The sequence below is a fragment of the Rutidosis leptorrhynchoides genome, chromosome 3 (assembly GCF_046630445.1).
Source record: "Rutidosis leptorrhynchoides isolate AG116_Rl617_1_P2 chromosome 3, CSIRO_AGI_Rlap_v1, whole genome shotgun sequence".
In the NCBI taxonomy this organism is placed as follows: domain Eukaryota; kingdom Viridiplantae; phylum Streptophyta; class Magnoliopsida; order Asterales; family Asteraceae; genus Rutidosis; species Rutidosis leptorrhynchoides.
In genome coordinates this window covers 581,580,189-581,652,277 of record NC_092335.1, presented here as the reverse complement: position 1 = coordinate 581,652,277, position 72,089 = coordinate 581,580,189, and positions in this window count along the sequence as shown.

The window sequence follows — 72,089 nt, the reverse complement described above, 5'->3', positions numbered from 1 at the left end:
TATAACTATTGATGTAGAAACGTTGCGAGATTCAAAATACTGATTGCTAATTCTCGGTAATTGGTATGGTAATTTTCGTTATAAGATATGGATTAGTATATGGTAAGGTTTTAATGAACAACCATAATGGTTCTTCGGAGAGACTTAAGTCAATGAGTAATGAAGTTGCTGCTAAGTTTTCTGATAATGTGATGGGGTGTAAACGGTTCCCCGGTAACGATGACGAAAGGCAACTTATAAATCAAGGTTATAATAAGGCTAATCCGTCTGAAAAATTGAAGTTGACTTGCTGGAGCTGTGACAAAATTGGCTACTTGAACAGGAGTTGCATAGTTATTTTCGGTAATAATAACATCAAAGGAGCTAGCACAAATATGTGTTAAACGTTTTCTCCAGTTTCGAGTGTTTTCAGGTGCATAACTATACGCATCAATCTTTTCTTCCGTAGATGAAGTGTGGTTGGTTTATCCTCTCAATTGAGGTGTGATAATGCTAAAAACGAACATATATTTCATAGCATTATTTCTCAAGAAAGACAAGCTTTTAGTTGCAATTGTTCTATTTACAAGTGATATTCGTTTAAATAATAAAAGGTGAAGACAAAAGACAGATTCGACGAATTGAAGACGCAAACGACCAAAAAGCTCAAAAGTACAAAAGACAATAAAAAAGGTTCCAATTATTGATAAGAAACGTCTCGAAATTACAAGAGTACAAGATTCAAAACGCAAAGTACAAGATATTAAATTGTACGCAAGGACGTTCGAAAATCCGGAACCGGGACCAGAGTCAACTCTCAACGCTCGACGCAACGGACTAAAAATTACAAGTTAACTAGGTATATAAATATAATATAATATATAATTAATTATATTAATTATATATATATTATATTTATAAATAAAAACCGTCGGTAGAGAAAGACTCCAAGGGTGTGAGCTGTAAATTCATTCTCCGCGACTCGCGAAGTTTGAAGAGGATTTCACCGCGAGTCGCGGAGCCCCAAAATGAAAAACTCCCTATAAAGCAAACCGAAATCTGATCATTTTCATCATCTTTTTTTCTCCTCATTCATACGATATATATATATATATATATATAATTTATATTTTAATTTTAATTTTAATTATAATTCTAATAATAAGGGTATGTTAGCGAATATTGTAAGGGTGTAAGTCGAAATTCTGTCCGTGTAACGCTACGCTATTTTTAATCATTGTAAGTTATGTTCAACCTTTTTATATTAATGTCTCGTAGCTAAGTTATTATTATGCTTATTTAAAACGAAGTAATCATGATGTTGGGCTAATTACTAAAATTGGGTAATTGGGCTTTGTACCATAATTGGGGTTTGGACAAAAGAACGACACTTGTGGAAATTAGACTATGGGCTATTAATGGGCTTTATATTTGTTTAACTAAATGATAGTTTGTTAATGTTAATATAAAGATTTACAATTGGGCGTCCTTATAAATTACCATATACACTCGATCGGACACGATGGGCGGGGTATTTATATGTACGAATAATTGTTCATTTAACCGGACACGGGAATGGATTAATAGCCACTAGAATAATCAAAACAGGGGTGAAATTACATTCAAGGGTAATTGGTGTAATTGTTAACAAAGTAGTAAAACCTTGGTTTACACGCAGTCGATAACCTGGTGTATTCATTAAACAAAGTATTAAAACCTTGTTACAATTCGAATCCCCAATTAGTTGGAATATTTAACTTCGGGTATAAGGATAATTTGATGAGGACACTCGCATTTTATATTTATGACTGATGGACTGTTATGGACAAAAACCAGACGGACATATTAAATAATCCAGGACAAAGGACAATTAACCCATGGGCATAAAACTAAAATCAACATGTCAAACATCATGATTACGGAAGTTTAAATAAGCATAATTCTTTTATTTCATATTTAATTTCCTTTATTTTATATTTAATTGCACTTCTAATTATCGCACTTTTATTTATTGTTATTTAATCGCACTTTTAATTATCGTACTTTTTAATTATCGCAAGTTTATTTTATCGCACTTTTATTATTCGCAATTTCATTATCGTTATTTACTTTACGCTTAAAATTAAGTCTTGTATTTATTTATTATTTTACATTTGGTTTTAACTGCGACTAAAGTTTTAAAATCGACAAACCGGTCATTAAACGGTAAAAACCCCCCTTTATAATAATAATATTACTTATATATATATTTGTATTTTTATAAAAGTAAACTAATATAGCGTTAAGCTTTGTTTAAAGATTTCCCTGTGGAACGAACCGGACTTACTAAAAACTACACTACTGTACGATTAGGTACACTGCCTATAAGTGTTGTAGCAAGGTTTAAGTATATCCATTCTCTAAATAAATAAATATCTTGTGTAAAATTGTATCGTATTTAATAGTTTTTCCTAGTAAAATATAAACTATTTCGTATACCTTAGCTTTGACATCAAGTATTTTTGGCGCCGCTGCCGGGGAACTTTCTAAACGCCGGAAACGCAACGCTAATATATATAAAAAAAAAAGATTTTTAGTTAACTTTTATTAAAATTCGTTTTTGTAAAAATACGTTTTAATTATTCAAAAATATAAAAAGAAAAACAAAAATATAAGTATTTTTAAGATTTTGTTAAATATTTAAGTTTTATAAGTTTCTTTATTTTTATTTTAGTTTATAAAAATATAAGTTTTATTTAAATATCTTTTATTTATATAAAAACAGAAAACAGAAATTAAAAAAAAATAAATAAAGAAAAACGCGTTGAAGATATAACCTGTCAGCTGAATTTTGGAACCCCGCGACTCGCAGGGTTTGAAGTTTTAAATACCGCAACTCGCGGAGTGACTCTGACATGCGACAGAACCCTAATTCAGCATTTATTACGGATTATTAATAATTATTATTATTATTAACCCTAATTATTATTATTATTATAATTAAGTTTATTTTTAATTTAAGTTTTATTTAATTTATATTTTAGTTAAATTAGTTTAATTAAATTATAAAATTAGTAGTTTTAATAAAATAAATAATATAAAAATAATATTTTTATAAAAATTGTAATTTTTACAACTTTTTGTATATTTTTATATTTTGTCCCTTTTTAATTGTTTTAGCGTAACTTTTATATTTTTAGCTCATATTTAGTTTTAAACTTAGTTTTTGCTATAGTCATTTTTACTCCTAAATTTTTAGGCTTTGCCGTAGAATTCCTCAAGTGCTTTTTCTTTAGACTAAGATTTAGGTACTCTAGAATTTTGCGACGCCTTTTTAAGTTTTAGTTTCTTTTTAAGTTATTTTCATTTGGGATTTAGTTTTTCCTGTAAGCTTTAATATTTTTAGACACCTTTTACTATGTATCAATTATCATTCCAATTAGTAATTTCAATTTGCGATTATAATTTTAAGTTAGTTGTAGTAATAAGATTAGGTTAGTCAAGTATTTTTAAGTTTTATAAGTTTCTTTTATTTTTTTTCGTCACCTTTTATTTTTCAACCATTTTTTTTCCGACCTTTTGCGACGAACTCTTTTTCTCTCTTATTTCTCGCCATTCTAGTTTTTAGGACTTAGAATTTTTTCTACTTCTTATCTAAATTTATTTTAAGTGGTTAAATTGATAGACATCAAAATTTTCTGGTTCGTAGTAATAGTTGGATTTGTACGTGGACCGGGTTATTGGTGAAATGTCCCGTTCTTATTGATTAAAAACGTTCCATATTAATTGATTTCGTTGCGAGGTTTTGACCTCTATATGAGACGTTTTTCAAAGACTGCATTCATTTTTAAACAAACCATAACCTTTATTTCATCAATAAAGGTTTAAAAAGCTTTACGTAGATTATCAAATAATGATAATCTAAAATATCCTGTTTACACACGACCATTACATAATGGTTTACAATACAAATATGTTACAACAAAATAAGTTTCTTGAATGCAGTTTTTACACAATATCATACAAGCATGGACTCCAAATCTTGTCCTTATTTAAGTATGCGACAGCGGAAGCTCTTAATAATCACCTGAGAATAAACATGCTTAAAACGTCAACAAAAATGTTGGTGAGTTATAGGTTTAACCTATATATATCAAATCGTAACAATAGACCACAAGATTTCATATTTCAATACACATCCCATACATAGAGATAAAAATCATTCAAATGGTGAACACCTGGTAACCGACAATAACAAGATGCATATATAAGAATATCCCCATCATTCCGGGACACCCTTCGGATATGATATAAATTTCGAAGTACTAAAGCATCCGGTACTTTGGATGGGGTTTGTTAGGCCCAATAGATCTATCTTTAGGATTCGCGTCAATTAGGGTGTCTGTTCCCTAATTCTTAGATTACCAGACTTAATAAAAAGGGGCATATTCGATTTCGATAATTCAACCATAGAATGTAGTTTCACGTACTTGTGTCTATTTTGTAAATCATTTATAAAACCTGCATGTATTCTCATCCCAAAAATATTAGATTTTAAAAGTGGGACTATAACTCACTTTCACAGATTTTTACTTCGTCGGGAAGTAAGACTTGGCCACTGGTTGATTCACGAACCTATAACAATATATACATATATATCAAAGTATGTTCAAAATATATTTACAATACTTTTAATATATTTTGATGTTTTAAGTTTATTAAGTCAGCTGTCCTCGTTAGTAACCTACAACTAGTTGTCCACAGTTAGATGTACAGAAATAAATCGATAAATATTATCTTGAATCAATCCACGACCCAGTGTATACGTATCTCAGTATTGATCACAACTCAAACTATATATATTTTGGAATCAACCTCAACCCTGTATAGCTAACTCCAACATTCACATATAGAGTGTCTATGGTTGTTCCGAAATATATATAGATGTGTCGACATGATAGGTCGAAACATTGTATACGTGTCTATGGTATCTCAAGATTACATAATATATAATACAAGTTGATTAAGTTATGGTTGGAATAGATTTGTTACCAATTTTCACGTAGCTAAAATGAGAAAAATTATCCAATCTTGTTTTACCCATAACTTCTTCATTTTAAATCCGTTTTGAGTGAATCAAATTGCTATGGTTTCATATTGAACTCTATTTTATGAATCTAAACAAAAAAAGTATAGGTTTCTAGTCGGAAAAATAAGTTACAAGTCGTTTTTGTAAAGGTAGTCATTTCAGTCGAAAGAACGACGTCTAGATGACCATTTTAGAAAACATACTTCCACTTTGAGTTTAACCATAATTTTTGGATATAGTTTCATGTTCATAATAAAAATCATTTTCTCAGAATAACAACTTTTAAATCAAAGTTTATCATAGTTTTTAATTAACTAACCCAAAACAGCCCGCGGTGTTACTACGACGGCGTAAATCCGGTTTTACGGTGTTTTTCGTGTTTCCAGGTTTTAAATCATTAAGTTAGCATATCATATAGATATAGAACATGTGTTTAGTTGATTTTAAAAGTCAAGTTAGAAGGATTAACTTTTGTTTGCGAACAAGTTTAGAATTAACTAAACTATGTTCTAGTGATTACAAGTTTAAACCTTCGAATAAGATAGCTTTATATGTATGAATCGAATGATGTTATGAACATCATTACTACCTTAAGTTCCTTGGATGAACCTACTGGAAAAGAGAAAAATGGATCTAGCTTCAATGGATCCTTGGATGGCTCAAAGTTCTTGAAGCAAAATCATGACACGAAAACAAGTTCAAGTAAGATCATCACTTGAAATAAGAGTGTTATAGTTATAGAAATTGAACCAAAGTTTGAATATGATTATTACCTTGTATTAGAATGATAACCTACTGTAAGAAACAAAGATTTCTTGAGGTTGGATGATCACCTTACAAGATTGGAAGTGAGCTAGCAAACTTGAAAGTATTCTTGATTTTATGAAACTAGAACTTTTGGAATTTATGAAGAACACTTAGAACTTGAAGATAGAACTTGAGAGAGTTCAATTAGATGAAGAAAATTGAAGAATGAAAGTGTTTGTAGGTGTTTTTGGTCGTTGGTGTATGGATTAGATATAAAGGATATGTAATTTTGTTTTCATGTAAATAAGTCATGAATGATTACTCATATTTTTGTAATCTTATGAGATATTTCATGCTAGTTGCCAAATGATGGTTCCCACATGTGTTAGGTGACTCACATGGGCTGCTAAGAGCTGATCATTGGAGTGTATATACCAATAGTACATACATCTAAAAGCTGTGTATTGTACGAGTACGAATACGGGTGCATACGAGTAGAATTGTTGATGAAACTGAACGAGAATGTAATTGTAAGCATTTTTGTTAAGTAGAAGTATTTTGATAAGTGTATTGAAGTCTTTCAAAAGTGTATAAATACATATTAAAACACTACATGTATATACATTTTAACTGAGTCGTTAAGTCATCGTTAGTCGTTACATGTAAGTGTTGTTTTGAAACCTTTAGGTTAACGATCTTGTTAAATGTTGTTAACCCAATGTTTATAATAACAAAATAGATTTTAAATTATTATATTATCATGATATTATGATGTACGAATATCTCTTAATATGATATATATACATTAAATGTCGTTACAACGATAAACGTTACATATATGTCTCGTTTCAAAATCATTAAGTTAGTAGTCTTGTTTTTACATATGTAGTTCATTGTTAATATAATTAATGATATGTTTACTTATCATAATATCATGTTAACTATATATATAACCATATATATGTCATCATATAGTTTTTTACAAGTTTTAACGTTCGTGAATCACCGGTCAACTTGGGTGGTCAATTGTCTATATGAAACCTATTTCAATTAATCAAGTCTTAACAAGTTTGATTGCTTAACATGTTGGAAACATTTAATCATGTAAATATCAATCTCAATTAATATATATAAACATGGAAAAGTTCGGGTCACTACAGTACCTACCCGTTAAATAAATTTCGTCCCGAAATTTTAAGCTGTTGAAGGTGTTGACGAATCTTTTGGAAATAGATGCGGGTATTTCTTCTTCATCTGATCTTCACGCTCCCAGGTGAACTCGGGTCCTCTACGAGCATTCCATCGAACCTTAACAATTGGTATCTTGTTTTGCTTAAGTCTTTTAACCTCACGATCCATTATTTCGACGGGTTCTTCGATGAATTGGAGTTTTTCGTTGATTTGGATTTCATCTAACGGAATAGTGAGATCTTCTTTAGCAAAACATTTCTTCAAATTCGAGACGTGGAAAGTGTTATGTACAGCCGCGAGTTGTTGAGGTAACTCAAGTCGGTAAGCTACTAGTCCGACACGATCAATAATCTTGAATGGTCCAATATACCTTGGATTTAATTTCCCTCGTTTACCAAATCGAACAACGCCTTTCCAAGGTGAAACTTTAAGCATGACCATCTCTCCAATTTCAAATTCTATATCTTTTCTTTTAATGTCAGCGTAGCTCTTTTGTCGACTTTGGGCGGTTTTCAACCGTTGTTGAATTTGGATGATCTTCTCGGTAGTTTCTTGTATAATCTCCGGACCCGTAATCTGTCTATCCCCCACCTCACTCCAACAAATCGGAGACCTGCACTTTCTACCATAAAGTGCTTCAAACGGCGCCATCTCAATGCTTGAATGGTAGCTGTTGTTGTAGGAAAATTCTGCTAACGGTAGATGTCGATCCCAACTGTTTCCGAAATCAATAACACATGCTCGTAGCATGTCTTCAAGCGTTTGTATCGTCCTTTCGCTCTGCCCATCAGTTTGTGGATGATAGGCAGTACTCATGTCTAGACGAGTTCCTAATGCTTGCTGTAATGTCTGCCAGAATCTTGAAATAAATCTGCCATCCCTATCAGAGATAATAGAGATTGGTATTCCATGTCTGGAGACGACTTTCTTCAAATACAGTCGTGCTAACTTCTCCATCTTGTCATCTTCTCTTATTGGTAGGAAGTGTGCTGATTTGGTGAGACGATCAACTATTACCCAAATAGTATCAAAACCACTTGCAGTCCTTGGCAATTTAGTGATGAAATCCATGGTAATGTTTTCCCATTTCCATTCCGGGATTTCGGGTTGTTGAAGTAGACCTGATGGTTTCTGATGCTCAGCTTTGACCTTAGAACACGTCAAACATTCTCCTACGTATTTAGCAACATCGGCTTTCATACCCGGCCACCAAAAATGTTTCTTGAGATCCTTGTACATCTTCCCCGTTCCAGGATGTATTGAGTATCTGGTTTTATGAGCTTCTCTAAGTACCATTTCTCTCATATCTCCAAATTTTGGTACCCAAATCCTTTCAGCCCTATACCGGGTTCCGTCTTCCCGAATATTAAGATGCTTCTCCGATCCTTTGGGTATTTCATCCTTTAAATTTCCCTCTTTTAAAACTCCTTGTTGCGCCTCCTTTATTTGAGTAGTAATGTTATTATGAATCATTATATTCATAGATTTTACTCGAATGGGTTCTCTATCCTTCCTGCTCAAGGCATCGGCTACCACATTTGCCTTCCCCGGGTGGTAACGAATCTCAAAATCGTAATCATTCAATAATTCAATCCACCTACGCTGCCTCATATTCAGTTGTTTCTGATTAAATATGTGTTGAAGACTTTTGTGGTCGGTATATATAATACTTTTGACCCCATATAAGTAGTGCCTCCAAGTCTTTAATGCAAAAACAACCGCGCCTAATTCCAAATCATGCGTCGTATAATTTTGTTCGTGAATCTTCAATTGTCTAGACGCATAAGCAATCACCTTCGTTCGTTGCATTAATACACAACCGAGACCTTGCTTTGATGCGTCACAATAAATCACAAAATCATCATTCCCTTCAGGCAATGACAATATAGGTGCCGTAGTTAGCTTTTTCTTCAATAACTGAAACGCTTTATCTTGTTCATCATTCCATTCAAATTTCTTCCCTTTATGCGTTAATGCAGTCAAGGGTTTTGCTATTCTGGAAAAGTCTTGGATGAACCTTCTGTAGTAACCAGCTAGTCCTAAAAACTGGCGTATGTGTTTCGGAGTTTTCGGGGTTTCCCACTTTTCAACAGTTTCTATCTTTGCCGGATCCACCTTAATACCTTCTTTGTTCACTATGTGACCGAGGAATTGAACTTCTTCCAACCAAAATGCACACTTTGAAAACTTAGCGTACAATTCTTCCTTCCTCAATACTTCTAACACCTTTCTCAAATGTTCACCGTGTTCTTGGTCATTCTTTGAGTAAATAAGTATGTCATCAATGAAAACAATGACAAACTTGTCAAGGTATGGTCCACACACTCGGTTCATAAGGTCCATGAACACAGCTGGTGCATTAGTTAAACCAAACGGCATGACCATAAACTCGTAATGACCGTAACGTGTTCTGAAAGCAGTCTTTGGAATATCATCTTCTTTCACCCGCATTTGATGATACCCGGAACGTAAGTCAATCTTTGAATAAACAGACGAGCCTTGTAGTTGATCAAATAAGTCGTCGATTCTCGGTAGTGGGTAGCGGTTCTTGATGGTAAGTTTGTTCAACTCTCGGTAGTCGATACACAACCTGAATGTACCATCTTTCTTCTTGACAAACAAAACAGGAGCTCCCCACGGTGATGTGCTTGGTCGAATGAAACCACGCTCTAAAAGTTCTTGTAATTGGCTTTGCAGTTCTTTCATCTCGCTGGGTGCGAGTCTGTAAGGAGCACGAGCTATTGGTGCAGCTCCTGGTACAAGATCTATTTGAAATTCAACGGATCGATGTGGGGGTAATCCCGGTAATTCTTTCGGAAATACATCGGGAAATTCTTTTGCAATGGGAACATCATTGATGCTCTTTTCTTCAGTTTGTACTTTCTCGACGTGTGCTAGAACAGCATAGCAACCTTTTCTTATTAGTTTTTGTGCCTTCAAATTACTAATAAGATGTAGCTTCGTGTTGCCCTTTTCTCCGTACACCATTAAGGGTTTTCCTTTTTCTCGTATAATGCGAATTGCATTTTTGTAACAAACAATCTCCGCTTTCACTTCTTTCAACCAGTCCATACCGATTATCACATCAAAACTCCCTAACTCTACTGGTATCAAATCAATCTTAAATGTTTCGCTAACCAGTTTAATTTCTCGATTCCGACATATATTATCTGCTGAAATTAATTTACCATTTGCTAATTCGAGTAAAAATTTACTATCCAAAGGCGTCAATGGACAACTTAATTTAGCACAAAAATCTCTACTCATATAGCTTCTATCCGCACCCGAATCAAATAAAACGTAAGCAGATTTATTGTCAATAAGAAATGTACCCGTAACAAGCTCCGGGTCTTCCTGTGCCTCTACCGCATTAATATTGAAAACTCTTCCACGGCCTTGTCCATTCGTGTTCTCCTGGTTCGGGCAATTTCTAATAATGTGGCCTGGTTTTCCACATTTATAACAAACTACATTGGCATAACTTGCTCCGACACTACTTGCTCCGCCATTACTCGTTCCGACACCATTTGTTCCTTTCGTTCTATTAACCCCTGGTCCGTAGACCTCACACTTCGCCGCGCTATGACCATTTCTTTTACACTTGTTGCAAAATTTGGTGCAGAACCCCGAGTGATTCTTTTCACACCTTTGGCATAGTTGCTTCTGATTGTTGTTGTTGTTGCGGTTATTATTGTTGTTGGGATGATTGTTGTAGTTGCTGTTGTTGTTGTTGTTGTTGGGCCGTTTGTTGTAGTTGCGATTGATGTTGCGATTGTTGGGATAATTGTTGCGATTATTGTTGTAATTGCTGTTGTTGTTGTATTGGTGATTCTTATCACCGTTTTCCTCCCACTTTCTTTTGACTTGCTTCACATTGGCCTCTTCAGCAGTCTGTTCTTTAATTCTTTCTTCAATCTGGTTCACTAGTTTGTGAGCCATTCTACATGCCTGTTGTATGGAGGCGGGCTCGTGTGAACTTATATCTTCTTGGATTCTTTCCGGTAATCCTTTCACAAACGCGTCGATCTTCTCTTCCTCATCTTCGAATGCTCCCGGACACAATAGGCACAATTCTGTGAATCGTCTTTCGTACGTGGTAATATCAAATCCTTGGGTTCGTAACCCTCTAAGTTCTGTCTTGAGCTTATTGACCTCGGTTCTGGGACGGTACTTCTCGTTCATCAAGTGCTTGAATGCTGACCACGGTAGTGCGTACGCATCGTCTTGTCCCACTTGCTCTAGATAGGTATTCCACCATGTTAACGCAGAACCTGTGAAGGTATGCGTAGCGTACTTTACTTTGTCCTCTTCAGTACACTTACTTATGGCAAACACCGATTCGACCTTCTCGGTCCACCGTTTCAATCCGATCGGTCCTTCGGTTCCATCAAATTCCAAAGGTTTGCAGGCAGTGAATTCTTTGTAGGTGCATCCTACACGATTCCCTGTACTGCTAGATCCAAGGTTATTGTTGGTATGTAGCGCAGCCTGTACTGCGGCTATGTTTGAAGCTAGAAAAGTACGGAATTCCTCTTCATTCATATTCACGGTGTGTCGAGTAGTCGGTGCCATTTCCTTCAAAATAGTTAAATGGAACAAGTTAATCATACAGAATATTAAGAGTAGTTAATAGTATTTCGTAGCATAATATGAACTCATTTATAAAAGCTTTTTCTTCATATTAGCGTTTTATAAGTTTAAATTCGGGTAGTACCTACCCGTTAAGTTCATACTTAGTAGCTAATATACAATTCAACTACTATAATTCTATATGAAAAACTGATTATAATAATATTTCGCGTTCAAACTTTTATACAATATTTTACAAACTTACAATACCGCTTATTTTACATAAAGCATGAAATATAGCACACAATAACTTTGATACAAGATAGTTGTGAAGACAATTCTAGCTAGTACACAAGTCGTTCAGCAAAGGCAATAAAGACACGTAATTCATACGTCCAGAAACAAGTCATGCATTCTGGTTTTACTAGGACTACTTCCCATCCTTGGTCTTGTGCAACATAACCGTTATGGCCGTTGATAAGACAGCGTGTTGTAACGTCATCAAAGGGACGAGGGTTACGTAATGTCCAACAGTCCCGTAATAATCTATAAACCTCATTTCTTACCCCAATTACCGACTCCGTCACTTGTGGAAACGTTTTGTTTAATAGTTGTAGCCCGATGTTCTTGTTCTCACTTTGGTGAGAAGCGAACATTACTAATCCGTAAGCATAACATGCTTCTTTATGTTGCATGTTAGCCGCTTTTTCTAAATCACGAAGTCCAATATTCGGATATATTGAGTCAAAATAATTTCTTAACCCGTTGCGTAAAATAGCATTTGGGTTCCCCGCAATATATGCGTCAAAGTAAACACATCGTAACTTATGGGTTTCCCAATGTGATATCCCCCATCTTTCAAACGAAAGTCTCTTATAAACCAAGACATTCTTGGAACGTTCTTCGAATGTCTTACAAACTGATCTCGCCTTAAATAGTTGTGCCGAAGAATTCTGGCCGACTCTAGACAAGATTTCATCAATCATGTCTCCGGGTAGGTCTCTTAAAATATTGGGTTGTCTATCCATTTTGTGTTTTTAAACTGTAAAATAGACAAGAGTTAGATTCATAAAAAAAATACTTATTAATACAAGCAATTTTTACATATATCATAAAGCATAAGAACACTATATTACATATATTACACCACACGAATACAACTATCTTATTCCGACTCGCTCATTTCTTCTTCTTCGGTTTTGGTTCGTTTTGCCAAGTTTCTAGGGATATATGTTGTTCCCCTAATACGAGCCGTCGTTGTCCACATTGGTTTAGAAAAACCTGGTGGTTTAGAGGTTCCCGGGTCATTGTTACAACTTAAGGACTTCGGGGGTTGACGATACATATAAAGTTCATCGGGGTTGGAATTAGATTTCTCTATTTTTATGCCCTTTCCCTTATTATTTTCTTTTGCCTTTTTAAATTCAGTTGGGGTAATTTCTATAACATCATCGGAATTCTTGTCGGAATCCGATTCATCGGAGAATTGGTAATCCTCCCAATATTTTGCTTCCTTGGCGGAAACACCATTGACCATAATTAACCTTGGTCGGTTGGTTGAGGATTCTCTTTTACTTAACCGTTTTATTATTTCCCCCACCGGTTCTATTTCTTCATCCGGTTCCGATTCTTCTTCCGGTTCCGATTCTTCTTCCGGTTCCGACTCTTCTTCCGGTTCCTCTTCTGGAACTTGTGAATCAGTCCACAAATCATTCCAATTTACATTTGACTCTTCATTATTATTAGGTGAGTCAATGGGACTTGTTCTAGAGGTAGACATCTATCACATAATATCAAACACGTTAAGAGATTAATATATCACATAATATTCATATGTTAAAAATATATAGTTTCCAACAAAAATGTTAAGCAATCATTTTTAAAAAAAAACACGGTCGAAGTCCAGACTCACTAATGCATCCTAACAAACTCGATAAGACACACTAATGCAAATTTTCTGGTTCTCTAAGACCAACGCTCTGATACCAACTGAAATGTCCCGTTCTTATTGATTAAAAACGTTCCATATTAATTGATTTCGTTGCGAGGTTTTGACCTCTATATGAGACGTTTTTCAAAGACTGCATTCATTTTTAAACAAACCATAACCTTTATTTCATCAATAAAGGTTTAAAAAGCTTTACGTAGATTATCAAATAATGATAATCTAAAATATCCTGTTTACACACGACCATTACATAATGGTTTACAATACAAATATGTTACAACAAAATAAGTTTCTTGAATGCAGTTTTTACACAATATCATACAAGCATGGACTCCAAATCTTGTCCTTATTTAAGTATGCGACAGCGGAAGCTCTTAATAATCACCTGAGAATAAACATGCTTAAAACGTCAACAAAAATGTTGGTGAGTTATAGGTTTAACCTATATATATCAAATCGTAACAATAGACCACAAGATTTCATATTTCAATACACATCCCATACATAGAGATAAAAATCATTCAAATGGTGAACACCTGGTAACCGACAATAACAAGATGCATATATAAGAATATCCCCATCATTCCGGGACACCCTTCGGATATGATATAAATTTCGAAGTACTAAAGCATCCGGTACTTTGGATGGGGTTTGTTAGGCCCAATAGATCTATCTTTAGGATTCGCGTCAATTAGAGTGTCTGTTCCCTAATTCTTAGATTACCAGACTTAATAAAAAGGGGCATATTCGATTTCGATAATTCAACCATAGAATGTAGTTTCACGTACTTGTGTCTATTTTGTAAATCATTTATAAAACCTGCATGTATTCTCATCCCAAAAATATTAGATTTTAAAAGTGGGACTATAACTCACTTTCACAGATTTTTACTTCGTCGGGAAGTAAGACTTGGCCACTGGTTGATTCACGAACCTATAACAATATATACATATATATCAAAGTATGTTCAAAATATATTTACAATACTTTTAATATATTTTGATGTTTTAAGTTTATTAAGTCAGCTGTCCTCGTTAGTAACCTACAACTAGTTGTCCACAGTTAGATGTACAGAAATAAATCGATAAATATTATCTTGAATCAATCCACGACCCAGTGTATACGTATCTCAGTATTGATCACAACTCAAACTATATATATTTTGGAATCAACCTCAACCCTGTATAGCTAACTCCAACATTCACATATAGAGTGTCTATGGTTGTTCCGAAATATATATAGATGTGTCGACATGATAGGTCGAAACATTGTATACGTGTCTATGGTATCTCAAGATTACATAATATATAATACAAGTTGATTAAGTTATGGTTGGAATAGATTTGTTACCAATTTTCACGTAGCTAAAATGAGAAAAATTATCCAATCTTGTTTTACCCATAACTTCTTCATTTTAAATCCGTTTTGAGTGAATCAAATTGCTATGGTTTCATATTGAACTCTATTTTATGAATCTAAACAAAAAAAGTATAGGTTTCTAGTCGGAAAAATAAGTTACAAGTCGTTTTTGTAAAGGTAGTCATTTCAGTCGAAAGAACGACGTCTAGATGACCATTTTAGAAAACATACTTCCACTTTGAGTTTAACCATAATTTTTGGATATAGTTTCATGTTCATAATAAAAATCATTTTCTCAGAATAACAACTTTTAAATCAAAGTTTATCATAGTTTTTAATTAACTAACCCAAAACAGCCCGCGGTGTTACTACGACGGCGTAAATCCGGTTTTACGGTGTTTTTCGTGTTTCCAGGTTTTAAATCATTAAGTTAGCATATCATATAGATATAGAACATGTGTTTAGTTGATTTTAAAAGTCAAGTTAGAAGGATTAACTTTTGTTTGCGAACAAGTTTAGAATTAACTAAACTATGTTCTAGTGATTACAAGTTTAAACCTTCGAATAAGATAGCTTTATATGTATGAATCGAATGATGTTATGAACATCATTACTACCTTAAGTTCCTTGGATGAACCTACTGGAAAAGAGAAAAATGGATCTAGCTTCAATGGATCCTTGGATGGCTCAAAGTTCTTGAAGCAAAATCATGACACGAAAACAAGTTCAAGTAAGATCATCACTTGAAATAAGAGTGTTATAGTTATAGAAATTGAACCAAAGTTTGAATATGATTATTACCTTGTATTAGAATGATAACCTACTGTAAGAAACAAAGATTTCTTGAGGTTGGATGATCACCTTACAAGATTGGAAGTGAGCTAGCAAACTTGAAAGTATTCTTGATTTTATGAAACTAGAACTTTTGGAATTTATGAAGAACACTTAGAACTTGAAGATAGAACTTGAGAGAGTTCAATTAGATGAAGAAAATTGAAGAATGAAAGTGTTTGTAGGTGTTTTTGGTCGTTGGTGTATGGATTAGATATAAAGGATATGTAATTTTGTTTTCATGTAAATAAGTCATGAATGATTACTCATATTTTTGTAATCTTATGAGATATTTCATGCTAGTTGCCAAATGATGGTTCCCACATGTGTTAGGTGACTCACATGGGCTGCTAAGAGCTGATCATTGGAGTGTATATACCAATAGTACATACATCTAAAAGCTGTGTATTGTACGAGTACGAATACGGGTGCATACGAGTAGAATTGTTGATGAAACTGAACGAGAATGTAATTGTAAGCATTTTTGTTAAGTAGAAGTATTTTGATAAGTGTATTGAAGTCTTTCAAAAGTGTATAAATACATATTAAAACACTACATGTATATACATTTTAACTGAGTCGTTAAGTCATCGTTAGTCGTTACATGTAAGTGTTGTTTTGAAACCTTTAGGTTAACGATCTTGTTAAATGTTGTTAACCCAATGTTTATAATAACAAAATAGATTTTAAATTATTATATTATCATGATATTATGATGTACGAATATCTCTTAATATGATATATATACATTAAATGTCGTTACAACGATAAACGTTACATATATGTCTCGTTTCAAAATCATTAAGTTAGTAGTCTTGTTTTTACATATGTAGTTCATTGTTAATATAATTAATGATATGTTTACTTATCATAATATCATGTTAACTATATATATAACCATATATATGTCATCATATAGTTTTTTACAAGTTTTAACGTTCGTGAATCACCGGTCAACTTGGGTGGTCAATTGTCTATATGAAACCTATTTCAATTAATCAAGTCTTAACAAGTTTGATTGCTTAACATGTTGGAAACATTTAATCATGTAAATATCAATCTCAATTAATATATATAAACATGGAAAAGTTCGGGTCACTACAATTGGAGCCAAACAGTCCTCAATTATATTGAGACCAAACGAATCCTGCCCCTCTTGCATCTTTTGGCTATTCGAAACGTGGGCAAAATCAGAAAAGTCTATTGATTGGATAATTTATTATAATTTTTCTTTCTTTTTTAAAACTAATAGGATATTCAGTGAATGCACCGAGCAAGACGTTCATCACCTTTTGTACGTTCACCACCTGTAACTAGATCAAGACATTTAGCAAATATTACCGCCGTTGATTTTTCTTTAGAATCATCATCCAGTCGACCAAGTACTTCAGTTCAAATTTCCGATAATCCATTTTTTGAACCCGACCTCACAATTGAGAATCCGGAAAATATTCAGGAACGGTTCGTAAATCCTGAACCATTAAACTTTCCTCCGGAGCCACCAATCATTCAAACAGAGATTGTTGAGGAACGAACCATTAAATCAGAATCATCTAGTGATACCGATTCAACAAATTCAATTATGGAGAATCTGGAACCTTTAAGTATGGAAGACCGAATGAGAGCTAAACGCACTGGCGAAGGTCACGCAATTACTCATCCAGACATTAATGCGCCAGATTATGAAATCAAAGGACAAATTCTACACATGGTGACTAATCAATGCCAATTTAGTGGTACGCCGAAGGAAGATCCAAATGAACATCTACGTACCTTTAATAGGATCTGCACACTATTTAAAATCCGAGAAGTGGAGGATGAACAGATATATCTCATGTTATTTCCCTGGACTTTAAAGGGAGAAGCCAAAGATTGGTTGGAATCGTTACCTGAAGGGGCGATTGATACATGGGACGTTTTAGTTGACAAATTTCTTAAACAATTCTTTCCTGCATCTAAAGCCGTAAGACTTCAAGCAGAAATTGTTACGTTCACACAGAAACCAAATGAAACTCTATATGAGGCGTGGACTAGATATGGAAAGTTGTTAAGAGGATGTCCGCAACATGGTTTAGACACCTGTCAAATAGTACAAATATTCTACCAAGGATGCGACATCACTACAAGGAAAGACATAGATATAGCAGCTGGTGGTTCTATTATGAAGAAAACCGAAACTGATGCTTACAAAATTATTGATAACACTGCTTCCCACTCACATGAGTGGCACCAAGAAAAAGACATCATTAGATCATCTAAAGCAGCTAGAGCCGATTCTAGCCATGACTTAGATTCCATTTCCGCAAAGATAGATGCTGTGGAGAGACGAATGGAAAAGATGACTAAGGATATTCACTCAATACGAATTAGTTGTGAGCAGTGTGGAGGACCACATTTGACAAAAGATTGTCTCAGTATTGAATTAACAATGGAACAAAGAGAGAATATTTCATACATAAACCAAAGGCCTGGAAATAATTATCAGAATAATTATCAACCGCCAAGACCAATTTAAAATCAAAACCAGAATTATAACCGAAATATTCCATACAACAACCAACAAGGTCCTAGCAATCAACAAGTATCCAATAATACTTACAATCAGCAAAGACCGAATTTTCAAAACAAACCACCACAACAAACCAATGATAAAAAGCCAAATTTAGAAGATATGATGACGAAGCTAGTTGAAACTCAAACGCAGTTTTTCACATCTCAGAAACAAACCAATGAACAAAATGCTCAAGCATTTAGAAATCAACAAGCTTCTATTCAAAATCTGGAACAAGAAGTGAGTAACCTAGCAAGGTTAATAGGTGAAAGAAAACCGGGAAGTCTACCTAGTGATACAAATGCTAACCCCCGGAATGAAACAGCTAAAGCTATTACCACAAGAAGTGGTACAACACTTAAACCACCTGAAATACCTGTAACTTCTGATGAAGCTATTCCTACTCCACAAGAACCACAACCTGATCAATATAAGGAAAAAGAACCGGTAGTTGAAAAGGTTAATGAAGATAACACAGTTAAGGATAAACCTTATGTTAAACCATACCAACCACCACTTCCTTACCCAAGTAAAATGAAGAAAGAGAAACTTGAAGCCGAGCAATCCAAATTCTTGGATATGTTTAAACAGATAAGTGTAAATCTTCCTTTCATTGATGTGATTTCAGGAATGCCAAGATATGCTAAATTCTTGAAAGGTCTAATCTCAAATAGAAAGAAAATGGAAGAACTCTCGGCTGTTACTATGAATGCTAATTGTTCAGCAGTGCTGTTGAATAAGATACCAGAAAAATTATCTGATCCAGGAAGTTTCACAATTCCATGTTTTCTGGGTAGTCTTAGTTCAATAGAAGCATTGGCAGACTTAGGTGCTAGTATAAATCTAATGCCGTATTCACTATACGCTAAACTAGACCTTGGAGAATTAAAACCAACCAGAATAAGCATACAACTAGCCGATAGATCAATAAAATATCCTAGAGGGATAATGGAGAACATGCTAGTTAAAGTTGGTACTTTAGTATTTCCAGTAGATTTTGTTGTTTTGGACATGGAAGAAGATTCTCAAGTTCCTCTCATATTAGAAAGACCATTCTTAAACACGGCTAAAGCAATGATAGACGTGTTCGGTAAGAAACTGACCCTAAGTATAGAGGATGAGAGTGTTACCTTTTCAGTTGATAGAGCAATGCAACAACCACAATCTGCAGATGATACATGTTATTATATTCAAACTATAGATGCACATGCAGAATTATTAGAAGAATTTCCAGAATTACAAGGAACAGGAGAATGTTCTTTAGGAGAAGGTAATGAACCAATTGATGAAGCTGAAATGTTAGCTACACTTATAGCTAATGGATATGAACCAACAACAGAAGAAATTCAAATGCTAAAAGAAGAAGACAGATATCGATACAAATCATCGATAGAAGAACCTCCGAAATTAGAGTTAAAGCCACTTCCAAACCATTTGGAATACGCTTATTTACATGGTGAATCTGAATTACCTGTAATAATATCGTCTTCTCTTACTAAAAATGAGAAATCACAACTCATTTCTGTGTTGAAAGCTCATAAACCAGCCATTGCATGGAAGATTCATGATATTAAAGGAATAAGTCCTTCGTATTGCACACATAAAATCCTTATGGAAGAAGGTCATAAAACGTATGTGCAACGCCAACGAAGACTAAATCCTAATATGCAAGATGTAGTTAAGAAAGAGATTATTAAACTGCTAGATGCAGGTTTGATATATCCAATTTCTGATAGTCCATGGGTAAGCCCAGTTCAATGCGTACCTAAGAAGGGTGGCATGACTGTCATTACAAATGAGAAAAATGAGCTTATTCCTACTAGGACTGTAACAGGATGGCGTGTATGTATTGATTATAGAAAATTAAATGACGCCAGCAGAAAAGATCACTTTCCCTTACCTTTCATAGATCAAATGTTGGAAAGATTAGCCGGAAATAGTTACTATTGTTTTCTAGATGGATTTTCCGGATATTTTCAAATTCCAATAGCACCCGAAGATCAAGAGAAAACCACATTCACGTGCCCTTATGGTACTTTTGCTTACAAACGCATGCCATTTGGACTTTGCAACGCCCCTGCAACCTTTCAAAGGTGTATGATGGCGATTTTTCACGACATGATAGAAGAATGCATGGAAGTATTCATGGATGACTTTTCAGTCTTCGGTGATACATTTAAATCATGTCTAGTTAATCTGGAACGAATGCTAATTAGATGCGAACAATCAAATCTAGTACTTAATTGGGAGAAATGCCATTTCATGGTTAAAGAAGGCATCGTTCTTGGACATAAAATTTCAAAAGAAGGAATTGAAGTGGATAGAGCTAAAGTAGATGTAATTGCTAAACTTCCACATCCCACCAATGTTAGAGGAGTTAGAAGTTTTCTAGGGCATGCCGGTTTTTACCGACGTTTCATAAAAGATTTTTCTAAAATTGTCACTCCTATGAATAAACTCCTAGAAAAGGATGCGCCATTCATCTTTTCAGATGAGTGTATCAAATCTTTTAATATTCTTAAAGAGAAACTCATTAATGCGCCGATCATGATAACACCAAATTGGAATCTACCATTTGAACTAATGTGCGATGCAAGTGATTTTGCAATGGGAGCCGTTTTAGGACAAAGGATTGAAAAACGATTTCAACCTATATATTATGCTAGTAAGACGTTACAAGGAGCACAAACGAACTATACAACTACTGAAAAAGAACTCCTTGCTATTGTCTTTGCTTTTGACAAATTTCGATCATATCTCGTTCTAGCAAAAACGGTGGTCTATACCGACCATTCTGCTCTTAGATACCTATTTTCAAAACAAGATGCTAAACCAAGATTAATCCGTTGGATCTTACTCTTACAAGAGTTTGATATTGAAATCCGAGATAAAAGAGGAGCAGAAAATCTCGCCGCTGATCATCTTTCTCGTCTTGAAAATCCCGAATTAGAAGTTCTAAATGAATTGGCCATACAAGACAACTTTCCTGATGAATATCTATTGAAGATAGATTATAAAGAAATCCCATGGTTTGCAGACTATGCAAACTACTTAGTTTGTGGATTCCTTGAAAAAGGATTATCGTATCAAAGACGAAAGAAATTCTTCAGTGATATAAAACACTATTTCTGGGAAGATCCACATCTGTTTAAAAGTTGTCCCGATGGAATAATACGCCGATGTGTATTTGGAGATTAAGCTAGTAAAATATTAAACCATTGTCACACAGGACCAACAGGAGGGCATTATGGGCCTCAACTAACAGCAAGAAAAGTTTATGATGCTGGATTCTATTGGCCAACAATTTACAAAGACGCACACCTTCTTTGCAAATCCTGTGATGCATGTCAAAGGGCCGGAAAAATAAGTCAACGTGATGAAATGCCACAAAATGTCATCCAAGTATGTGAAGTATTTGACATTTGGGGTATTGACTTTATGGGTCCATTTCCAAAATCTCATAATAATCTATATATACTCGTAGCCATTGATTATGTATCTAAATGGGCGGAAGCACAAGCTCTCCCAACTAACGATGCACGAGTTGTAATCAACTTTTTAAAACGTCTTTTTGCAAGGTTTGGAACACCGAAAGCTTTAATAAGTGATCGGGGTACTCATTTCTGTAATAATCAACTTGAGAAAGTTCTTAAAAGATATGGAGTAACTCATAAAATCTCCACCGCATATCATCCACAAACAAGTGGACAAGTTGAAAATACCAACCGAGCTTTAAAACGTATTCTAGAAAAAACCGTAGGATCAAATCCGAAGGAATGGTCCATTAAATTGGAGGATGCACTCTGGGCTTTTAGAACAGCCTACAAAACTCCAATTGGAACCACACCTTTTAGACTTGTTTATGGAAAAGCATGTCATCTTCCAGTAGAAATTGAACACAAAGCATTTTGGGCTTTGAAGACATGTAATCTTGATTTACATGAAGCCGGACGTCTACGATTAAGTCAACTAAACGAATTAGAAGAATTAAGACATGAAGCATACGAAAATTCGTTAATCTATAAAGAAAGAACGAAGAAATGGCATGATAAAAGAATCAGAAGTTCAAAAGAATTTAAAGAAGGAGACAGAGTTCTTCTTTTCAATTCACGATTCAAGCTATTTCCTGGAAAATTGAAATCAAGATGGTCTGGACCATTCATAGTCAAAAGAGTTTTCCCATACGGAACGATAGAATTGATAAATTCAAATGGGATTGAATTTAAAGTTAATGGTCACAGAGTTAAACATTACATACATGGTCTGATGGAAGTCGACAACGAAGTTAATCACAATTTCGACACCACAGCTAACTAAGTGTGGGGAGAATCAAGTCTTTAAATGATAATATGTATTTCTGTTAGAGTTAGATTGTCTGTTTTCGTGTAGTTCTCGAAAATGGAACCCGAATGGTCTTTCCCTAGCAGACCCTAAAGAACTAGTCTTCTCCCTCCATTCTGAATTTTTATTTTTTTTTAGGTTTTTACAAAATGAAGACTGCCTGTGAACTAAACCATGGTCTAATGCTACACGCCTTGATCACTAAACGTAATAATGACATACTACCGAGTGAACTAGTATCAGTAATCAGAGAAAGAATGGACGGAGTTAGAAAAGAATCCAGATGCGAAGATAATAAGCTACAATTTGGTAAAGAAAAATCAAAATCCGCAGCGAAAAGAAGAGCACGACACCTAGAAAGATGTCACAAATGCGGAAAATGGTCACATGGAGGTAAATGTTCAAATAATCAAACCTATTCAAATACCGAATTTGTTACTTTATGCAGAGACGGACCGTTCATATGTTTAGAAGAAAAGACACTGAATGCTCGAGGTTACGCCTATGTAGCCATGGAAAACCAATTAAACCGACTATCTTATGAATGGGATAGATCATATAACTAAGAAATCTATTTCACAGGTATGTCTGTACAGTTTTTATTTTTATTTTTATTTTTAACCTTTTGATAATAAACGCTAATTTGTTCGCTAAAAAGTATTAAATTGGTATTGAATAAAATTAGGTTTGGCGACCGAAATTATTGATATCATTCAAAAATTTATTACATCACTGCGAAATTTAACGTTTATTCTTAAGGTATAAATATCTTTAATCAATCAACCCAAAATATTTCAAAAATTCGTCATGAGTTAAATTAGGTCTTGGAACCGAAATTACTTTACCGAAAAGAGGGGCGCATATTTTTGATAATATTTGATTAATTAAAGTGGGATAAAAAGATAAAAAGATTTTTAATTTTATTTTTACCATGTTTTTAAATTAATATTTAAATCTTAAATTAATATTGTAAACTTTATAAAAACAATATATTTAAAATTGTAAATATTTGAACCATAATATAAGTTTGGTATGAATTTATAATATGAATTTTTAAATTAAGTTTGGTGTGAATTTTTAAAATATAAATTTTTAATTTTATGCATTTCAAATTTTAAGTTTGGTGTGAATTTTTAATAATAATTTTGAATTTTATATTTAAGTTGTGTGAATTTAAAAACAAAAATTTACTTTATCTCATTAAGTTAAGAATATGATTTTTAAAATTCGTCGTAAGTTGAAGACTAGGTCTTTGAACCGAAATTGCTTTACCCGAGAGAGGGACGAGAACTTTTATTATCATTATTTTTAATCTCATTGGATTAAAGTATGCCAAAAACACGAAAAAACTCAAAAATCTTAGCTTTTAAAACAATCGCTACAAAAAGACAAATTTTAAAATTTTGTCGAGGGACGGACTAGGACATCGATCCGAAACGACCTCGTCCTAAATAACAAGGGAAACAAAATTTTAAAATTAATTACTTAATTGTTTTATAAGTTAAAGATTATATAAAAAAAAAAAAAAAAGCAAACTCCGCGACTCGCGGAGTTTGAAAGGGAAATCTCCGCGACTCGCGGAGGGACCAAAACCCAGAAAAAAAAATAAAACGTAAAAACAGATCAGTTTACTCCCCACAAAAACACACTGCGAAGAACACAGCGAAAAAACCCCGAAAATACACGAAAAATACACCCCAAAATCACAATTTTTAACCGTTAATCACCAAATCTTTTGCTAAAATCATGTTGAGAAGGATGCTATCTAAGAATTACTCAAGAAAAACGGTAAATTTCTACACCTAAACACCATTTAATCCGAAATTTGGTGTTCTTGAGTCATTTTTTTCCCAATTTGATTTTGATGCTTTTTAGTGTAATTAGGCTTAAATTGTTTATGTATTATGCTTGTACAACCTAGATTGATGCTGTTTAACATGATTAGAAGCCTTAAACTTCAAATTTTGAATAATCTAGGGTTTGTGTTCTTGAGCAAATTTGGGGCTTTTTGATATAAACAGGTTATGGCCGATTTTTGTCATGAATTGTTGCTAAATTAAGTAGTGTAACATGTTTAGGTAGTTAAATGATCCAAACTTTGAGCCTAAACATGATTTTGAGAATTAAAGTGGACTTTTTCAAGTCTAAAATTCATGAACTTGATTTTTGAAAGATAATGCCATTTGAGACTTGTTTAATTGCTAGTAATGATTATTTTGACATGTTATTTGAGTTAAATGCTTATGAACTTGACGAACAATTTCGGATATGCTTATTTGAAAAAGTGTAGATTTGATAAAAATGTGAAAATGAGCTTAAGTTTGATATAAATTGATAATGTCATTGTAATTATTTTAATTGATGATTTTGCTGACACTAATGCATATTTGTATGCACAAAATTTGTGTTTGATGTGTTTTGCAGACTGAAAGGGGTGAATCTTCATCCCAAGCCCGCAATGCTCCTGCTGAGAATTTGGAACAACAGGAGGTGGATAACTACTACAAGCAGGATATACCTCATCCAGTCATGACCTTTTCCGATATGCACTTGGAAGAGTTGCACCCGAACCTGAGATTTGACAGACTTTGGATAGATTATCCAAAATATCAAAGGGGTTTGCATACTCTTCATTCTAAGGTTGTTGAGGTACCGAGGGTCATAGAATGGGGACCCTTAGAAGCTGTAGAATTGGCCGGGCCAATTAGGGAATTACTTGTACAGAGGTATGGTAATTCTTCTTTTAATGACTGGGTACATTTATTCACCATGCGTAGACCTGTATATAAAGTATGGTGTGAAGAATTATTATGTAGTATAGAGTTGAATGATCGGGTAGCTAGTTTAACCGATCGTTCTTTTATTAAATTTTTGTTAGGCGGTTCGATGCGCCACATGTCTTTAATGGACATGGCTCAGGCTTTACGTATATATACGCCTGAGGAGTTAGCATCTGCCGATTGTAGAGGATTGATACTAAACGGTAGAAAGATAGATGAAAATTTTGATACACACGGTGTGTGGAGTCAAATGACAAGCCATCACCGTTTCAAAGGGGGAAATTACTCTTATTTGGATATAGATAGAGCAGAATTAAGAGTAATACATAGGTTTTTAGCTAATTCGATTACACAAAGGGGTAAGAACAAGTAAAAAGTAAATGAACAGGATTTGTTTTACCATATGTGTATTCGAGACCCACAAAGCGCTGTAAGTATACCATATTGTGTGGGTTATTATTTATCAGCTATGGTTCGGGGGATGCGACCGCATAGCATAATAGGAGGTGGTATTTTTATTACTTTGATTGGTGAATATCTCGGTGTGGATATAAGTCGGGAGGGATTATTAGTAGAAGAACCAGAACCCCGCGATACTATAGGTTTAAATGTATACCATGGTGCGAAAGTTTTGAAGAGGCGAAATAACACCGTAGTACGATACCATGGTAGACATCCACAGGTGGAGAGAAACCAACAGCAAGGTAATGTAGGAGGGGGGAATGAGATGCAAGAAATGCAAAGGTTTATAGCTTCTCAGGAATACGAAAATGCTAGACAGAGAGCATTTGAAGATTGGCAAGTTCATCAGAACCAAATCATAGCTCATTGCCAACATATAGGTAGAAACTATATTCCTACACCGAAACCCATCTTCCTTCCCTGGTCTATAGAGATGCAGCCACCGTATCCTACGTATGACCTTGCCGAAGCATTCTATAGCACCTATGGTTATGCCTGGAACCCCTATTGGTACCAATATCATCCTTAGTTTACTTATTATTTTTTTATTTTTTTTATTTTGTAATTTGTAATTATTGATACGTTTAATACTTTTGTTAATATTGTAATCATTTTTATAATTATCTAACTTTTATTCTTAGATTTTAATAATTTTTGAATGTGGGGTAATATACCAAACTTTAAAAATATGTATATATGTTTGCAGTTTATCTTATGTACACAACAGGGTAAAACAACGCATTTTCAAAGACTGGCATTAAGTTCAGCAAAAGCAACTAATTTTGACGACAAGATGCAAAATATATGTGAAATAACAACAAGACGGAATGAACAAATGATGTGCACCATTTATCATTCAGCAAACAAACGCCAATATATTTGGAAACTTTGGTAAAAATTTAATCATTTTCACACAAATCACCCTCAATAATTTAAATTGTTACTGATTTCTTGCAAATGAGGGCATTGCAAGATCTTAAGTGTGGGAAGGGGTTAAATTCTTTCGGATTTTAAAATTTTTATCTTAAACACTTGGTTACCATTAAAAATACTAGTAAAGCAGTAGTTGTATTAGAATCTAGTGCTCTCTGATAAAAAAGAACAGCCCTAGTCTTATATACTGACTACCCAATTCTAGTAAAATTTTTCAAAATTTTCAATTAAATGAATTCAAAATCATGTTTATACATATTTTTGAACAATAAAACTAGGTTTTAACACCGAAATTATTGTTACCTCGGAAAGGACATAAATTGAGAAACAAACTAAAATGTTAAAATTCATTTAAAATGGAATAGAGGACGATAAAAAGGAAAATAAAAGCCAAGTGTGGGAAAATTCTCCAAGTTATTCAAAACATATATCACATATATCTGTAACAAATAACTGAAAATACTTTTGCTTTGGACTAAACTAAACTGTTTTACCCGATGAAAGAAAAGAAGAGATGGATCTACACGATGAATCAATTCCATCATTAAAAGGAAGTAAAGTCTTCCGAAAAAGACACGCGCTTCTTGATTTAGGTCATGAAGTTGTCGTCCAGACCAGCTGTAGGTTGACGAAAAATCTAGAAAAGTCATCACTAAAATCAGCAGGAAATCCACGGACCTCAGCATTAAACAGGGTCGCCAAGTGGTCAGATTTATCCTAACCATGAGAAGGATTTATCTCGTACAATGGGGGGGCACCATGCAAATTAGCTGGATAAGACTAATGAATCAGATCCCCAGAAAGGATAATCTCCTTAAAGATTAAAAATCAGCTTTTAAGACTGATATTACTCAATCCTAGAAATTGACCTTAAGGATTGAGAATTCAAACTCATGGAATTCAATGATATCTAAACTCGAGCTTGAACAAGAAAATATTTTGATCAAAATTATAAACCGATTTGTTTTCTGAAAACCCATTTTCAATGCGTTCATTACCATTGAACATAAAATCCTAGGAATTCACCTGGAATTCATTAGGTCACCTGAACTAAATCGGGTGTCAACCGTAAGAACGGTGGTTGCATAGTGGTCAAAGACAGGACCTTGTGCCATACCGAAAAATTATAAGGGTGAGCTTTACTATTGCTCCTACCAAGGATAGTAATTGCGTCCGACACGTTATAGACCATAATTAAAAGCATGTCAGGGGACATTGCCTTAACAGTTGCTTGTTCAACGCTTTCCTTTACAACCGGACGGTAGTTTATCGAAAGGTAATATACGGGACAAGTAAACTGGACGTGTTGCTTTCCAAATACAAGGTTAGCAAGTGGGTGACACAAAACAGCAAGTTTTGAGCTAAAATTTTCAATTCTGAAACCCACCAAACCCACAATAATATTTTGCAAACACCGGTAAAGGGTTATTCCGGAAAACTTATCTAGGGTAAAAACTAGATTTAATTTTCAAAAGATCAAATGTTTTCATAAAGATCCAATTTCCTTAATGGATCTAAATTTTTATAGTCATGTGGGACTGTAAACCATATCGTTACTACCATTGTTTATACCGCCGTATAGAAATCACTGATGTACAAAGTGAGAAGAATAAAGAAGTGATTCTAGTATTTCAAGACGATATTGCTTGAGGACAAGCAACGCTCAAGTGTGGGAATATTTGATAATGCTAAAAACGAACATATATTTCATAGCATTATTTCTCAAGAAAGACAAGCTTTTAGTTGCAATTGTTCTATTTACAAGTGATATTCGTTTAAATAATAAAAGGTGAAGACAAAAGACAGATTCGACGAATTGAAGACGCAAACGACCAAAAAGCTCAAAAGTACAAAAGACAATCAAAAAGGTTCCAATTATTGATAAGAAACGTCTCGAAATTACAAGAGTACAAGATTCAAAACGCAAAGTACAAGATATTAAATTGTACGCAAGGACGTTCGAAAATCCGGAACCGGGACCAGAGTCAACTCTCAACGCTCGACGCAACGGACTAAAAACTACAAGTTAACTAGGTATATAAATATAATATAATATATAATTAATTATATTAATTATATATATATTATATTTATAAATAAAAACCGTCGGCAGAGAAAGACTCCAAGGGTGTGAGCTGTAAATTCATTCTCCGCGACTCGCGGAGTTTGAAGAGGATTTCACCGCGAGTCGCGGAGCCCCAAAATGAAAAACTCCCTATAAAGCAAACCGAAATCTGATCATTTTCATCATCTTTTTTTCTCCTCATTCATACGATATATATATATATAATTTATATTTTAATTTTAATTTTAATTATAATTCTAATAATAAGGGTATGTTAGCGAATATTGTAAGGGTGTAAGTCGAAATTCTGTCCGTGTAACGCTACGCTATTTTTAATCATTATAAGTTATGTTCAACCTTTTTATATTAATGTCTCGTAGCTAAGTTATTATTATGCTTATTTAAAACGAAGTAATCATGATGTTGGGCTAATTACTAAAATTGGGTAATTGGGCTTTGTACCATAATTGGGGTTTGGACAAAAGAACGACACTTGTGGAAATTAGACTATGGGCTATTAATGGGCTTTATATTTGTTTAACTAAATGATAGTTTGTTAATGTTAATATAAAGATTTACAATTGGGCGTCCTTATAAATTACCATATACACTCGATCGGACACGATGGGCGGGGTATTTATATGTACGAATAATTGTTCATTTAACCGGACACGGGAATGGATTAATAGCCACTAGAATAATCAAAACAGGGGTGAAATTACATTCAAGGGTAATTGGTGTAATTGTTAACAAAGTAGTAAAACCTTGGTTTACACGCAGTCGATAACCTGGTGTATTCATTAAACAAAGTATTAAAACCTTGTTACAATTCGAATCCCCAATTAGTTGGAATATTTAACTTCGGGTATAAGGATAATTTGATGAGGACACTCGCATTTTATATTTATGACTGATGGACTGTTATGGACAAAAACCAGACGGACATATTAAATAATCCAGGACAAAGGACAATTAACCCATGGGCATAAAACTAAAATCAACACGTCAAACATCATGATTACGGAAGTTTAAATAAGCATAATTCTTTTATTTCATATTTAATTTCCTTTATTTTATATTTAATTGCACTTCTAATTATCGCACTTTTATTTATTGTTATTTAATCGCACTTTTAATTATCGTACTTTTTAATTATCGCAAGTTTATTTTATCTCACTTTTATTATTCGCAATTTCATTATCGTTATTTACTTTACGCTTAAAATTAAGTCTTGTATTTATTTATTATTTTACATTTGGTTTTAACTGCGACTAAAGTTTTAAAATTTAACAAACCGGTCATTAAACGGTAAAAACCCCCCTTTATAATAATAATATTACTTATATATATATTTGTATTTTTATAAAAGTAAACTAATATAGCGTTAAGCTTTGTTTAAAGATTTCCCTGTGGAACGAACCGGACTTACTAAAAACTACACTACTGTACGATTAGGTACACTGCCTATAAGTGTTGTAGCAAGGTTTAAGTATATCCATTCTCTAAATAAATAAATATCTTGTGTAAAATTGTATCGTATTTAATAGTTTTTCCTAGTAAAATATAAACTATTTCGTATACCTTAGCTTTGACATCAAGGTGTTTCCAAGAATTATGAAAGGTTTGAACGCAAATTGGAATCGTCAAGATACAAATGAAGTTTAAGATGAAGTCAAGTGGCAAACTTGAAGAATTGTTTAGTTTCATATGTTATAATCAATATTTTAGTTCATTTTAATTGTCCACTGTTGGTAGTTCTCAGTTGATTAGTCCACAGTTAGCTAGGATTTTGTTAGCGTGGATTCTTAACAAAATTTCTCATAGTTAATTTGTTTGTTTCTAACAAATTTTTATTCCGTTAAATGTTTTCTTCATTATGCCACTCGTTGGATTCTGATAGGTCAAAATCCAAATATGAAATTGAACTTTGATGAAAATAGTTATTCTTTGGTGAACGGATACGTATGTGTGTGAATTTGAGCAGTGTTGTTAAGGACTGCTGAATCTGAATTGAAGAATGTGCAGTGTAACTTATTAATGTGAAATATAAATATTACTCGGGTATTACCTACCCGTTAAAATATTTTCACCATTAACAGTTTGTACAAAAAAGATTTTTAATTACAATCTTTATGAAAACATATATACATATATATTTTCTTCGGATGTAATCATAGATTTAATGAGTTAATATGATATTAATCTCATTTGCTTTTCGGTTTGAGCTAGAATAAGTAATCTCTAAAACTATTAGGAACCACATATTCTTTGCAGAATATTAATGAAGTTATGGATCAATACTTCATCGTTAATTGCCGTTGGTACTCCTTGGTATCCATGGTGCGTATGATGTTGATGTTCGTGGAACAGATTGTGATGTTGAGGTGTGGGATGCGGATGTTGCTGTTGGTGGTACTGTTGATGCCGATAATGTTGCTGAAGCTGGTACATTTTGCACCATATTTTTTTTTTCAAAAATCATTTCTCAGGTGCGAAGCTCGTTGACTTCTTCGATTACTCCGGGATGATTGTCGGTAGGAATGAGCGGATGTATAAGGTTTAGAATTTGATATAGTATATAATCATAGCAAGATATTCAGAGAATGATGGTGAAAATGGTGTTTTGAACAGGTTCGCCGGTAAGTGATTCAGGTTCTTCGCCAAAAGGTGAATTCGGTTGGTGGAAGGAATCGCCTTCTTCGCGTCTCTGTTGATTAAGTCAACTACGAACTCATCAGATGAATTGGGGATAACTGATTGATTGATTCATTCTGGTGACGCTCCTTTCAGAGCTGAAGTGGGACTCCATATCGGAATCCAAGGGACTTGAACTAGTTGTGAGTTCCATTGCGTACGATTGGATAAAGGATTTTTCGATATGAAATGATTTTCGGATATCGGATGATATTCTAATTACATAGAATACATGTACATAGTACAGAAGATTCCGTAGATTACGAAGAGAATTAAGGAAATGTGTCAGATAAAGTCTACAGTAACAGATACGCTAAGATATGATTTAGCAGATACGCTAAGATATGAATTTTGTCTATACACTATTCATGCAATCAATGCAGTAAGATGTGTCTAGACTAAGAATGATAAGAAGATAATTTTCGACAAGAAATGATAAGCAAAACTTTTGACATGCAGACCAGGTTCAAGTCCAGACTCATTAATATAACCTAACAACTACTAGGTCGAAGTCCAGACTTCACTAATGCATCCTAACAACTACCGGTTAGACACACTAATGTTGACTTGGTTCGCTAAGACCACCGCTCTGATACCACCTGTTGTGCCCCGACCAAATCCATATGGACGAGAACATTACATATGATTACATCGCGAGGTATTTGACCTCTATATGATACATTTTACAAACATTACATTTGTTTTTAAAAGACAAACTTCCTTTACATTGAAAGTTGACAGGCATGCATGCTATCTCATAATATATCCAAACTATAAATGACTTAATAATATTCTTGATGAACTCAACGACTCGAATGCAACGTCTTTTGAAATATGTCATGAATGACTCCAAGTAATATCTCTAAAATGAGCAAATGCACAGCGGAAGATTTCTTTAATACCTGAGAATAAACATGCTTTAAAGTGTCAACCAAAAGGTTGGTGAGTTCATTAGTTTAACATAAATAATCATTTCCATCATTTTAATAGACCACAAGATTTTCATTTTCAGTTCTCATAAAATAACGTCCCATGCATAGAGACAAAAATATCATTCATATGGATTGAACACCTGGTAACCGACATTCACAATATGCATATAAAAATATCCCCTATCATTCCGGGATCCTCCTTCGGACATGATTTAAATTTCGAAGTACTAAAGCATCCGGTACTTTGGATGGGACTTGTTGGGCCCGATAGATCTATCTTTAGAGTTCGCGTCAATTAGGGTGTCTGTTCCCTAATTCTTAGATTACCAGACTTAATAAAAAGGGGCATATTCGATTTCGATAATTCAACCATATAATGTAGTTTTGATTTACTCGTGTCTATTTCGTAAAACAGTTATAAAAGCAGCGCATGTATTCTCAGTCCCAAAAATGTAAAGAGTAAAAGGGAATCAAATGAACTCACACATATAAATATTGTAAAACAGTTAATAAAGCATTTGCATGTATTCTCAGCCCAAAAATGTAATGAGTAAAAAGGAGCAAATGAACTCACGCATATAAATATTGTAAAACAGTCTTTAAAACAGTGCATGTATTCTCAGCCCAAAAATATAAAGAGTAAAAGGGAGCAAATGAACTCACCATAATGTATTTTGTAGTAAAAATACATATAACGACGTTGAACAAAAGTAGGGTTGGCCTCGGATTCACGAACCTATATCATTCGTATATATATTAAAATATATAATCATAACTGAACAAATTTATTTATTATATCTTAATTTATATATTATGTATATATACTTTGTATATATATTTAAAAATGATTAAGATTTATGTAGTTATATATCCATGTTCATATACATAATCGTTTAGTGTTATATTAAAAATCAATAGTTTGTTGTTTGTAAGTATTTATACAAATAATATTAATAGATTTGATATATATATATATATATATATATATATATATATATATATATATATATATATATATATATATATATATATATATATATATAGTTATGTAAAATATTGATATAATTATAGTATATATAATAAGTATATTTTATGTACAAAGTATTTATCTACTTAAAAGATAGTTTTTGATAATACTAATGAATTACTAATGATAATATTAATAATAACGTTATTAATAATAATATTAATAATGATGTTGTTAACATTGATACTTATAATAATAATAATAGAAATCTTATTAATAATGATAATATTAGTAATCATGATAATAATAATACATATTGATAATAATGGTATTAATGATAATCCTAGTACTCATAATAATATTATTTATTTTAGTATTGTAATAATAATAATAGTAATAATAATAATAATAATAATAATAGTAATAATAATAATAATAATAATAATAATAATAATAATAATAATAATAATAATAATAATAATAATAATACTCATAATGATAAATAATAATAATAATAATAATTATAATACATAACAATAATAACAATAATAATAATGATAATAATAATAAAAATAATAATATAATAATAGTATTAGTAATAATAGAAATAATAAAATAGCTACCTCAATGTAACAAGCCCTTAAAAAAATAAATGCCTTTGCCAAGAATTGAACTCGAGACCTCTCGCTTACCAATAACACCCCTCAACCATGGCTCCAGTTCCATTTTTACTCATTAATACAAGTCTTTGTTTTATTTAGCCCCTTTTACTTTCATTTCGGCCCAACAGGAGGAAATGGATTCGGCCCAACAGGAGAAAATGGATTCGGCCCAACAGGAGAAAATAACATTTCGGCCCACCTGCGAAAGAAATCTATTGGCCCAACAGTAGGTTGGAAAGAAAAAAAAATGATTTTTGCAGCAGCCTAGGATCGAACACCCAACCTCTTGTTTAAATACAACACGCCTAGCCACTGCTCCAATGTTTCATTTATGATCTATTTAAGATTTTAATTTCTTTTAACAAGATTTCAGTTTTTTTTCCCTCTCCACTAACATCATCCATCATTTTCATTCTCACTGTATCATTACTCTTCATCATTATCGATATCATTCGCTGTACAAACATGATCATCATCATCATACCGTCATCTCTAATCATCAACAACATAACCTCATCACTATCCTCTACATATATATGATCAGTCATCATTTTATTCCTCATAATTATACCTCGAACGGCACCATCTTTACCGTGATTCACCTTCTTCGTTCGCTATTTCATCATCATACTTCAACATCATCACGTAGCATTTTCATCCTTCTCCTTTATCATTGTCTTCATTATTCCTTCTATTAACAACATCATTAAAACAGAACAAAAAAGAAAAGGAGCTGCTGCAAGTTTAAGTTGAAGATGGGTTTGGAATTCAACGGTGGTGATGCTTGATGAGAGTGATATTTGTCGATGGTTATGGTGGAAGTAGGTTTCACGAGAAAAAAAAATGATGGTGGCGGTTTCATCAAGCGAGAAATAAGAAAGATGTATATATATAGAGAGAGTGGTGGTGATTTGCAGCTTGGTTGTTTGTTTGTCGGATGGTTCTAAGATTTGGGTTGAACATGAAGCAACAAAGTCATAGTAAACAGGGTATATGAGTAGTAGTTATCGATTCCGTTTAATGATTTTTGAGGGTGATGGTTTGCGAATAGATTAAAAATATAATGATGGTGGTTGTTTGATAGGTGGTGGTTCAAAGGTGACGATTTGGTGGTTGTATGTGGAGGATTTTGGTGGAGTGACCGGAGGTTGGTCATGGTGATGCAGGGTGTGGAAGATGATGTTGTCCGAGAATTGTGAGATAGATAGGTTGATTAACATATTATGGTATATGTATATAAAACTTATATATTTATTTTACTTAATAATAATTAATAATATTATATAATAATAAAAATATCTCCACTCAAGTTGTAAGCATAGTACTCTAAATCAAATAGCAGCCAGACTCTTTGTATTTTATCTACCGACACCTTAGTGGGGATAGTAAAGGGGGTCCGTTGATTTTCAGTGGCGGATAAACGTCTTCGAAAAAATCTCATATTTTTAAATTAAATAGCTTTATTTATTTTGGTCATTATGGTATAAGATTTGTCTTCATTAATTATTAAATAAAAATTAATTTAGTTGTCTGCGCTCGCTCCTGGGTAAAATATAAAAAGTGTTGAAATTTATTAATTAGCTTCTAAATATATTTTTAATAAGCCTAAAATTTATATAACTCATTTTCGGATCACCATTTATTTTAAAATTACATAAGTTTGAATTTAACTTGCTTAATATCAGTCGAAACATCAAACAGGTATTAAAATCATTTAATATTTATTTTTAATATACTTTATTTATATATAGATATATATTTTAAATAATAATTATTATAATATCCTATTTTTAATTTATTAATTTTTTTTAACAATAACATATAATACTTCAAATTATATTTCGAATTATTATTTATATATACATATACACATATTTATTTACAATTAATTGTTCGTGAATCGTCGGGAATAGTCAAAGGTCAAATATATACATGAACACAGTTCAAAGTTTTTGAGACTTTAATATTACAGACTTTGCTTATCGTGTCGATATCATATAAAGATTAAGTTTAAATTTAGTCAGAAATTCCCGGGTCATCACATTTCCCATGTTACATACTTGCTCGTTTAATGGTATAGATGAGGTTGTTATGGATAAAGAAGAGGGTTTGTTAGCTGCTTTTGATGGCTAATGGTTTTCAGCCTAAGATTGAGGAACAAGGTAAATTAAGGATAAAGGTTGAGTCGAGCAATATTGTGGTAAATCATAGTCGATCAACTGCAAACTTTGAGGTTCCCGATGTTGAGGTAAATGATTGTTCATATGGACACCACAAGGTATATAGTGTGAAGAAGACGATCTATAGTGATCCATTTGGTATTAGCATGACCGAGGGGTACATCTAGATGTCCCGATCAGATTTTAAGTATGATACGTCTTCCAAACGTCGGGTTATACCAGGGTTCTATTGAAAAAGAAAGGAGAACTCCCGAAATCCATATATTCAACCCGCAATGTTAATGGATGGTTGACTTTGCTTATTCGTGGAACATTTTCCACCAACTTTATATGCCGCCCGATAAGTGTGTGGGAAAGTGAAACCCCAATAAGGAAAAAATTTAAATGGGGTTGAGTCAAGCTTATGACTCATTAATCCATAAGCATGTTTTGTGTTAAGTTTCGTTTGTTGGTCTTCTATGAGTAGTGTTTATCTTGATGAAGTTGACTGGCACATGCTGATCTTCACGCTCATCCTTTCACATGTTCCCTTACAGCTCAGAAAACCCGGTGATGTTCTCACTCCCTTTTACATTTTTATCTTCCTTTATTTTATCGTTGTAGTATAAGTGCATGAAACTGAGGACATTGCAAGATTTTAAGTGTGGGGAGGGGGACATGAACTCTTCACTTATGTAAACTTGTCATGTTGTAAATATTATTTTATAATTCACATTTTAGTCTAAGTTTTCATTCGAAGATTATGCAAAACTTAAATTTTATATAGAATTTTTTTTTTTGAGATGTAAAAATTTTTATCCGAGAATTTACTTTTGATTTTAATGACTAATTAGTATCTTTTAATTGACCCGTGAGGAATTTTGACCTTAGTTGACTGATAGGTTCCTTGTTAATGATGAGTGTACTGAGTATTCATTGAAATTAAGAACTTGTGTACTTTTAAATTTTTAACTATTATGGAGTTGATTTAAGTAAACAAGGAGGACTTTAGGATATGTGCTTGCCTTTTTATTTTACATCGATTTTTAGCCAGTTTACCCAAGTCGTTAGCACCCAGTATGCGTACTAGAAACAAATAGCTACCATAGAAACCTTAATTTTTTTAGGAATAATCTAATTAAACCAAATTCCCATTCTTAACCCTATTTTCGAAAGTATAAATTGTTAGTCAAACTTATGTCTTTTCATTAATCTAATCTTAAAATTAATAGAACTACTCTCAACTTCGAGATCAAACTACATGTTTAAGATAGGAAGTAAATACCAAATATTGTGAAACAATTGCAAACTTATAGCCACTACCAAATGACATAATAAGCATGGACCATTGAGGCGGCAAAAGAGTCCCAATGAGGGCCAACTTAGAAAATTGCCAAATGTAAAGCTAAGTGCTAAGCATAAAAGCAAGAAATGAATTTTTAAAAGAGACCAATAAAGGCCAATAAGAGTGATGCGGGCGAGAGAAAATAGTTTCAATGAAAATCACACACTTTTAAAAGCTCTAGTTAGAAAATAAAAGAGTCCAATGATGACCAACAGTTGTATAAATCTGGTTTAATGAACATTAGGACCACTTGTACTCCTTAGTCTTGTTCAGACTAGTTCTTATAATAATAACTAAATTTTAACGATTAGACATCTTTTTGACTTTGCATTTTGCTTCCGCTTTTACACCCATTTTATATCTTGTGTCTTGACCTACCAATTAACCCAACATGGATGTCAACCCAAAAGTTAGTTCTCCTTTGCTACTTAGTTAGTTTTCATAATTAGTTAAATATTTGCCTCTATCACAAGTATATATAAAATGATATCTCTTGACTTTGTGAAAACATGATAAAAATGAAAGCATTTATAAATGTCAGTGAGATAGATTATTAGGAATCCAATTTTATCATCTCTTGTGAAATTCTAAAGTTGGTGAGTTTTTCATAGCCTTTGAAATTTGATTTAAGCTTAAATGCGTTTTTAAGTTAATATTTGCTTGAGGACAAGCAAAGTGTAAGTGTGAGGAATTTGATAACGCCCAAATTATACATAATTTACAAGTAATTTAAGGTGTTATCTTGGTATTTAAAATAACATTTCTAATACTTTTATGTTCAAAAGTTAATAATCATTTTAAAAAGGTATTTTGATGTGTTTGTTTAGTGATTGTGATTAAACAGGTTAATAACAGGAAAAAGTAGAAAATACTATGGAGCCACCGGCTGGGAGAGAGCAAGCTGCCAGCTTAGAGCTGAAATTCCAGAAAGTTCCAGATAATCAAGCTAGAAATCGAAGAACTTGAAGCCCAATGAAAATACAAGTTAGCCACCGGCTATACCAATTTTAGCCACCGGCTGGAATGCTGTTTCTTGTACGTAACGCCCAAGTCATGATTAATAAGGAAGCAAATCTGTATCGGATTGTTAGAGATAAAGTCGCCGACTAGATCACCTTTAATCGCCGGCTAGACTTGCAGAAAGGAGGTTTCTTGAGCTTGAAGAACAAGTAAAACGCGTGAAATAAATAACCAACTTAGACTTAGCCGTATAAATAGATGACGAATTTTCCAGTTTTTGTATATGTATTCTGTTTTAGGGTTAGCCATGAAAAGTTACGAATTCTTTTAGGTTTTAATTTACTTTTAAAGTTGTAATCAATAATTATTCAATTCAATTAAAGTTTCTTTATACCTAATCAAGGTACTTCATCTTTTATATTCTCGTATGTCTTTATTAAAGTTTAATTTACTGTTTTTACGTTTATGTTCGTCTACCATTATGAACTAAACGTTCATAGTGGTTGTTGGGACGAAACTAAAACTTATATGAGAATTAAAGATGAAGCCGATGGTTGTGAGTATCCTAGCCACCGACTGGATCACACAGAACCGACATCTTCCTGCTTCAATTTGTACAGTTTCTAGTTCTTTTCAAAACTATATGATTATGTTTCTATGATTGCTGTTTTGTCTATTTGTTGCTACCATGTTCTAAATATTTATTTTCATGCTTAATGATTAGGTAATAAGAGTTAAGATTAACTAGTAGTTAATTCTAAGTAAGGTTATAATCAATTCATCTAACTTTGAAGATTAATCACATCAATAAATAATTTGGATTACATGAAGTATAGTTAAAGATCATGTGTAGTAATGAATCAAGATAAACATTAATTATGCTCTTATAATAAATTCACTATTGTTAGGTTTAATCGAAGATCCCTTGCTAATGTGAATTCAATTGTCAATTACATGAAAGCTTCGTCATGTAACGACCCAAAAATTTGGTATTTGAAATGTCGAGAGTTTGATGTGCAGAAATTTGGTGTATGTTGCTAAGTTATGCGCGCGTTCACCGTTTGGGCCATAACTTCTTCATATGAATTCGGATTGAGGCGAATCAAAAGCCCAGACGATAGTAATTCGAGCCTGGACGTTTTTAATTTCTAGTGTTGAGGTGAAAGGCTCTAGGAGCACCGCTTTTAGGCTAGGAGCGCTGCTTTTAGTCCTGATTGAGTGTTGTTTGTAATTTTGAAGAGTTAAATGAGGGGCAAATTGGTCCTTTCACTTGGGGACGAGTTTTAAGCCACAAAATGGCAGATTGGAGCTCATTTCAATGTTATCCTCACCCACACAATCCTCTCATCTTTCTAGAGTGAGAAAGCTCTATTTTTAGAGAGATAAAGCTTGGATTGGAGAAGAAGGAGGTGAAATCTCTTCAAGGTGCAAGTGTTAAAGTTGTTCATCTCATTCCTAGCTACATTTTAATGGTGATGGTAAGTTCTAACTCTGAATTTTATCTTGTTAATTGATTTCAAGTTAGGGTTTATGTTAGTGATGAGTTATAAACCCAATTTCCTTTGAAATTTGGGGTTTTTGATGAAGATTTGAGTAATTGAACCTTAATATTGTGGGTTTAGGGTTTGATAACGAATTTGGGTGTATTTGTCTTTGAATTAAGTGATAATCACTATATTGGAGGAGTATTGGTGATTTTGGTGTTCTTAAGAACAAGTTTGAAGTCATGCACACAAGGTGTTTGATGAAATGCCTCAAAGAGGTGAAATTGTTGTGATAACTAGATTTATGATCTAAAATCAACCTTTGATAGTATGATTTATAAATGGGATAACATGGTGGTGATTTGGATGTGTTTAAGAGTTTGATTTTTGGGCAAAATTGAATGTTGACTTGATTTGGTGTCAAACGAAGATTTTGGTCAAGTTTTGTGAAATGGATACTTGAGTATTTGATTAAATTGGATAATTGTTGTTTTGGAAACTTAATCACTAGTCATTATTGGCATTGGGTGATATTGGGTGAATTTGACTTAAGTCAAAGGTAGTCAAGGTCAATATGGGTCGTTATTGTCTAAGTTGGGTGATTTGGGCAAGTGATGTTTGTATGATCACTAACTAACTAGTGATCTAGTGTTGAGACCTAGGTTGATCTATTTAGGCTGAATTGTGCCTATTGGTGTGGGTTTTGATTACCACCCGTAGTGTAATTTAGTTATGTCCATTTAGGTGATTAAATGGGATGGTTTCGGTGAGCAAGTTGGAGACCCTAGGCTAAGGGTGTTGGTATTGGATTCTCTTTTAGAGAATTGATGTTTATGTGTTTGTGTGCCTATATTTATATAAGTGATTGCTTGCTCGGATACGAAGGCGATGGTACTGCATATTAACTTATGCTTGTGCTCCTAAGGTGAGTGGAATAATTATATGTGTATGTATATAGTGTATTTATTTGTATGCTATGGCATGATCCACGGAGCCGGTAATGCCATAGTATGTGCGAGTGTGCTATGATGCGAACCACGGAGCCGGAAGCATCATAGTATGTGTGTTGTAGTGTGAACTACAGAGCTGGTAGCACTATAGTACGAGTAGTTAAGGTATGAACCACGGAGCCGGTAATGCCTTAGTGTGAGTATGACTGAAGTTGTGATGCGAACCACGGAGCCTGTAGCACTATAGTACGAGTTGTTAAGGTATGAACCACGGAGCAGGTAACGCCTTGGTGTGAGTATGACTCAAGTTGTGATGCGAACCACAGAGCCGGTAGCACTATAGTACGAGTTGTTAAGGTATGAACCACGGAGCCGGTAACGCCTTAGTGTGAGTATGACTCAAGTTGTGATGCCAACCACGGAGCCGGTAGCATCATGACAATTGTGTATGGTGAGAACCAGGGAGCCGGTAGCTCCATGACGTGAGTATGGTTAACCATATGGTTTGTGTATATGTTGTAGTGTAGCATATTATATTGTTTCGACTATATGCTATTGGATATGCTAGTTGCGGTATTGGAGGTTATTAGCTTTATACTTTGAGATGGTATGCTAATTAAATTGCTAGCATGTATGCGGTATGTGTGTAAGTGTGTGCAAGTAAGTAGATTATATATGTATATGTATAATCATTGCATTCACTAAGCTTTACTTACTCCCTCATTGTTTATCTTTTTATATAGGTACCGTTTGATATATTGGAAGATTTTAGTAGCTTGGCTAGGTTGCTAGAAGTTGGCTCATGATGGAGTAGCATTGGCTTTGGATGTGGTCGGGGGTTTGGTAAAATCCCCGGGATCATGTTCATGGTATTGGGTTGGGATGTCGAGTCTTAATCCTTGATTTAGTGCAATTGGGTTAAAATTGTCACCTTAATTGTAACGGGTCTCTTAAAATTGTCACCTTAATTGTAACAGGTCTCTTGTTACAACTAATGATTTGTTTATGGATTTGTAAGACTTAAATGTGGGAACGTACGTAATTTGGGTCACATTAAACTTGTGTTTGAGTCTTCAAATTGTAAACGTGTGTTTGGATTTTAATGGGTTGGTTGAACACTTAGCAAAATTTGAACCTACACCTGTTCAGGACCAAAAGCGCCGCTTTTAATCTTAAAAGCGCCGCTCTTTGTCTACAGGTTGTAGCCTTTTTGATCAGTCGGCAGAAGCGCCGCTTTTGGTAGCAAAAGCGTCGCTCCTAAGTTTCAAAAGCGCAGCTTCTATTATTGAAAGCGTCGCTCCTGTATAAAAAAAATTAGTCGATTTTTAATTAAACGGTTTGGAGTCGTTTAAGTGGTATCAAAGCATGGTCTAAGGGATCTAGGTGACTTTTGTGATAGGTGCCTAGACTTAGACTATTTTGTGTGTGCGGGTATTGCGGGACTTGTAGAAATACTGGTCATATTGATGATAATTATTGCCTTGGCTTAGGTACACTTATTGGGACTTGCGAATGTAGAGGGCCTCAATTGGTGCTTGCTTTTGAGCTTGAGATAGATAGTTGCCTAATGTAGTGGGTTGACTAGGAGATTGTTTTTTGATGGTAAATCCTTACATTGCAGGATTGCATGCGGATATATGTTATGTATGTTAAAATATTATTATATATGCGCGAATGTATTAACATATTGTATATGTATGGGCGGTGTTTTAAGATAAGGATCTGGTCTCGGGATTCGGTCGATCGTTGTTTCAAATGGTCAAGTCCATTGGTGGGACTTCGGTCAAATTGGGGTATTGAAGATTCCGCGTGATTCGTATTGTGGGAATGTCGCACTAGTCGGGTAAAGTAGTTTGCATGGCCATGTGGAGGTGGTAAGATATGCAATTTTAATGATGCTTGATCACAATTTATTACAACCGCGTATCTTGACACTAAGCATGACAATGACAAGTACCGAGCGGGTGAACACGACATGGATGAGGTAGGTTCGGGAATGCTTTAGGAATCGAACGATGGTTCAAAGGTTTTGGTGATCTTGAAGGATGTGCGGGTTGTCACATTTGGCGTGTGTTGGATCGAGAAGATTTATGGCGTTCATAGACATCTAAGGTGAGTAGGTGGGCTTTCGGGATTATTGTGTTGTAGCCACCTTGAGTAGTGGGTGCAAGATCTAGATTGTAAAGGTGTGGTCTTCTACTGAACCAGGATGACCAACTCGAGTCTGTGGTAGAGACTTGAATTCCGAGATTGGGATATGCAATAGGTCTCTTGAGGGCATTTTGTGTTGGTACTCGGTTGAGTACGGAGTTAATGAATCCGGTAGTGATTCTAATTGTGGGTCGTCTTCGATGATGGCATACGGGAGTGTGCTTGGGTCATTAAACTCGCGAGAGTGAGACCCTTATGACTGTGACGACCCGGAAATTTTTGACCAAATTTAAACTTAATCTTTATATGTTTCCGACACGATAAGCAAAGCCTGTAATGTTGAAATCTTAAAAACTTTGAACTGTGTTTAATATATTCATTTGACCTTCGACTACTCTCGACGATTCACGAACAATTAATTGTAAATAGATATGTGTGTTTGTATATATAAATAATAATTCGAAATATAATTTGAAGTATTATATGTTGTTGTTATTAAAAATTAATAAAATAAAAATAGGATATTATAATAATTATTATTTAAATTATATCTCTATATATAAATAAAGTATTTAAAAATTAAATATTAAATTATTGTAATACTCGTTTGATGTTCCGATTGATATTAAGCAAATTAAATTCAAACTTATGTAATTTTAAAATAAACGGTGATACGAAAATGAGTTCTATAAATTTTAGGCTTATTAAAAGTATAATTAGGAACTATTTGTTTAATTTTAAAATTTTTATATTTTACTTAGGGGTTGGGAGTAAATAATTAATGTAATTTTTATTTAATAATTTATGATCGAATTTTATACCATAGTGACCAAAATAAATAAAACTATTTAATTTAAAAATTTAGGATTTTTCCGAATACTTTTATTCGCCACTTGTTATCAATGGAGTACGAAATCCAATCCGTGAATGAAATAATAAACCAATAGTAATAAGCGGCTAACTAATAACACATTTAATTAAACCTTGATTATAATATTATATTGTACTGTGCTAGTTGATTGTTTCCTTTCATTCAACCTACAGAATATATTGGCTAATACATTTCATACACATGCGAATAAATTAATATAAATTAATATGATCAAACTTTAGACTATTGTATGTTCTGTATATTCACATAGATATTCCACTATGTGATGGCTCACTATTTAATATAGTTATTTTTCCACTGTACATTTAAATTGTTTAATTATATTATAATATTTAATATTACTATGTTTTGGGATTCAATGCATCGAATCTGTTTTATTTCTTTATATAGATCTTATTTGCATACATTGAACCCACACAAACCACTTGATTCTCCTTCTCCCAACTTCTTCTTCTTAGACAATCCATCACCTCATCACCGAAGACCACCCATACACCACTCTCCTTACCTCCTACCTTCCACCACCCGCCACTACAACCATCGTGAAACAAACCGCCACTCTCATCATTAAACCTTCATACAACATCTAAAACCCATAGAAATTGCACCTATTTATGTTGCTGTTCGTTTGTGAAACCACCAAAACCATCGTCCTTTTTTAAACCATCAAGATTCTGTTTTTCTGTTTTGGTTTTGGTTGCTACTATTAACCATGTAACAAACATCGTTAAAACATTACCAAACACCCCATAAGTATTTACTGTCCCATTTCTTTTCTTTTCCTATTTTCCTGTTTATTTCGAACCACCACCATACAAACACACCCACCATCGACACACCCACAACCTCTAATGTTTCTGTTTTCAGTCGAAGCCAAACCAACAACCAACATGATCCATTTGAACCGCCACCATTGAACAACCTTCAAAAAACCACATGCATAATTGCTTTTCTTTTTCTTTTTCCTGTCAAAGCTTTGCATCTCAATCATCATCACTTCAACTATTCGCTGCTATTTCCTTTCGTTTACAGCTCAAACACTATTGAACTAACTGCTGCTACTACCGTAAGCATATATTTCTATTTTCTAATCCATTCGAAACTCACATACCTTAAACCTGCAACTATATGTGTCGGCTGCTACTGCAGAAGTACCCCTCCGTTTCTATTTCTATTACAGTAACGTGAATGAAGATTATTCGTTGTTGATGGTGTATAATAATAAAGATGATGATTTGAACCTGCTGCTTTTCCTTTTTCCCTTGATGGCCGACAGGAAGTTCCCACTTGTGATTTAATATTACGGAGGTTAAAGTTCTGGCATCCCTTAATCATTCATTTGGGCCGATTACTTGTATAAATGTTCATTTGGACTCTTGATGTAATTAGGCCACTAATTTTTAGTTGGGCTTGTAATAATGCTTTTTGAGCCGAATCAATTTTTGGGCTGCTTATTCGAATTCCTGTATAACTGCCGATTGCTATTACTCACTTGTTGTATTCGACAATATTGATAATTAAATGATGTGAGGAAGATGGTGTTATATAAGCTTGATGATGATGGTGTTCAATTAAGGATATGATGAATAGCGGGATAGGTAACGATGTTAAGATTATGGTTTTATGTGACTAAGTTGATGACATTATAAACATGATTAAGATTATGATACAAGATGAATTATGATGATGAATACGATGGTTAATGATGATGGTTATGGGTTACTAGGTGATGATGACGATCGGGTTTATGTTAATGAAAAGGATGGTGTCATGATTATAAGTTGATTAATAAAAGATGATGTGATTATGATATAAACGTTGATGTTGAGGATGATAACTTATAATGACGATGATAATTGTCGCATGATGATAATGAATCATGATAGATGAAACGTTGATGAATAATATTAGATAATCATGATAGATGATGTAAGTGATGATGATGGTTAATTGTATATGTTCGAATAATTAAGAAGAAAATGGAATCAAAATCATTACGGGTTAAATATATTAGGTTTCATAAAAACAGAAATGATTAGATGGTTAGGTTGTTATCGGGTTAGCGGGACGTCGCAGGTTCAAACCCGGACATGGGCATTTTTTTAAGGGCTACTCCTTTGAGGTAGTTATTACTAATACTCTTATTATTATTATTTCATTATTATTATTTTTCTTATTGTTATTATTATTATTATTATTATTATTATTATTATTATTATTATTATTATTTATTATTGATTGTTATTAAGTAATTATTATTATTATCAATATTAGAAATAAGATTATTAGTATAATTAATATTAATATCATTATTATTATTAAAATATATAGTATTATTATTAATATGACTATTAAAATTCCTATTAGAATCATCATTTTTTTATTAAAAGTACCATTATTATTTAAAATATTATTTTTATGAAAACTAACATTTTTATCTTATCATTATTATCTTTTCATTAAAATTATTATTATTACTAACATTACTTTTATTATTACTATTATTATCAAAACTATTAATAGCAGTATCATTACTAAATCTAATTACTTTTAGTATTATTATTATTATCATAAAAAGATACAAATTTTTTATTTATTATTATTGATATTATTTTAACAAATAAATAGTTATATAAGAATATATTTAAAACATATCACATAACAACATTAATATTTTCATAATAAATACTAATTATTTATCTAGGTATATAAAATAAATATAGTTAATATAGTTACCAATGAAACATACAATTTACTGAAATAACAATTAATAATAATATCTAAACTTGTTCGATTACAAGTATATGTTTTTAATAAATGTATGAATAATATAGGTTCGTGAATTCGAGGTCAACCCTACACTTGTTCAATGATGTCATATATATTTTTACTACAAAATACAGTATTGTGAGTTTCATTTGCTCTCTTTTTAAATGCTTTTGCAATATATATTTTTGGGACTGAGAATACATGCGATGCTTTATAAATGTTTGACGAAATAGACACAAATACTTAAAACTACATTCTATGGCTGGATTATTAAACCGAATATGCCCCTTTTTAGTCTGGTAATCTAAGAATTAGGGAACAGACACCCTAATTGACGCGAATCCTAAAGATAGATCTATTGGGCCCAACAAGCCCATCCAAAGTACCGGATGCTTTAGTACTTTGAATTTATCATGTCCGAAGGGAGTCCCGGAATGATGGGGATATTCTATATGCATCTTATTAAGGTCGGTTACCAGGTGGTCACCATATGAATGATTATTATCTCTATGCAGTTTGCGAAATGCCTGATATGAGAATGATGTTTATAAAAAATGAAATCTTGTGGTCTATTAAAATATGAAAATGATTGATTACGATAAACCTATGAACTCACCAACCTTTTGGTTGACACTTGAAAGCATGTTTATTCTCATGTATGAAAGAAATCTTCCGCTGTGCATTTGCTCATTTTAGAGATATTACTTGGAGTCATTCATGACATATTTCAAAAGACGTTGCATTAGAATCGTTGAGTTCATCAAGATTATTATTAAGTCAATTATAGTTGGATATAATATGAAATGGTATGAATGCCGTCAACTTTCGATGTAATGGAAGTTTGTCTTTTTAAAAACAAATGCAATGTTTGTAAAATGTATCATATAGAGGTCAAATACCTAGCAATGAAATCAATTATTATGTAACGTTTATATTCGATATGATCGGACCATTTCAATGACGATGGTTTGAGTTGAATGTTTGTGGAATCCGGATAAGTTCCTTACAGAATCTTCCTCGTGATGAAAGAGTGAAATGTCCCGTTCATATTGATTATAAACGTTCCATATTAATTGATTTCGTTACGAGGTTTTAACCTCTATATGAGACGTTTTTCAAAGACTGCATTCGATTTTTAAAACAAACCATAACCTTTATTTTTATCGATAAAGGTTTAAAAAATATTACGACGATTATCAAATAATGATAATAAAAAATATAGCATTTTCACACGACCATTAAATAATGGTTTACAATAATATTACACAACAATATATATCTTCGAATGCAGTTTTTAAACAACATTATACAAGCATGGACTCCAAATCTTGTCCTTAATTTAGTATGCAACAGCGAAAGCTCTTAACAATCACCTGAGAATAAACATGCTTTAAACGTCAACAAAAATGTTGGTGAGTTATAGGTTTAACCTATATATTTAACAATCGTAATAATAGACCACAAGATTTCATCTTTCAATAACATGCAATCTGCATAAAAATCATTCATATGATTGAACACCTGGTAACCGACATTAACAAAATGCATCTAGAATATCCCTATATATAAACATCGAAGTACTAAAGTAGTTCAAATTCTCTGACTGGGCGTGTCAAAGCCCATAGATCTATCTTTAGGATTCGCGTCGATTGGTGGCAATTATAATAAATACCAATTCTTAGGTTACCAAGTTCAACAAGGGCGATATCCGGTATAACGATTCAACATAGAATGTAGTTTCAATTACTTGTGTCTATTTTGTAAATCATTTTCAAAACTGCATGTATTCTCATCCCAAAAATAGTAGATAGTAAAAATGGGACTATAACTCACTTTCACAAATTTTCACTTCGTCAGAAAATAAGACTTGGCCACGGGTCGATTCACGAACCTATAACAAATATGTACATATATATCAAAGTATGATCGAAATATATTCACAACATTTTTTTATTACATTTTAATGATTTAAGTTTGTTAAGTTAGCATTCCAACGTTAGTAATTTACAACTAGTTGTCCACAGTTAGATGTACATAAATAAATCAATATATATTATCTCGAATCAATCCACGACCCAGTGTATACAAGTCTCAGGCTAGATCACAACTCAAAGTATATATATTATTTTGGAATCAATCTCAACCCTGTATAGCTAACTCAAGTATTACTGCATATAGAGTATCTATGGTTGTTCCCAAATAATATATATATATGGGTCTATATGATATGTCAAAACATTGTATATGTGTCTATGGTATCCCAAGATTACATAATATATGTTAGAATACATGTATAATACAATATAAGTTAAGTAAGTTATCATTTGTATAGATTTGTTACAAATTTCACGTAGCTACAACAAGCAAAATTATCCAATCTTGTTTTACCCATAACTTCTTCGTTTTAAATCCGTTTTGAGTGATTCAAGTTACTATGGTTTCTTAATGAACTGAAATTTATGAAACTAAATAGAAAAAGTATAAGTTTATAGTCAGAAATATAGGTTACAAGTCAATATTGTAAGAGGTAGTCATTTCAGTCGAAAGAACGACGTCTTGATGACCATTTTGAAAAACATACTTCCACTTTAAGTTTAACCATGATTTTTGGATATAGTTTCATGTTAATAAGAAAAATCATTTTCCCAGAAGAACAACTTTTAAATCAAAGTTTATCATAGTTTTTAATTATCAAACCCAAAACAGCCCGCGGTTTTATTACGACGGCGTATATCTGGTTTTACGGTGTTTTTCGTGTTTCCAGGTTTTAAATCATTAAGTTAGCAAATCATATAGATATAGAACATGTGTTTAGTTGATTTTAAAAGTTAAGTTAGAAGGATTAACTTTATTTGCGAACAAGTTTAGAATTAACTAAACTATGTTCTAGTGATTACAAGTTTAAATCTTCGAATAAGATAGTTATATATATATATATGAATCAAATGATGTTATGAACATCATTACCACCTCAAGTTTAGTAGGTAAACCTACTGGAAGTGACAAAAATTAATCTAGCTTCAAAGGATCTTGGATGGCTTGAAAGTTCTTGAAATAGAATCATGACACGAAAACAAGTTCAAGTAAGATCATCACTTGAATTAAGATAGTTATAGTTATAGAAATCGAATCAAAGTTTGAATATGAGTATTACCTTGGATTAGAATGATATCCTACTGTAAATAACAAGGATTTCTTGAGGTTGGATGATCACTCAAAATGGATTAGCAAGACTGGAAGTAAGCTAGCAAACTTGGAAGTGTTCTTGATGTGTTCTTAATCAAGCTTTGTTATGATGTTTATAGCTTAGTTTAGATGATCAAAACTTGCTGAATTGATGAAGGTTTTTGTGTTCTTGAATGAGTAGTAGATTAGAGAGAGATTAGAGATAATCAAAATTGAAATGAAATGGTTATGAGAGTGTGAAAGTTCATGTGAAATGGGGGAGGGATATATACAAAATTTAGTTTGTAATCTAGCTTAATAATTGGCATAAGAAGTTAAGAGTTGTTTAAAGGTGTTTTCCACATATTAAATTTCTGATTATAGGGCTGCTAATGAGGTGATTTGATGTGTATATACCAATAGTAAATACATCTAGAAGCTATGTATTGTACGAGTACGAATACGGATGGATACGAGTAAAATTGTTGATGAAAATGAATGAGGATGTAATTGTAAGTATTTTTGTTAAGTAGAAGTACTTTGATATGTGTCATTAAGGCTTTCAAAAGTGTATCAATACAATACATATATATACATTTTAATTGAGTCGTTAAGTCATCGTTAATCGTTACATGTAAGAGTTGTTTTGAAACATTTAAGTTAACGATCACATTTAATGTTGTTAACCCATTGTTTATTACATCTAATGAGATGTTAAATTATTACATTATCATGATATTATGATGTATGAATATATCTTAATATGATATATATACATTAAAATGTCGTTACAATGATAATCGTTACATATATGTCTCGTTTCGAATTTCTTAAGTTAGTAGTCCTGTTTTACATATGTAGCTCATTGTTAACATACTTAATGATATATATAATTATAATTTTATCATGTTAAATGTAGTGTAACAATATCTTAATATGATACATATGTATTTAGTAAGACATTGTTATAACGATAATCGTTATATATCGGTTCAAGTTTCTTAATTCAATAGTCTCATTTTTATGTATATAACTCATTGTTAATATACCTAGTGAGATACTTACTTATCATAATATCATGTTAACTATATATATATATCCATATATATGTCATCATATAGTTTTTACAAGTTTTAACGTTAGTGAATTGCCGGTCAACTTGGGTGGTCAATTGTCTACATGAAACTCATTTCAAATAATCAAGTCTTAACAAGTTTGATTGCTTAACATGTTGGAAATATTTAATCATGTAAATATCAAATTCATTTAATATATATATATATATATATAAACATGGAAAAGTTCGGGTCACTACAAAGAGCATCGGTGTGCGGAGAGAAGTAAGTCTTGGTGTTTCCAAGCATTCCTTAGTGGAAGGTGGAAATTTGACCAAACCGCATGGTTTGACTTTCGTATATGGTAAGGTGCTGTGTGTTCGCTAAGAACACGGGGAACAAGTGAACTGGAAGGTTATTCGAGCAAGGATGACTACGGGTCATTTAGTTGTGTATCGGATGACAACGGGTGTCTAGAACCTAAGGACTGAGTTTCTAAACCTCAGTTGATGGTGTTGGGAGTCGATATGACACGATGTCAGGTGCCTTAATATACCTGCTAGTGTAATGTGCGACTCTGAAGTTGATGTAGCCATGGTGTACTTAAGGTGCTATCGAAAGACCCTTGAGTGTAACAGTGATGACAACGGAGGATTGTCGGGCCATCGCGATTCAACGATTGTGGAAGTGAGTTGGAGAGGGTTATCGTGCATACTTCATGTGAATTAAATTAGAGTGATGAACTTTATTGTCAATTGCTATGCGCAACCCGGTAGCGATGACGAATTGTGTATGTGTTTGATGAGCTCATGAGACGGGCGAATCACATTTCTCCTAAGTGCTCAGTCGGTTGGTGAAAGGACCCGTTCATATACATTATAAACGATTCACAATAGTTGATTACATCGCGAGGTATTTGACCTCTATATGATACATTTTACAAACATTGCATTCGTTTTTAAAAGACAAACTTTCTTTACAACGAAAGTTGATGGCATGCACACCATTTCATAATACATCCAACTATAATTGACATAATAATAATCTTGATGAACTCAAAGACTCGAATGCAACGTCTTTCAAAATATGCCATGAATGACTCCAAGTAATATCCTTAAAATGAGCTAATGCACAGCGAAAGATTTCTTTAATACCTGAGAATAAACATGCTTTAAAGTGTCAACCAAACGGTTGGTGAGTTCATAGGTTTATCATAACAATCATTTCAATATATTAATAGACCACAAGATTTCCGTTTATAAATATATGTACACTCACAAGTGTATAAAAGTATTCTATAAGTTGTAGGCACCCGGTAACAAGCCTTAATGTTCATGTTTTACCCTCTGAAGTACACCAGATCAGGTGTATTTAAAATAACCTCGAAGTACTAAAGCATCCCATAGTCAGGATAGGGTTTGTCAGGCCCAATAGATCTATCTTTAGGATTCGCACCTACCGTACATAGACAAGTAGTTTAATGTTACCAAGCTAAGAGTATATTTCTGGTTTAAACCCACGTAGAATTAGTTTTTGTACTTGTGCCTATTTCGTAAAACATTTATAAAAACAGCGCATGTATTCTCAGTCCCAAAAATATATATAAAAAGGGAGCAAATGAAACTCACCATACTGTATTTCGTAGTAAAAATACATATAACGTCATTTAACAAGTGCAAGGTTGGCCTCGGATTCACGAACCTATATTAATTATATATATTTATATGTTGGTCAATATTTGTTTAACAATTTTTGGTCAAGTCATAGTGTACCACAATCCTAATGCTCGAGACTAATATGCGAAAGTCAACAAAAGTCAACTTGACCCAAAATGACTTCTAAAATTTATACGTGTTTATTATATAACTTAACTGTAGTCGTTTTATATATTTAAATATATTTATTAGATTTTATAATAATAAAAGTCATTTATTAATAAAAATTTATATTAACGTTTATATATGATAAAATATACTTTTATATATCTTAAGTAGTAAAATTTATAAAGTTCACTTAATATCGTAAAACTATAGTGGTAAGTATTATTAATGTAATTATATTACGCATGGTGAAAAATATCTTTGTATCTCCTATTTATTTGATAAAATAATATTGATCATAATAATAATAAGTAAAAGTTGTATTATTTTGTAATAATAATTATTATTATTCTATAAAAAAATAACAATATTTATATTTACTTAAAATGGTATTATGATAAAATGATAATACTAACATAATAATAATAATGATATTTTATAATAACAATGATATTTCTATAAAAATAATAACGACGATAGTAATAATAATCATTTTAACAATAATACTAAAATTCAGTTGACTATAACTTCTAATCCGTTCGTCGAAACCATTCGATATCTAAATGAAAAGTTCTTAATTTTTCGCTAGCTTTCCAATGACATGCATATCATATACCCTATCTCAGTAGCATATGTATCTAATTCAGGATTCAACAAACCTATCTAAGGACAATATCGAATGTACAAGCATGCATAATCCTATATACTCGAGCACTAGTCAGGGATACGCTATTGATATATAAAAGTTAAGTTATGAGTGCTCACGTATCAATATTGAGATTCAATATTGCAGGAAAGTACGTAGACGCAACGGAGATGATAAACACTAGATTGACCTCACGAGCATACCCATGAACCATACCCATCAGCTCCATAGCTATAACCCATAATTTCCTTAGCTTCGACTCATTCAAAAACTATTTTGAAATCACTCGGACATCACTCCGTCGTAATATTTTATGTATACTAATAATATCTTGAAATAATACAGAGCAAATATATATATATATATATATATATATATATATATATATATATATATATATATATATATATAAATCGATTGAGAGAGTTTAGAAAAATATATTTTCAAGTTTCTGTGAAATAATGAAACCTATTGAATTCTATTTATAATAGATTTTTGAATTATTAAAGTGAATTATTAAAGTAAGAATTATTAAAGTGAATTATTAAAGTATGAATTATTAAAGTGAATTATTAAAGTATGAATTATTAAATTGAATTATTAAAGTTAAAGTAAAGTAAAAGTAAAGTAAAGGTAAAGTTAAAGTATAGTAAAAGTATAAAAACTATGTATGTATAATACGCGTATAAATATATATAATATTAATTTAAATCGTTATATATATTTAATGAAATAAAATATAAATATCGTTATATTTATTATACTGGTTAAGTAATGAGTTGTCAAAAGTGATTCTAGATATTTATAAAAGTTATATACGTTTTAATAATAAAGTTCTTTTTAAACTCAAAACGTTTTTGTACGTTTGAAAATAGATTAATAGAATATTATGGAAACCAATTCTCCACTAGCTTTTGTCTAACTTTCGTAAATGACACTTTTTATTTTTATTTATAAATAAATTTACAAATTATTCCGAATATCGTTAAGAGGAATAGATTTTCTCAAATCATAGTGGACCTCTCAACAGAGACTTGTAATCATAATTCAATGTTTCTGATAATTCAATCATTTAATATATTTTTTTAATTTCATCGATAATCATATTGAAACAAATACGTTCATATAAAGCATTATACGTTGAAATACTTTGTTGACATTTTCAATTTATAACATATACACATATACATACATATTCATATATGTTCATTTAATGGTTCGTGAATCATTAGAATTTGGTCGAGGTTTAAATGAATGTATAAACATAGTTTAAAATCCTTGAGATTTAACTTAACAAACATTGCTTATCGTGTCAGAATAATATAAAGATAAAGTTTAAATTTAGTCGGAAATTTTCGGGTCGTCACAGTACCTACCCGTTAAAGAAATTTCGTCCCCGAAATTTGATAGAGGTCGTTATGGCTAACAATGAGAATGTTATTATGACGTAACGATTATGATGTTTTATCGTGTCTAAGAAGTATAGATAAAATAATTCGATTACTCGAAGCGTATGAGGGAAGTTATCGTAAATGAAGGAAATAAGATTATAGTGATTCGTCATATCTTTTGACGTCATCACAATTGATCTCTGAATTTAAAGAAAATCTTTGTAATCTATGTTGGATTTGATGCTTCGGTGATTAAGGAGATTATGATTCTCTTCGAATTAATACGATAATCCATCTTGATTTCTCTGTCGGGTATTTCACTATAAATCCACCTCCTTCGTTTCCTTACAACTCACACCTTCTATTCTTTTTCCCTCAACTCATATTTTAAAGTATTTGTCAATATGCTTCATCCAGTACTGATTCTCGATATACTCCTCACTTTCATATCTGTCATTCTTCTTTTTCATCTCCCTCCGGAAGAATCTATTTACTTCTACTATACTCTCGGTTTTATAGTGTTTTTAGTTCTTCCGTGTCTTTATATTGCTATATGCATCGATATATACGGTTTATAATTTTTGGGTGGTTGTTGGGTTTTATATCTTCCCTTATATTTCAAAGCCCCTGCTTTTGTCTTCTATAATCATTGACATCCATAGTTAATGCTCCCTTCCATTTGCTGCGATTTATACTCCAATTTCTATTTTGGAGTTTTGTCCTTTCGTTTCTTCTTCTTGTGATTAAGCAACGTTTGTAATGGTCCAGTATTCGCAGATATGAATTTCAGAATGAACATAGTTAATGTTCTAAGAAGAAAATGGTAATGGCACGATCTTGATTTGTTAATTTACCAGAATACCCTGAAAAAACCGAATCATCAAGAAAATATATTCTTGATATTTTTAGAGATTAAATAGAATACAAGAGTCGTGTAACATGGAACATGATGACGGCATGGTCTGTGAATCGTCATGTCCCATTAGAAACTCAGCATGACTTACTGTAATATAATCACGTTGATCAAGTGTCATTATATTATAAGAACTCATGCTTCAGTTCCCAACACTACTTCAAAACATTCATAATTTAAACTCGAAAGTTTATAGAATATAGAAACTAATAGTTTCTTATATGATGTAACACTGATAGCGCAAAGAGATAAATAACTTCAGATAAGATTAATTGTGAAAATATCTTCAGAAATATCGCGGATATTTATAATGAAAGATATGATAATATCTTAGAATTTCTAAGATTGATGGATGATGATGAAGATTTATCTGTAAAGGTTTAGAATAAAGAGTAAGGTATTCGTTAATGACTTTAGCAGGCACTGAATCATTTGGATTCTTTGAAGGCAGATTTAGTCTTTGTGATTTGTCCACAGCCTCCTTCATAGTCTGTTCAATCCGTTTTCCAGTTCCAAACCTTCTTTTTTTTCTCAGCTTTACCACCTTACTATTCTTTGTCAACAAACTTTTTACTGTTAAGATCGTTTACAGTTTTTAATGCTTCGTCAGCATTTCAAGAACTAGTTTGCAGTTCAAAATATTTTTCAGAACTTCACATAAAAAGTATGTAAGTCCAGGAGATAGACGTTTTACGTACACATATAACTGTTGGCGTAGACATGCTGCGAGATTTCAAAATACTGGTTACTATTTTTCGATGATTCGTATGACAATTCTCGTTACAAGATGCGAATGAGTAAATGATGTGATTTCAATAAATATAATGATTTTTCGAAAAGTCAAAGATAATTGAAGTTGTTGGTAAGTTTATTGCTAAGGTGGCGAGATATGAAAGGTCCCCAGTAACGATGACGAAAGGGCAACGTATCTATCGAGGTTATAATAAGACTAGTCCGACTGAAAAGTTGAAGTTGACTTGCTGGAGCTGTGACCAAACTGTCTACTTTGAAAAGGAATTGAAAAGTCATTTTAGCTAATAAATGCCAAAGGGTCTGACACGGATACGCGTCGAACTATGACTTTGGCTTCGAGAGCTTTTTAGGTACATAAATGTGGGTAATATGTGGTTGGATCAACATCTCGATTGTTCATTGTTTGAAGTGTCTTCGAAAACTTCGGAGAGTTTGAACACAGTTTGTAATCGTTAATATACATATGATGTTCTAACACAGTTTTGAAGTCAAAGTATAGCTTTGAAAGATGTAGGAATCTAAGAGTGATGTCTTCTGTTAAATCATGACTTGGATTTTGATTTGTCAAAATCAGAATGCGTAATCAAATTTGGGTGAGAATGGTTGTTTTGATTACTATACAAGAATGTATATTGTTGTGAGATTTTGGGAGTATAGTTGATGATTTGCTTAATCAGATTCGAAAAATGTAACATATTAATTGTGAATTTATATATCTCTCGAGTATTACCTACCCGTTAAAAAAAATTCACAATTAATATTTTGTACAACAGAATTTTATTACAGTCTTTATGAAAATATATATGTGCATATTTTCTTCAGATGTAACATAGATTTAATGAGTTAATATTAAATTAAACTCATTTGATTTACGGTTGAAACTAGAACTGAATAATCCCTAAAGACTTTAGAAATTACATAACTTTTACGGAGTATTTATTCAATAAAATTGAAATTATGAATTAATACTTCGTTATTTGTTGGTGTTTGTAACCCTTGCACCATATTCTCTAAAGCCACTACTCGAGCGCGAAGCGCGTTGACTTCTTCTATTACACCGGGGTGATTGTCGGTTCGGACGAGCGGATAAATAAAATCTAGAATTTGATGTAGTATATAATCGTGACGAGATACTCTGGAAATGAGAGAGAAAATGGTGTTTCGGACCAGTTCGCCGGTAAGTGCTTCAGGTTCATCGCCAAGAGGGCAATGTGGTGGATGGAAGGGATCACCTTCTTCTTGTCTCCAATTATTGAGGAGGCTATAAACTTATCCCCAATTCATCCAGAATAGATGATGGCTAATTGGTTGATCCATTCCGGTCACACTGCTTTCGGAGCTTGAGTGGGATTCCATATCAGAATTCGAGGGACTTGAACTAATGACGAATTCCATTTCGTTCGATTTAATAAAGGATTTTTTGATATGAAATGATTTTTCGGCTATCGGTTCGTATTCTAATTACATAAAATATCTATATATATAGCGCAAAAGATTTCGTAGATTACGGAGGAATTTACGGGATATGTCAGGCAAAGTTTACAGTAACAGATACGCTAAGATATAGATTAGCAGATAAGCTAAGATATGAATTTTGTCTATACACTATTCATGCAATCAATGCAGCAAGACGTGTCTAGACTAAGAATGATAAGCAAGCAATTTCCGACAAAAATGATAAGCAAAACTTTTGACATGCAGACACGGTCGAAGTCCAGGCTCACTAATGCATCCTAACGACTATCAGTTAGACACACTAATGCAGACCTGGTTCGCTAAGACCACCGCTCTGATACCAACTGAAAGGACCCGTTCATATACATTATAAACGATTCACAATAGTTGATTACATCGCGAGGTATTTGACCTCTATATGATACATTTTACAAACATTGCATTCGTTTTTAAAAGACAAACTTTCTTTACAACGAAAGTTGACGGCATGCACACCATTTCATAATACATCCAACTATAATTGACATAATAATAATCTTGATGAACTCAATGACTCGAATGCAACGTCTTTAAAAATATGCCATGAATGACTCCAAGTAATATCCTTAAAATGAGCTAATGCACAGCGGAAGATTTCTTTAATACCTGAGAATAAACATGCTTTAAAGTGTCAACCAAAAGGTTGGTGAGTTCATAGGTTTATCATAACAATCATTTCAATATATTAATAGACCACAAGATTTCCGTTTATAAATATATGTACACTCGCTAGTGTATAAAATTATTCTATAAGTTGTAGGCACCCGGTAACAAGCCTTAACGTTCATGTTTTACCCTCTGAAGTACACCAGATCAGGTGTGTTTAAAATAACCTCGAAGTACTAAAGCATTCCATAGTCAGGATGGGGTTTGTCAGGCCCAATAGATCTATCTTTAGGATTCGCGCCTACCATTCATAGACAAGTAGTTTAATGTTACCAAGCTAATGTTACCAAGCTAAGGGTATATTTCTGGTTTAAACCCACGTAGAATTAGTTTTTGTACTTGTGCCTATTTCGTAAAACATTTATAAAAACAGCGCATGTATTCTCAGTCCCAAAAATATATATAAAAGGGAGCAAATGAAACTCACCATACTGTATTTCGTAGTAAAAATACATATAACGTCATTTAACAAGTGCAAGGTTGGCCTCGGATTCACGAACCTATATTAATTATATATATTTATATGTTGGTCAATATTTGTCTAACAATTTTTGGTCAAGTCATAATGTACCACAATCCTAATGCTCGAGACTAATATGCAAAAGTCAACAAAAGTCAACTTGACCCAAAATGACTTCTAAAATTTATACGTGTTTATTATATAACTTAACTATAGTCGTTTTATATATTTAAATATATTTATTAGATTTTATAATAATAAAAGTCATTTATTAATAAAAATTTATATTAACGTTTATATATGATAAAATATACTTATATATCTTAAGTAGTAAAATTTATAAACTTCACTTAATATCGTAAAACTATAGTGGTAAGTATTATTAATCTAATAATATTACGCGTGGTGAAAAATATCTTTGTATCCCCTATTTATTTGATAAAATAATATTGATCATAATAATAATAAGTAAAAGTTGTATTATTTTGTAATAATAATAATTATTATTCTATAAAAAAATAACAATATTTATATTTACTAAAAATGGTATTATGATAAAACGATAATACTAATATAATAATAATAATGATATTTTATAATAACAATGATATTTCTATTTAAATAATAACGACGATAGTAATAATAATCATTTTAACAATAATACTAAAATTCAGTTGACTATAACTTCTAATCCGTTCATCAAAACCATTCTATATCTAAATGAAAAGTTCTTAATTTTTCACTAGCTTTCCAATGACATGCATATCATATACCCTATCTCAGTAGCATATGTATCTAATTCAGGATTCAACAAACCTATCTAAGGACAATATCGAATGTACAAGCATGCATAATCCTATTGAGATTCAATATTGCAGGAAAGTACGTAGACGCAACGGAGATGATAAACACTAGATTGACCTCACGAGCATACCCATGAACCATACCCATCAGCTCCATAGCTATAACCCATAATTTCCTTAGCTTCGACTCATTCAAAAACTATTTTGAAATCACTCGGACATCACTCCGTCGTAATATTTTATGTATACTAATAATATCTTGAAATAATACAGAGCAAATATATATATATATATATATATATATATATATATATATATATATATATATATATATATATATATATGTAAATCGATTGAGAGAGTTTAGAGAAATATATTTTCAAGTTTCTATGAAATAACGAAACCTATTGAATTCTATTTATAATAGATTTTTGAATTATTAAAGTGAATTATTAAAGTGAATTATTAAAGTATGAATTATTAAAGTGAATTATTAAAGTATGAATTATTAAAGTGAATTATTAAAGTATGAATTATTAAAGTATGAATTATTAAAGTGAATTATTAAAGTTAAAGGTCTGTTAGAAAAAGGTCGAGTGAAATCGACTGACGGGTATGATTGATGAAGTGCGGTGGCGTATGCCTAGGTTCTATGGTGTACGTAGATATACTGTGAGAGTCTACTTTGCGAGGAAGATGAGTGCGAGTCATGTTATCGAAGATGTGAAATCATTGTAAGTATGATGTTCGGGATGACTACGTTAGATGGATTTCGGATCCTGAAGTTGATTCTCGGGAGCTTAGCGTTATTTGATCGGCTGTGATGATGGTCATGTCTGTTGGAAAGCGGCGAGACCGCAAAATATTACATTTTTGGCGTTTTGAGTATGGAGTTAAATCCTAAGTGGGGGAGTCTTATTGTTCCCCGAGGAGGTACGGTAGTGTGGTACGATGATGAGTGTCGGAGAACACTGTTTTGGACCTCAATAAGGACGTAAATTCTTAACGAGGCAGAGTGAAGTGCTATCGACATGGACTCAAGGTCAGGGCGCTACGACCGTTGAGTTGTGATTTGAGAGAATGAGTGTGGGATCTTTTTTGAAAAATTATGAGACTCGAATGATGTTGTTGGACGATACGGAGTGTTGGGAAGAATGAGTTATGTAACAACCCGACTTTTTCCGTTACTATCGTTACTTGTCCATTAAATATTTAACGGTGTTTACTTAGACTTTGTGTGTTTAATAGGTTTAAATGCATAATTGATCCTGATGGATTACTTGAATTAATATGTTATATTAATTTATGAACTTGTTTCGGATAACGAAATAACTAGAAAACGATACGATTAAGTTAGTCGCCTAGAAAGATTTTCAGTCTACGAAACTTAGAAAAACGAGAAAATAATTATTTTTAATAATTATTGACTTTAAGAAAAACTTAGTTAATTTATTATTTATTTAGTAAATTAAACCCGGTGATTTCGTTTCAACGACTAGTTAACGTTCCGGAGACCCGGTACAGTTAACGGCACACGAAACGGACCACGCGTGTACAAGTAAATAAGCAAAACGAGCCCCGGACACCCATTAAAAGGCCATTCAGCTGAATCCATGCTCTACCCCTTTAATGGACTTGTTTTGGTCTATTGGGTCACTAGTATCTTTTAAATGTGGCCCTAATCCATACTATAAATAAGAGCTAATACCACAAACCCTACCATTAACCTAATTTAGTCGACTGCCCTCTCCTTCCCTCCCACTCTTTCTCGTCGATCACCATCATCACCATAGCTCCACCTTAAACTCAAAATTTAGCAAAGTCTTGAAGATCAAAGTTGTTCCCTAGATCGTTCTACACACAGTAGCATCAATCAATTTATGTTTTAAGGTATATTTGCAAACCCTAACTTTTCTAAATCAGTTTTTTTGTCAATTACATAGTGTAATCAAGTCTAGTGCTCAATTGATGATGTATAGAGTTGTCGTTTATCGTTTAATTGCTCGATTGTGGTTGTTTGCATGAAAAACGAATTTGTATCTTATGAATCTGATAAAATTGACTTATTAACTGATCTTATAATGTGTTTAGATGAATTGTTCTCGAAAATTTATTAATTTTGAACTTTGATTTCGCTTGATTTCGTTATCGTATGCTCAAGATATGCTAGATTGAAGTTTTCACTATGTTTTACTTGTAATCCGAATTTTCTGAGTTGTGTGCTTTATGATTTGGCTACTTAAAAGTGTACCACTGTAATCCTTGTGAAAAATCATGCATGTTGGACTTAATATTTGCGTCAAAAGCTTTTGTGATGCTCTCGGTGCGTCAAAACGAAGATTCCGATTTTAAAGAGAGCTGAAACTGTGTTCGAATGTGAAAGAAAATGTCTAGAGTGAACTAGAAATTTATTAACGCTTTGATCTTCTGAAATATGTTAGTTTATATGTTTCTTGATGTATTTGATTTGTATGCTAACTTCTGAAAACATGATTTGCCATGAGTTATAGGCTTGACCAAATGATATGTCTGTTTGTTAACTAAAACTGAAGGATCTATAAAGATTGGCTAATATGTACAAATTGGCTAAATGAATGTCTTTAATTATTTTATCACTAAAACTTTGAGATGTTTTGAGTCATCTCCAATTGGCCGTCCATTAAAATATATTTTCAATATTTTATGAGAAATGTTTCAGAACTGATGCGCGTGCAGAAACTGATTTGGTAAACCGTAACTAGACCTTTTCTAAAACCCGACTTGTAGACATCGTATGAGGCCTTAGATGGACTTTTTGGAATCTATTTTGAGTCTAGTTGTGATCTGGAGTTTTTCATGTTTTTATGAATTATGTGCTAAGAGTTATACTCGTGTTTTTCTATGATGCGCGTATTTTAGGACATATGATAAACTGCGAATGTGCAAATTGCTAAACTATGAACTGTAACATGTTGTTTGACTTAGGTTTGACATGTTGACCATGATTGCATGACCTACTGAGATGTTTGACTTAGTTGACCACTTTGACCGAGTTGACTTTTGGTTTGACTTTGGTTGACTTTTGTTGACTTACTTGGATTAGTTGACTTTTACATACATGTTGAGTCAGTCTGAGCACTAGGACTTTGCGTACACTATGGATTGACATAGTGTGACCTACATGTATACTTAAGATGACCTATTTGACTAGGTTGCGTTGTTCGGTCGAGATTGTTCGACTACTGTACGATTTTTACTAAGAGATATTTCAGTGCTTTTGCTAAGGTGAGTCTACAGTCCCTACCACTTTTTACATGGATGAGATAACATGCTTTTTACAACTGTTTTACATATTAGGCACAAGTAACTTAAACATATACATATGAGTTCAGATCAAAAATCCCTTAGCTTGATTATATTAATTACTTTTAGTAAGCTCGACTTATAGGGACGGTACCGTTAGGTTTGACAAACCTCACCTCAACCTACGAGGTGCTTATTCTATGGTAACTATTACACTTGATCGGTGTATGCTTAGAAAGGGTAAAGGGAAGACGTGTAGCGCTTTAGCTATCCGCGGGTTAAAGTTTTATAATCAAGTGCTCATGCTAATGTATAATTTTTACGATGTTTTTCAGAAATCTTGTGGCCTAAACTTACGAAATGCTTTACTAAACCTGTAGATTCACTCAACGTTTTTCGTTGACATTTTGCATGTTTTTATCTCAGGTCCATAGAGGTATAGCTCCCGCTTTGCAGAGTTCTCATGATTGCTTGCTAGCTGTTAGTTCTGGATGTTGTCCAGCATGTTTTCGTCATGACGTATTTTTAAAGAACATATATTCGCATTGAAAACTATCGTTTCAAATGATGTTTCGATTTACTTAAGTTGGTTGTTTATGTCAACTACTTTTTAGATATATTTCTTTTAATAAATGACTTTGTTTTGATATTTAATGCGAATACTTTTTTAGAAACATCACATATAGAGGGCATGACCATTAAACTGTGAGACCAGAGTTAATACACCGTTAGTGGATTCTGACGGGGTATTACAAGTTACCTAATTTCCCTTGTTTGGGAAGCATGCTTGTGTGAAATCGTTAGTGGACTAATCCACTTTGCGGAAATTAAGGGATGCGAATTGACAGTTCTGAATGCTTCATTTAGAGGCGAACGGTTGCGGCTTGATTTTCGAGAGTGTGCTACTTCGTTTTACGAGGACTTGATGTATTGGTATGCCAAGGCCTTCCTTATCGGTTGGTCAAGGTGAAAGACTCATCCGGCGTTGGTGAGTGTATTGTGGTTTGTGTGGCGACGTGCGACGAATGACGGGACGAAAACTTATTGTTGACGAAATTATGTGTGACAACCCGAAAATTTTTGACCAAATTTAAACTTTATCTTTAAATGATTTAACGTTTCCGACACGATAAGCAAAGTCTGTAAAACCGAATCTCAAAATTTTTGAACTATTCAAGTACCCTTCTGTTGTTCTCAACGATTCACGAACCATTATATGTAAATAGATACATATATATACTATAACTTGAAAACGTAACAAAGTTTTAATTGCATGATACCATACATTAAAATTATTGGTTTATATATCTATTTGAATATATATGATTTCAAGTTATTTAGTAAACGATAGTAACATTTGATTATTGATTCGATTGATATTTAGATAAGTTAACTAAAACGTTTAAGATGAACCAGTAAAACACTAATTTACTACAGTATTTTCGAATTACTACAGTACCCGAAAAACTACAGTGTTTTCGAAAATCACTATTTGCTACAATAAAAAAAACTTTGCTACAGTAAAACACTATTTCAAAATGAAAATGTATATATGTATATGTATATACTACGAGACGATGATTTATAGAAGTAAATGACCAAAACACTCAAAATTTTAAGATATACTTTGAGTGGTGTAGTTTATGGATAATTTAAGGCTATATTTTGACAAATGTACGTGTCACGAAATGTAAAATGCAAGTTTTCTAAGCTTACGAAAATGCGTTCAAGAACCGGAACCGGAACATAAGTCGAGTGACAACGTGCGCTTATCGGAACAAAAATTACAAGTCAACTATGCACGTGAATTTAATATAATATATAATTAATTATATAAATTATATATTATAAATATATATTATAATAATATGTCGAGAAACAACGAGACAAAGGTTTATGAGCTGGATCCTCCAGCCAGGCGATCGCATGGCTAAGGAGGCTAAACCCCATGCGATCGCATGGGGTGCTTTTTCAGATGAAGTCCTATAAATTGATCGAATTTCAGTTCAGTTGTTACACCATCATTACTCCGTATATTATTTATGTTATTTATAATAATAATAATATTATTATTATTATTATTATTATTATTATTATTATTATTATTAAAATTATTATTAATCCTATTATTATTAGTAGTATTAGTACATAAAATACTACGACGAGGTCATGAGCGTGTCACTTTTAACGATAGAGCTAAGGAAATTATGGGTTATTGCCAAGGAGGTTATGGGTAATGTTCGGGGGTATATTTGTGAATCATACCTAGTATTTATCATCTCCGTTGCGTCTACATACTTTCCTACAATATTGAATCTCAATATTGATACGTAAGCACTCATATTTTATCTTTTATATATTAATTGTGTATCCATGTCTAGTGCTCGAGTATATATATTTATACATGCTCGTATGCTAAATTTCGTCGTTAAATAGTTTATAATGAATCACGAATTAAATACATATATTACGGGTAAAAGGTATATGATATGCATGTTTTTGGAAAGCTGGCGAAAAATCAATGACTTTTCATTTAGATATCGAATAGTTTCGATGAACGGATTAAGAGATATGATCAACTGAATTATGATTGACGTTAATTGAAATTGCTTTTGAATCTACAATTAAGATTTAAACAACTTGTTTATGAGATTGATAAAATGGATTTTTGAAAATTACCAACCGGGTAAATGATTCCTTATATAAGGTATGTCTCGTTTTGTTGAACTATTGTCAAAATTGACTTTTTGAAACGACATTGGATAACTTTTGTATGTCGATCTCGAGCATTAGGATTGTGATACACTATGACCTGACCTAGCTTGATAGACATTTGTTGACCAACATATGTTCTCTAGGTTGAGATCTACGGTTATTTGGTAATCCGAGTTTCAGTCACATTTTGGTGAACGACTTTATATGCTGCTAAGGTGAGTTTCATATGATCCCTTTTACTCAATACATTTTTGGGCTGAGAATACATGCACTTTATTTTAAACTCAATGGACACAAGTACATACTAAATTCTACACTGAGTTTGAACAAAAAAATCCCTTAACCTTGGTAACTAGTAACTGCCAGTTATAAGAACTGGTGGGCGCGAGTAGTTGTATATGGATCCATATGGCTTGATATCCCCGTCCGAGCTAGAGCACTAGCCTTTTAACGGACGTATACTATTTGAGAAGCGTACACGTTGGTTTGTGTGTATTATTAAGATGATTATACAAAGGGTATAAATTATATATACGTTAAGTTTAGTTACCAGGGTGCTCAATTTTGTAGAATATTTTGATAAACGTTTCTGGATGAAACAACTGAAATCTTGTGATCCACCTTTATGTACAGATTATGCAAAACATTAAAACTATGAACTCACCAACCTTTGTGTTGACACTTGTTAGCATGTTTATTCTCAGGTTCCCTAGAAGTCTTCTGCTGTTTGCTTATATGTTAGATAAGCTATGTGCATGGAGTCTTACATGGCATATTTTTCAAGGAAACGTTGCATTCACCAAATCATCACCATGTATCTTATTTTGACTGCATTGTCAACGAAAGTACAGTTGTAAACTATTATTTATGGTGATTGTCTATATGTAGAAATCATCAGATGTCGAAAATCTTTGATATAAATATTCATTTATGGTGTTCCTTTTCAAAAGAATGCAATGTTTACAAAACGTATCATATAGAGGTCAAATACCTCGCAATGAAATCCATGAATGACGTGTTCGTCCATATGGATTTTGAGCGATCGTCACAGTTGGTATCAGAGCGTTGGTCCTAGTGAACCAGGTCTTGCATGAGTGTGTCTAACTGATAGTTGTTAGGATGCATTAGTAAGTCTGGACTTCGACTGTGTCTGCATGTCAAAAGTTTTGCTTATCATTTCTTGTCGAAAATTACCTATCTATCATCTTAAGTCTAAACGCGTCTTATTGCATTGATTGCATAGATAGAGTATATAGAGAATTTATATCTTGGCATATCTATTACAGTAAACTTTGTCTGACATCTTTCGTAAAATCCTCCGTAACTTATGGGATTCTGGTATTATAAATACATATGTAAACTATGTATTGAGGAGTACCAAATTAGTCCTATAATCTATTTCATTCCAAAAATCTTTTCCTTGATTACACAAAATGGATCACGTATCTAGTTCAAATTCCTTAGATTCCGACAGCTATTCCGATATGGATTTCCACTCAAGTTCCGAAAACAGCGTAACCGGAATGGATCAACCAATTAGCCATCATCTATTCTGGATGAATTGGGGATGGGTTCGTAGCCTACTTAGTCAATGGAGAGAAGAAGAAGGTGATCCCTTCCATCCACCACATTGCCCTCTTGGCGAAGAACCTGAAGCACTTACCGGCGAACCTGTCCGAGACACCATTTTCTCTCTCATTTCCAGAGTATCTCGTCACGATTATATACTATCCCATATTCTAAATCTTATTTATCCGATCATCCGAACCACCGATCATCCCGGTATAATAGAAGAAGTCAACCAGCTTCGTGCTCGTGTAGTGTCTTTGGAGAATATGGTGCAAGGGTTACGAACACCAGTAGCAACACCAGCAGCATAACCAGTACCACCATCATCAACACCAACAGTACCATTACCACCACCAACAACGAAAACCACATCACATGCCTCAACATCACAATCTATACCTCGGATTTCAACATCATACGCACCATAGGTACCAAGGATTACCAACAACAATAAACGATGAAGTATTGATTCATAACTTCATCGGAGAAACATTCTACGGCGATTATGTAGTTTCTAAAGTTTAGAGATTATCTATTCTAGCCTTAACCATAAATCAGATAGAATAGAAACCCTGATCGGAATGGTGTATGATTTACAAGCTAGACTTGTTATATCACAACATCAACAGTACCATCAGCATCATCAACACTATCAATACTGTCAGCATCGTCAGCACCAGCAGCATCTGCTACATCACAAGCTCCGTCAGTTCAAGAAAGCACCGTGGACATCATTACGAGTCAACAACGAGTATATTGTATCAATGAATTATGAAGTAATAACTCAATTCCTCTAAAGAATTTATATGTATATTTTATATATATAAATTTTAAAACCATCATAAATCTTTTCGTACTAAGATAATATGTATGAATTAAAAAAGGGTAAATACTACTTGGTAAATTCATATTATTAATATGCTATGATGCACATCCTTCGTTAACAACTTAACCATCATTAACTACAATCTCTGTTTCAACTCAATGAATTCCATTTCATAATAAACCAAGTGTATTATTCAATTACATAATTGATTTTACATTTTCATTTTCGATATACTCGAAACTTTCCAGAAAACATCATCTGTACCTTATAAGGTTCACAAGAATTCCACGAGCACCAACATCCTTCACCGAGGAATAAGAATAAATAATGAAGTATCGATTACATTAGCGAAATACTCCGCAAAGATTATGTAATCTTTAATGTTTTAGAGATTAATCATTTCTAAGTCAAGCCGAAAATTAAATGAGCTTAATATGATATTAACTCATTAAATCTGTGTTACATCATAAAAAAAACTATTTTAGTTTCTAAATTCTGAAAATTTCGAAAAATGGATGTTTTTGAAGTAGTGTTGGGAATTGAAGCATGAGTTAGTATAATATAATGACGCTTGATCAACGTGATTATATTATAGTAAGTCATGTTGAGTTTCTAATGGAATGTGATAAAGGTTCACAGATCATACCCTCATCATGAACCATGTTACATAACTCTTTCATTCTTTTTAACCTCTAAACATATCAAGAAAATATTTTTCTTGATGATTCGGTCTTTTTCGAGGTATTCTGGTAATTTGACAAGTCAGATTGTGCCATTACCGTTTCTTTCTTAGAACATTAATTATGTTCATTCCGAAATTCATACCTACGAATTCTGGACCATTATTCGCTTGACTTATAGTCGGGAAGAGAAAACGAAAGCATGAAGCTCCGAAATATAATGAAAAATATAAAGCCCGAAAACAACCCCGAAATTACAAACCGTGTATATCAATGCGTATAGCAATATAAAGACACGGGAGAATGAAAAACAATATAACCCTAAGGTAATAGTAGAAGAAAATGACCTCCTCTGGTGGCAGATGAAAAAGAAGAATGAATGATATGATAGCCAAGAAAATATCAAGAATCAGAACTGGATGAAGCATTTTCACAAATCTTTTGTAAGTATGAAATAAGAAAGAATATTATAGGAGTGGTGAAAATAAATGAAATGGAAGAGGTCAATTTATAGCAAAATATCAGACATAGCAATCGAGGCAGATTACGCATTTAATCAAAGGAAATCCTATTTCCTTAAATTCCGAAGAATCAAATCTTATTTAAATTATGAAGATTTTCTATTTCTTAAATTCCAGAAATCAATCGTTACTACATCAAGAGATAAGACGAATCTCTATTCTCCATTTCACTCTATTACGATAACTTCTCTCATACGCTTCGAGTAATCGAATTGTTTTATCCGTATTATTCAATGGTAATAAAATTCTATTAACCAACTCATATTCGTCATGAAAACATTTTTATTGTTAGCCATGACGACCTCACTCAAATTAAGGGATGAAATTTCTTTAACGGGTAGGTGATGTGACAACCCGGAAATTTTTGACCAAATTTAAACTTTATCTTTAAATGATTTAACGTTTCCGACACGATAAGCAAAGTCTGTAAAACCGAATCTCAAAATTTTTGAACTATTCAAGTAACCTTCTGTTGTTCTCAACGATTCGCGAACCATTATATGTAAATAGATACATATATATACTATAACTTGAAAACGTAACAAAGTTTTAATTGCATGATACCATACATTAAACTTATTAGTTTATATATCTATTTGAATATATATGATTTCAAGTTATTTAGTAAACGATAGTAACATTTGATTATTGATTTGATTGATATTTAGATAAGTTAACTAAAACGTTTAAGATGAAGCAGTAAAACACTAATTTGCTACAGTATTTTCGAATTACTACAGTACCCGAAAAGCTACAGTGTTTTCGAAAATCACTATTTGCTACAATAAAAAAAACTTTGCTACAGTAACTTTGCTACAGCAAAACACTATTTCAAAATGAAAATGTATATATGTATATGTATATACTACGAGACGATGATTTATAGAAGTAAATGACCAAAACACTCGAAAGTTTAAGATATACTTTGAGTGGTGTAGTTTATGGATAATTTAAGGCTATATTTTGACAAATGTACGTGTCACGAAACGTAAAATGCAAATTTTCTAAGCTTAAGAAAATGCGTTCGAGAAACCGGAACCGGAACATAAGTCGAGTGACAACGTGCGACTTATCGGAATAAAAATTACAAGTCAACTATGCACGTGAATTTAATATAATATATAATTAATTATATAAATTATATATTATAAATATATATTATAATAATATGTCGACAAACAACGAGATAAAGGTTTATAAGCTGGATCCTCCAGCCATGCGATCGCATGGCCAAGGAGGCTAAACCCCATGCGATCGCATGGGGTGCTTTTTCAGCTGAAGTCCTATAAATTGATCGAATTTCAGTTCAGTTGTTACACCATCATTACTCCGTATATTATTTATGTTATTTATATTATTATTATTATTATTATTATTATTATTATTATTATTATTATTATTATTATTATTATTATTATTATTATTATTATTATTATTACTATTATTATTATTATTATTAAAATTATTATTAATCCTATTATTATTAGTAGTATTAGTACATAAAATACTACGACGAGGTCATGAGCGTGTCACTTTTAAAATGGGTTTCGAGCGGGATAGAGCTAAGGAAATTATGGGTTATTTCCAAGAAGGTTATGGGTAATGTTCGGGGGTATATTTGTGAATCATACCTAGTATTTATCATCTCCGTTGCGTCTACATACTTTCCTACAATATTGAATCTCAATATTGATACGTAAGCACTCATATTTTATCTTTTATATATTAATTGTGTATCCATGTCTAGTGCTCGAGTATATATATTTATACATGCTTGTATGCTAAATTTCGTCGTTAAACAATTTATAATGAATCACGAATTAAATACACATATTACTGGTAAAAGGTATATGATATGCATGTTTTTGGAAAGCTAGCGAAAAATCAATGACTTTTCATTTAGATATCGAATAGTTTCGATGAACGGATTAAGAGATATGATCAACTGAATTATGATTGACGTTAATTAAATTTGCTTTTGAATCTGCAATTAAGATTTAAACAACTTGTTTACGAGATTGATAAAATGGATTTTTGAATATTACCAACCGAGTAAATGACTCATTATATAAGGTATGTCTCGTTTTGTTGAACTATTGTCAAAATTGATTTTTTGAAACGACCTTGGATAACTTTTGTATGTCGATCTCGAGCATTAGGATTGTGATACACTATGACCTGACCTAGCTTGATAGACATTTATTGACCAACATATGTTCTCTAGGTTGAGATCTACGGTTATTTGGTAATCCGAGTTTCAGTCAAATTTTGGTGAACGACTTTATATGCTGCTAAGGTGAGTTTCATATGATCCCTTTTACTCAATACATTTTTAGGCTGAGAATACATGCACTTTATTTTAAACGCAATGGACACAAGTACATACTAAATTCTACACTGAGTTTGAACCAAAAAATCCCTTAACCTTGGTAACTAGTAACTGCCGGTTATAAGAACTGGTGGGCGCGAGTAGTTGTATATGGATCCATAGGGCTTGATATCCCCGTCCGAACTAGAGCACTAGCCTTTTAACAGACGTAT